General features: G+C 41.0%; 1 protein-coding gene and 1 pseudogene across 1 annotated transcript; both read left to right on the forward strand.

Moving 5' to 3' along the window:
* The first annotated feature begins 3283 nt into the window (after positions 1-3283).
* Positions 3284-10417, forward strand: Npy (neuropeptide Y). The gene is made up of 4 exons (XM_004652807.2): positions 3284-3428; positions 4280-4467; positions 8319-8399; positions 10215-10417. The coding sequence occupies exons 2-4, from the start codon at positions 4280-4282 to the stop codon at positions 10237-10239; spliced, it is 294 nt and encodes a 97-aa protein (XP_004652864.1). The 5' UTR covers positions 3284-3428; the 3' UTR covers positions 10240-10417.
* A 29372-nt stretch (positions 10418-39789) lies between these two features.
* On the forward strand, positions 39790-41593 carry LOC101604038 (annotated as a pseudogene).
* The last annotated feature ends 30496 nt before the right edge of the window (positions 41594-72089 follow it).

Genomic DNA, 72089 nt, shown 5'->3' on the forward strand with positions numbered 1-72089 from the left:
GGGAGTAGACCAACTACTATAGGTGATATTTGTCCCTTTCAGGACCATCAGGTATCAGTTAGGGCAAGAAGTATTGTGCTTTACAAGTGCAAAAACATTAAACCTAGACTAAAAAACAAAATCCAGGTCTGGAAATACCAAACATAACAAAATGAAGCACCCATATGATCAAAACTATTTCCAAGGTTTTCACTGTGTCCTATAACAAGGCTCCAGCATAAAGACAGAGATGTGAAAGTGCCCAACAAATAAGGGTAACTTCACACTGTCTCATACCCTATGAAAAGTTGCGAGGCATACAAAGACGCCAAAAAATGCAAGCTGTCACGTTGAGAAAAATCCATCCAAATAGCAGAAATGACATAGATCATAGAAGCCATTTATTATATCTGTTCAGTTGAGCATGGTGGCACAGACTTGTAATCCTAGTACTTGGAAAGCTGATACAAGAGGATCAGGAGTTCAAGTTCAGCCTGAGATGCACTTCAAGACCCTGCCACAGTCATTAATAATATGTTTAAGACTTAGAAAAAAGATTGGACATCAGTGATATTAAATAGACACATGCTGAAATTCTGGATTCTGAAGATGAAAATTACATTGTAAGGTGCAAAATTATTAGATGCAATTAGCAGGAAGCACACACTGGAGCAAACGGATTAGTGGATGCAAAGACTGAGCAATAAAAACTTGCCCAAATAGAAAGATAGAGTGAAACAAAGAGATGACCAGTGAACTGTGGGACAATACAAACTCACCATGACTTAATCATTCTGCTCTTAGGTAATTTTTAGGAGAAATGATAGCTTATGCCCATGCAATGACTTATAAATGAGTATCATTGCAATATTATTCATAATAGTACAAGCTAGAAATAACCTGAGGTCTACAAGCAGCTGAATTGATTTTAAAAACTGAGGTATGTTGGGCTGGAGAGATGGCTTAGTGGTTAAGCGCTTGCCTGTGAAGCCTAAGGACCCCAGTTCGAGGCTTGGTTCTCCAGGTCCCACATTAGTCAGATGCACAAGGGGGTGCAGGCATCTGGAGTTCGTTTGCAGTGGCTGGAAACCCTGGCGTGCCCATTCTCTCTCTCTCTCTATCTGCCTCTTTCTCTCTGTGTCTGTCACTCTCAAATAAATAAATAAATAAATAAATAAATACTTCTTTAAAAAAAAAACACCTGAGGTTTGTCATAGACTGGAAACTTCCCAGAAATAAATAGGATATGGTCTTCGAGTAGGTTTTAAGATGGGTGGATCTAAGCACAAGGATGTTGAGTGAAAGAAGGAAGACAAGGAAAACATATTGTGGGGTAGAATGTGTACACAGTTCTCAAAATGCAAACAAGACTATGGTGATGGGAAACAGATCGATGGAGGGAGGGGGTAAGGAGAGTCAGGAAGGAGGAATGTCACAGGCACATTAGGACATTTGGGGAGTAACATACATACATTCATTATCATGATTTGGTGGTGGCTTCATGGATTTGTATGTGCTCATCCAACTGAATATTTTAAACATTTGTAACTTTTTAGTGTGTTTTCATGATCTTTCAACACAGCTATTGTGAACAAAAATTTGTGTAAATAAACGATGCTGGGACAAAGCTAATTTAGCAGCTAAGAAAGTTACGTTTCATAGCAGCTGGTTTTGCTTGGGGCGAATAGAGTGGTCAGTTGCTTGCTTTTGTGAGCTGGGGGGGAGGGCGGATAACAGGATGAGGAGGCTATGGCTGAGCAAAGACCTCTGCAATCTTAGAGCCCAAGGCCACATGACGCAGCGTGGAGAGCAGACAAGGATGCAAAGACGAATGTGGAGCCCACTCCTCCCTGAATTTTATCCTCCAGCTTGTGAAGGGAGGAAGTTCTTACTCTGCAGTACCAGAAACATTCTCTTAAAGGTAGCTAATGGGATTTCCACACTGCTTCCTACCCCCTTAAGGAGTAATTTCTCTCCAGATCCGATGACTCCCGCTAAATTCACATTTGAACCGTGATACACCACAAAAATAAGATTACTTCATTCAACAGTGGACTGAGCCGCTGTCCTCATGGGAAGGGCTGCGAGTTAGATGTCTGGCTTTTAGGAGAGGCTGCTGGGCGCCCTCAGGAGCACCCTTGATAGTGCTGATGGTGACCACCCTGGAGGGTTTATAAAATATAGACAGTGTTGTCGCCTAACTGAAAGAGATGTTGGTCTTCAAATTTATCATTTTATTACACACAGGTGATCTCTCTCTTTCTCTCTTTCTCTCTCTCTCTCTCTCACACACACACACAAAGGAGTCTTTGCTTCACAGTAACTGCTGACATTTATAATCTGTCTAAACAAACACAAACTATCACTTTAACAAAACCACTTGTCATGGTAGCTTTAAAACAACTATGCTAACTCTGGTTTTGCAACGGACCACTTTAGAAAGACAGACTTGGAGGGGAATTCAGGGAATTAAATTTTTTGTGGTATGAAATCCTGATTCTGCAACAATTTCTGTAGCTTTCAGATTTATTCAACAGATTTATTTCGATACTCAAGTCAATTTCCTACATCTGTTTCCTTTCAGTCAGGAACCCGAGGTCCCATCAACGTTCCCGAGACTTCGCTAGGGCTGCGGGATAAGACTCTTAGAGCAGCGCCCCTCCCCGCTTTTTCTTCTCTGGGCCCGCCGCTCATTCTCAGCAAGCGGGCGGGTGGCTGGCTGGGGTTGGGTCTCTGAAGTTTGGAGTTCACCGCGCTTTTTTCACGTCGCGACCAAGCCGGGGTCCATGAGTTTTCCCAAGGGTTTGCGAAGAGCCGAGCCGGCGAAGGGTTAGGATTACTTGGAGCAGCCCCCAGAGGCGGCTCAGCTCCTCGCGGGGTGCTTTCTGACCCTGGCTGGAGCGCAGGACTTGGGGTGGCCGCCTCCCCTGCGATACTGCCCCTTAAGCGGGAGGACCCGCGCGTGCCTGCCCGCGGAGACGCTCTGCAAGGACAGGATCCCGGTACCCAGCCGCGCGCGCAAGGGGCTGGTGACTCCCGGGCAGTCCACGGAGAAGATCCGGGCTGTCTGTCTCTGGCAGGACTGGACGGGGAGGAAGGACAGTGTGTGTCGCTCGCACTGAAGCTCTGAGGGTGCCCAGGACCCTTGGGTCGCGCTGCTCCGCTCCTGTTGTCCATGGGTCCCCTCTCGCCGCGCAGCCCCAGACGGGGAGAGCCGGCACGGTGAGTGGCTCTCGAAGCCCAAGCTCCGGCCCCTCCCCCGTCGCTCGGGGGCGGGAAGTGGTGGGTGGGAGTCACCCGAGCGTGACTGCCCGAGGCCCCTCCTGCCGCGGCGAAGGGACTCCATAAAAGCCCGGTTGCGACCCGCTTTCCGCACCCCAGCCGTCCGCTCTCAGCCTGCGGAGAGACGCGCCCCGCCGCACCGCACCCGCCGCGCAGCCTGAGCCGCCGTGAGTGCGGGGACCCGTCGGGGAGGAGGGACGGGAGCCAAGGGGACGCGGGTGAACTTGCTCCGGGGGGTCCTGCCACTCTGCGCGGAGCTCTGCAGGGTCGCCACCCGCTCCCCAGCCTTTGCGCGCCCGCTGGCCCAGGTCCACACCCTGCCCTTCTCCTTGCCCCTTCTGGTACCCAGATGACCCATCCACCCTTCTTCTCGGACCCCTCCTAGTCCGCCTGTCCTCTTGAAGAGGATACGGAGGAAGACCGTGGGATCTCAACTTGGGGCAGAAGGCGACCCGGAGGTCACAGCCAGGGATCCGGATTGAGTGCGCGGGAGGGAGGTTTCCCGAGGATCCCGAATGAGGAATCCCGGGGCCTTTAGATCCGAATGGAGACACTGGCACAGAGAGAGGTTACCTCGCCCTGTTTCTGTCTCTGGTCACTCCCAGGGGACCTCAACCATCACCGTGCTGCCACCAACAGTGACTGAGAAGAAAGTTCTGGCCTCCCAAAAGAGCTTGGGGAAGAGAGAGGAAAGTGATCATTCTCTAAGCCAGAGGGGGAGAACTTCCAATAACTGTTTGAAAAGTGTCTAGATTGGCGGGGTGGCCCGCCCTCGCCTCTCACCTTCTGGCTCAGGGACCTTGCAACTTGGCACGAAGTTCCCTGCAGTTCTAGAAAAAGCGGAGAAGTAGGGCTGGCGCGCGTGTGGGCTCACGCAGGCCGAGCAGGAGCGGCGCCAGCTGAACCTCACTTCTCCCTGGGGGCTGAGAGGGGAGCATTTTGGAGGGTGGAGGGCGGCAGCAGGGATGGAGGCGCGGGCGGGGCGTCCTTGGTATCACTGATGTTTCTATGTCCGCAGATGCCCGGTAGCAAGACAATGGGGCTGTCGGGCCTGACCCTCGCCCTGTCCCTGCTCGTGTGCTTGGGCGCGCTGGCCGAGGCTTACCCCTCCAAGCCGGACAACCCGGGAGAGGACGCGCCCGCAGAGGACATGGCCAGATACTACTCCGCGCTGCGACACTACATCAACCTCATCACCCGGCAGAGGTGGGTGGCATCTGCCTGCTCACCTGCGGATCCCCTGGACCCGGGACAGTGAGGTCCTTTCCTTTTTTCTTCCCATGCACAAACTCCGCTGTAGTTAGTGTGGGATGCTACTGCAAACTGAGTTCACACCTTTTGTCACTACTGACACAGTCACCAAGTCCCCATCCCTGGACACAAATCCTCCTAGGCTGTGTACTGTGTATCTGGTAATTCCAACCCCCACACCCATTTTTATTTTCCTTTTTTCTCCTTGGGGAAGTGTCTAAAAGCGCAAGGGTGTGTCTGACAAATGATGTAGGGAGCGCCAATTTCCAGAGAAAACTGAAAAGCCACCCAACTAATCAAAGAGAATCAAGGAAACAGTAGGGTTGCCAAAGAGGCGAGAAAGTCCTTTGAACCTGACCAGGGTCAATTGATGACAGTATTCAGGAAAAAACGAACACAGAGAGAGGTTTCTTTTCTTCTGTACAGTCTCCGCCCCCATACTGGAAAACTCCAGATTAGCATGGAAACTAATTGAAGTAAATAGAGCAGACCTTGCCCCATGTAAATAGCAGGTGAGTTCTGAAAAGCTAGTGTCTACTTGGTGGCCTGAGGAATGGTAAGGCTGATCATGAAGGACCATCAAGTTCAAATGAAACGCTGTTTATGCTCTCAGTATCAAACATTAAGCAGAAAACCAAATCTATTTCATGACGTTGGGTTTAAAATTTGTTTCCAAAACTGGTGCATCTCTAAGTTCTAAGTTATTTAACATTAAATTTAAATTGCTGTGATCAAATAACCTTAAAAAGCTTTAACAGACAAGCCCTTTGTACGATTACACATTTAAGTAACTTGACATATTTCAGGTGTGTGTTTTAAAGTGTTGTGGCCTGGCTGGTTAAACCATTTTTTAATATTTACAAGTCAGGAAACGGCAGGAAGGGGTGCAGATGAGGGAAGAACTTGTACTTCAAAAGTGGTTTCTTTTCATTTTACCATAAAGGTATATGACATTCTGAAAAGTTTTATGTAAAGGTTCTCATAGAGTCAAGTAATACTGGCCCATCTTCTCTTGAGATCTGGTCATTTCAACCAGCAATAAGTAATAATCGTTTTAATCCTAACAGAAAGTTCATGGCTTCAAATTTTCACTTATGTATTCCATGGCTCAGAGGGGTAAAAAAAGCCCACACAAATAAAATAGTACTATATTGATTTTTTTTGAAAAAATATAAGTAACATTTCTATTAGCATACAAATTACAAACATACATATTAGGTTTCATTATGATATTTTCAAACAAATTTGGTTTTGGCTGATCTCCCCCTCTTCTCTCCAGTCCCTAATACCCACCTCTGGTCCCCTTACACCCCGAATAGCCTCCATTCCACTTTCATGTCATATGTGTACATTATTTGAAAACCTGTTATTTAGTTATAACATAACATATAGCAGAACCCATTTTTATAGATGAATATTTGGCCATTGTATCAAGTTTTAAAGCTTCAAAATGATTTTAGCCTTTACTTCAAATCCTTGAAGTGAGCATAATTATCTCTGCATTACAGATCATAAAATTCAGTTCATTTCAGAAGAAACCTTTCTTGGGGGGTTGTAATCAAAGACCCTTATTGAGTTTTATTGAATGTGGTTACCACCATCAACATTCAATGTGATTTCCAATACCTTTGACTAAAAAATAAGGGAAAGGACTTGGATGTCACAGGAAAATATTCATGTTCAATGGGAATGAGTTGGTCTCTACGGCAGTTTCCCATCTCATCTTCATAATAAACTCCTCAGAAACAATTAGGCATGCATTGACTTCCCACCAAAGATGCCCACTCAAGTGAAGTATGTGCCTTTGAAAATAACAGTGTGATTTGTGTCTATGTTTTAATTCAGCATATGTGGTCATCTGAAATAATTCTCTCCCTTTCTCTACCTAGCTGTATTTCTGGTGCTATGTGTGCTGTGGGCTGATTGCTTCTGAAAGCTGTGGGGTTTATCTTAAGTTATGGCTCTATTTCATCTTGATTCTCTAGATCCTTAGATCAGTGATTCCCATCTGGTGTGATTTTATACTTCCCAGAACTGGAGACATTTTTTCATAGTGACAACCGGATGTGATTGCTACTGGCATCTAGTGTATAGAGGACAGGGTTGCTGTTGAACATTCCAGAAAACCTAGCACAGCCCCCTGCAACAGAGTCTGTAGCCTCAAATATCAGTGTTGTCAAAGTTGAGAAACTCAGCCCTAGGTTAATGTTTCTCCATTCTGACTGTGTATCAGGATAACCTGGGGAGCTTGGAAAACTCACTGGAATTGGCTTCCACTTTCTAGTGCTTTTAAAGCTCCTTTGGTGGGTTTGAGACTCTTTGTCCTAGAGACTCAGTCTTTGTGAGTCCAAGCACTACGGAGAAGAAGGATAATCCAGGATTAATTAGAGAAGGAAGTGCAATCAGGCTTGCTGTTCTGTGTGCCAGTCTGTGCCTATGCAAATACCACTGCTCCTCTAGTAGACTGAGAAATTGGAGAATACAGTTGCCAGTTCTTTTGCTCAGTGGAGCCTGGCGAAAGTGAACAAATTAAGGTTGCCTTAGAGTTTGCAGACTAGCAAAGTCAACTAAAGGACAGAGTGAGCATAAGCCTGCGGTCTGGTGGCACAACTGCTGAAAATCTCGGAGGAACTCTTATCAATGGTGGAGAGGCAGTTGGGGGGCTTGAGGGGGGCAGAGAGTGTTGGTTTCCCTCTGTTCCCCTTGGGTCTCAGCACAGGAGCAATAACGGGAAGTCTTTCCAAAGCATTTGAATTTAGTTGTGCTTGATGGACACTTAGAGCAACCTTCAGTCAGCTTTGTTCAGCTGTTGTAGCTATTATTTAATCCATCCATGTCAGACTAAGTTTCCATTTAGAAACAAAGTAGCTGCAGGTACCCAAAAGCCTTTTCTGAGAAAGGGGAAAATGATGTCATTTGGTATAGATTTGTTAAATGCGCTAGCAGTGCCTGTAGTTGGTACCCTATACTACCCGCTATACATTTACTAGATGTAAATGTAGCCTCTCGTTTTTATATTGCCCTATCACTTCCTGCTGTAGAAGGGGGGGCAATTATTAAAACCATTTATATGAGCAGTAGGATTCTATTATGTGCTTGGTGAAAATCAGTTTCCAAGAAGTCTTTTTACCTTCGGTGCCTTTGGTGACCAAGGATCTGTTGGTAGCTCTAAGAACTGATGCATTTCGACCACGGCACTTGCATTAGCATATCATACCACATTGTCAGTTTCATAACATTGTTGCACATTATATTATCACAAAGATTCTGGTTTAAGCAAGACTTGTGGTTTTATTTTTACAAATGAGAAAATAGATACAAAGATGCAGGTGGGTCTCCACCATCATTACGCTGCTTTTTTTTCTTTTTACTGTTTCTAGAACATCATCTCATCTCCTTGTTAAGATTTCAGCTGCTGTGGATTATCAGAACTATAGCCAATCAAGTAACTAATTATGGAAACATTTGAAATTATTCTTCAGTGTTTTTAATTTCTCATCACCTTATTATAAAAGTATGTTTACATATTACTGGTATAGTATAAAAGGGCAAGAATTGTCTAGGAATTTGGGTTAGGTTTCAATAATTGTCTCAATTATTTATTAAGTACTTAAGCACAACTATATATAATAAAGTCATGTTTATGATATTGTTTGCAATGATGTTACACTTCACAGTCCTCAATTTGCCAGTAGATGAGCAATTCACAGCAACTTCTCAGTTAATGGAAGTCTATCTCCTTTTCTCATAAAGGATTCTTGGCTATTCCAGGTTTTCTCTATACACTTTTCACTTTTCTTTTGCAGATATGGCAAGAGATCTAGCCCGGAGACACTTATTTCAGACCTCTTACTGAGAGAAAGCACAGAAAATGGCCCCAGAACCAGGTATGACAAGGCTTGGGATGGGTGGTATTGCTGTAGTGTCCAAGGTACCAGGGGAGGGGCCTCACAGAGAGCTGGTGAGTGCATTGGGAGGGAGGCATCTAAGAGAGGGAGTCTGCAGCACCAGTGGAGATAGAAAATCAGGCAAGTAGGACCTTGGTTTTCATATACACTCTGCAAATCTCTGATTTGCTGTAGGTAGCATTTTCCAATGTATATTGCTTCCTTTCTCTTTGAAAACTCAATGTAAATGACTTTTAGCTCAGAAACTATTCTGTATAGAATGTATATCATTTTTTAGAATTGCAGAAACATAGAGTGAGCCTTAAATTTAAATCAAACTGACCAATCACTCCATTTAGGCTGGACTGTCTTTATTTTTTGTACACTAGGTGACAACTCCAGATGTCCTAGAACATGTCCCTCATGCATTTGACTCTAGCTTTGCTGCTTTTACCCAGAGCTCTATGTAAATAAAGGGCTCCTGTTGACATATTAGTTCAATGTAGTGATTTAGTCTTGTCAATGAGTGACTGTTGAAAGTTGTGTTACCCTTGGGCACTTATCTGCAGCCTCAGAATTTTCTTGGAATAGGGATATGACTTCAGATGTCCACCAAAAACCCAGGGGCTGACCATTGGGCTAGAGCAAGGAAAGAATATTGCTGAAAAAAGTGAATCTGCCTTGTCCTCCTAACTCCCAACCTTGGCTATGTTGTTCTTAGCTCCTGTCCCTACCCCAGTTCTTACGGGGGTCCTTACTGGGGTCCTCTCAGCCCACAGTAGCTGGCTGCCTGCCTGAGACCCGGAGTTCCATAACATCAAGAACCACGTTCCCCAGAAGAGGTCACTAGCACACTTGCTCAATGAGTGTTATTTCCTAGAGTTTCCCCCTAGAGGATGCGTGGGCAATCCACCCTCCTCAGTTCCTTTGTGAAGTGAACTGCCAGAGTGAAGGGCCCCAGTGAAGAGCTGGTAGGTTTATCTGAAGTAAATGCTGATTTAAACTGAAATAAAACTCCAGTGCTTCTTTCTCTAGAGACACCAGGCAAGATTTAAACATCAAGTACAAGAAAATGGGTGGGAAATCCAAAAGCTTTGTTTTCAATACTAAGCAATAAGTACCTTTTGTGCTTCGTTCTTATGCACATATTTACACAGCAAAAATTTAGGGTAGGCTGCATATACATAGGATTTAGAAAATAATGACTCAGACTTATTTAGAACTCTAATACTGGCTTTGTTTTGTAGCCTAAAATAGCATAGTTAGCACATGAAATAAAGTTAATTGCATTCTGATTGACAGACACAATCATGTGCAATTAGAAGGAGACAAAAGTTGATAGCCTTGAAGCTGTCTATGAGTGCCTTTTTATTAAATAGGGCTCTTTATAGTCTAATAAATAACATCTTACTACATAAAAAGGCTTGGTGGGAAACAACAGAAGTATATTCAGAGTTGAATAACACTAACTTTCTTGTTAGAGTTTCATGTGATTCCTGTAGTTTTGATCTTCAGAAAGATTGTGGAGTTCCTTGGCTAACTCCTTTGATATGTACAGAGCCTTTTAAGTACTCCCTCAGAGATTGCCTCAGACTCTAGTTCCCATGAGTGAAAGCCACTCATGTGGATCTTTGCACATTATGCAGCTGCCTCATACCCTACTATTCTACATGGTCTCATAAGTAGATGCCCACAGGAAGATCTGCAACAGTTTCTGATCTCTGATCCTCTTGCCACTCAGAACTGAATGTCTCATCCTGAAAGAGTCCCTGGAAATTGGGCAGCTTCACTATGTGCTTTGCTTATGTTTTACAGGCTCGAGGACCCTTCCATGTGGTGATGGGAAATGACACTTCCTCACCAGCCTTTTCCTCTGTTCAACCCATGTCTCATCTCATCCTGTAAAATTACTCTGCCTGTCCTACCAACGCATGTGGCTGCCATGCTGAATTCTACACCATTTCCCTTTGCTGTCCTTGTATATATGTGTGTCTAAATAAAGTATCATGCATTCAAAATTGTATTCTCTTTAATGAGCAGTATATTATCACAATAGGAAAGATTAAATTATTCACTAAATGACAATTGCCTTGGAGTAACAAGCTTGGGGTTTGTTTCACAAATATTAAAGCAATGGCTATGCAGGATAAAGTTCTGAATATCTGTGATGACCAAGGTGTGTGTGTGCGTGTGCGTGCGTGTGTGTGTGTGTGTGTGTGTGTGTGTTTGTAACATACATGAACATAATGATCAGAAAACTCTCAATTGTGAAAGTTTTTCTGCCCTAGCATTCACATGGAATCCTTGTTAATCTATGTTGTTAGTTGAGGGAGCTTCTATCTCATAGTCCTTCATCAATATGTCCAGTCCTTACAGATAGCAGTTACCAGCTACATATGGCTTTTGAGCAACTTATATGCGTAGTGCAAATAAGAAACTGAGTTTTATGTTTTATATAGTTTAATTCCTTTGAGTAAACCACATGTTGCTGATGGCTACCACATCAAACAACTGAGATCTATCTGTGAATTTATGTAATTCTTCTGAGTCAAAGACCACACTAGCCCAGATGATCACACTTTTGCACAACATGGGGCAAATTAATTAGCTTAGCTAAAAGTTATTCAACTTCTTTCAGTGGTTTGCAAGAGCTGTTCAAAATTAATGTTATCCAATTTTTACATGTACACTGAATCAAAGAAAATAAGTTCCATCCCATATTGGCACTTTGCACTACATTGTGAAAAAGTGCATAAATATTTTTATCTGTTACATTTAAATTTCTTGCAAAAACCCAAAGAGAACAATATGTAGTTATGTGCTGCCTAGTAACTGAGACAAATGAGTCTTTAGGTGACTTTGTCATTGTCCCAACATTATAGACTGAATTTATAAAAACAAATGACTATGATGTCACTAGGTATCAAGAGTGGCTCTATAGGACCACTATCTGTGTGTGGTTCATAATTAACTGAAGCATATGTGGCCCATGACTGTCAATTATGACCTAGCAAATATAAGGCATATTTTCTGTATATAAATAGTTTCCTCAGCCAGTGGAATCTGATGCTAAAAAGTATAAATCCCTTTGATGAGAATTATTCCATGATTTCCCAAAGATTCCCCTTATTTTTGTTTCTTTAACTAAATGCTGTTGTATAAGGAAGTTTTTTTTAATCTTTAATGATAGGGGCTGGGAGATAGTTAAATTAGTAAAGGTCTTGTGACACAGTCATAGGAACCAGAGTTGGATTCCCAGAGTCCATGTAAAATGATGGGTGTGTTAGTACTCATTTGTAATCTTAGCCCAGGAAAGGTGGAGACATAAGGACTCCTAGGGTGCCCATCTAGCCAGTTGGTGAGCTCCAGGCTAATGGGAGACACTGTCTGAAAAAGGTAGATGGTATTCCTAAGGAACAACACTGGAGGTTCTCTGGTCTCCAAACATATGTGCATACATGTGTACCCACACAGATAAACATGCACATACACATACAATATATTTAAAGGTTAAATAACTATTATAATACAATGTAACTTCTGTATTAACCTACTATGTTTGGAGATTTTGCTTATTGAAGTAGCATTATGCAAAGAAGTTTGACTCAGTGATCCATCTGACATTGTAGTTATACTGAGCATTCATCACTAGCTAGAAAGCTCTAATTATAAGTGGTGGGGAAATAGGAGTGATATATATGATCCATTGAAAGGTAATCCAGGAATTTCACTATAAGTGAAAATTTCAGCCTCTTATTCCCCCAAACCCTAAATGCTTGGAAACAACCCCCACCACACAGATATTTCCTCTTATCTCACAGTCTCTTTATTCTTCTTATAGGAAGAGAATGGAAACTTTTTTAATAGGAAGAGAGAAAGGGAGGGAGGAAAGAATGGTGCCAGGATCTTTAGCCACTGCAAACGAACTCTAGATGCATGTGCCCCTGTGCACATGTGCAACATTGCGCACTTGCGTCACTGTGCATCTGGTTTACGTGGGACCTGGAAATTTGAACATGAGTTATAAGCTTTGCAGGCAGGTGCCTTAATTGCTAAGCCATCTCTCCAGCCATTGGAACCCTTTATAATCTCTATGGGCCTGACCCAGGGACTGTCAAACTCTTTGAGCTTCAAATTCATAGAACTCCTGAGTTCTCACTCATGAGACAAAGATAATAATTCCTGCCTAAATTTCCACATAAGTCTATAAGACTATGGTAGGATTAATTGTCAAGTTATATTACAAATAAGTGGTAGAAGGGGGTGGGTAGGTATAAAGTTTTTGATGAGTTGGATCATATCAATCTTTAAATATAAGCAGTTGAAAACTACATTCCAAGAGATTCATATTGTTTTCTCAAGAATTCTCAGTCTGCTGAACATCCTTGGAGAAGGCTTAACACCACTGGGTCATCTACTTGTCACTGTAAAACTAAGTAATATTCATCACAGTTACCCTAAGAACAATTCAACTTGTATTAGTGAGATACCTGTGAACAGCAGTCATTACCAAGTAAATTGATCAGCATTTATTAAGCACTCTTCTGATTCTAGCTTGTGCCTCTATGTTCTCTAAGGTATGAATTGTGTGTAAGTTTGTTTTTGAGAATGGCATCATGCTTTTATTTTGATCCTTACAGTGCTCATAATCCAGTAGAACAGATAATTTTCCTATCATTTGTTATCAACAGGGCAACTGGGGCCTGAGGAATGTGACTTGTCCTGCCTCATTTAAGTTAGTGGGGCAAAACAATGACTCTTCTTGCAAGCTTCATCCCGCTTGATGATGTCTTTCAGAGTCAGGAAGTTTAGACCAGGTCTTCTATGATCCAGAAGAGAACATGACTTGGGTACATTTCAATTAGATAAATAACAAATAATTAAATTAACTGGGCAGACATGCTTGTAAAAGGCTTATTAAAGAATGTAAATGTGAATTTACATTGGTGTGGTGCCCAGCTGGGTTCTATCAGGACTGGTTTATGAGGGGAATATTCAGAGTTCTACCTGATGATTATCTACAGAGTGGTCAGAAGTTAGATTGGTAAGATAGGTCCAAGAATGAAAAAACTTATTAATTCATTCATTTACTTAACACTTTTGAGCACCTAGTATGTGATGGACATGGTACTCAGCTGTAGGGATACTAAGGTCAGTAATAGTCACAATAGGATCCTAACAGAGAACTTGCCATCTAGTGAGAGAGGGGGAATACAGTGCATCACTGGAAATAAAGATGGAAGTGCTAGAGGTATGGGATGGAGTAACTTCTCACTTGCCAAGATAGTCTTTGCTGTTTCCTAAAAGATTTGTGCCTATAGGGTCAGTTAACAAGTGTGGAATAAAGTGGCAAGCAAGCATAAGGAGTCAAATGTAGGGTTGCCTACTCCCTAATACAGGAAGGAAAGAACTCACTATTTATTTTGAAAAATGTTAGGTGCCATAGTAACTTCCTTTTTCTTTCCCCTGCCTTGGATCAAAACAGAAGGACAGATTAAAAGACAAAGAACAATCAGCGCTGGCCTGGGGCCTCCATCCCTTAGTGCAGAACTTTGTAGGTGAAGTCAAGATGGCAGGTGTACTTGAACTAACTGCAACTCTGTGTGGCTTCCATAGGACCACCGATGGTCGGAATGTGACTTGGTGACAGCTAATTATCCATCTTCTTTCTTCTTGATGCACAAGCATTAAAGATATATGATTACCTATTCCCATGTATGCATTAGAAAATGGCTCTGTTTTCCATGCCCATCACTGGCCTCAGCTACAATGCCACCAGAACAAAACATCCTGCATTTCTGTCATACAAAAGAAACCAGTATTTTGAATGAAGCATTTTCATGTCATGTTCTTTTATGGTGGTTCTAGGTAGGAGGATTATGATATTGTCACAACTAAAATTATTGCCTTTTCTTCTTCCTATTAGAACAATTAGCATAGAGTGAAGTCGTACAGGAACCTTTTCTCTTAAAATTGAAATGGAATAACATGTAATTAATCTTATGTGTCATCTGGGCTCATTTTTTGTGCTTAAGCAATAGCTATCAAGTTAAACTCATTCTCATGCTGCAGAATTGAAATGCTGTGCATGATGGGAACAAAGAGCTGCGCATTGACATCGACCTCGTTGCCTGATGGAGTAGATACTCAGCGACAGAGAGCTCAGTCTGGAACTGACAGTGAAGACGAGTGTTGCTGTCACCTTCTTTTTGCTAGGACAAACCACATGACCAGAAGCAGCTTATGGAAGGAGAGGGTTTACTTTAGGTTATAGTTTTGAGGGGAAGTCTCACCATGGTGGTGGAGGAGCGGTGTGGGGAAACATAACAGGAGCAGATAACTGGGCATCACATTTCCTCATCAGCAGGCAAGAAGCACCAATAGTGACATCCTGAGCACCCAGTGGGGCTGGACTGATAAATGTCAAGGTCAGCTCCCAGTGACACACCTTCTTCAGCAAGGCTCCCCCTCTCAAATTCTCTACCGAGAACAAAGCATGAGGCTTAATCACAAACACTGAGGCTATGAGGGACATTTTACATTCAAACCACCACAACAAGGAATGATCACAGTGAAGCCACAGGGCATGCAGTGCTTGGCTAACAACCTTGCACAGGTCATTTATGAGGGAACAGTCATTCAAATGATTTTTCAATTAAAGGTTGCCTGAAATAATTGGAATCTTACTTATTCCAATGTGCACATCCTTTCTATCACTGCCAAGTCTTTTCAAACCAGAAATACCCAAAAATGAGTAGGTCTAAGTAATTTAATACAACAATAAACAATGTTGGCACAATATATAGTCTTCTTCTAAATAGACTTGATTATTTTCCACATTAAAATGGCCTGCTGATCTCTAGTGAGTTTCTAGAATCACATGGATGTTATCAATTCTGGAAATATTCCCTCAATATTCTTTCTGTGACAAGTACTTCCAAGTTCTAAGGGTGAAATGAATGTGAGGGAGACAGACTTACTGCTATTAAAGACCTAGCAACTTATGAAGGTGATAGATACACTCTTAAGGGACAATTCCACAAGACAGATAGTGGTCATTTTTTAAAAAAAATAGAAGCATAAAGCCAAGGCAATGGGGGAAAGAGGAGGCTGAAGCCATTTGTACTAGTGTGTGAGGAGTGGGAAATGCCATGTAAATTGAGTGGCAAATGTCAGGGCTCTGTAAGTTGGGAAGTATCAAGATATAACATTGATGCCTAGAAACAAACTATGAAGCTACTCAATTTGGAAGCTTGAATTTGCTTCTAAGGGAGGTAATGGTGGGTCACCTCATCTCAGCTCCTATTGTCTAATGCGATGAAGAAGGATGAGACAGGAAGGGCCAGACTGTATTTGATCCTCTCTTATTTTTCCTGTCCCAGATGAGGAATTCCTTCTGGGAAGCAAGTGAGGAGAGTAAGCCCTCAAAGATCAAGTGTCGTGCTTTTACAAAACGTGCTTGTGCGGGCCCAGGGGTATAAGTGGCAAAGTGTGATTGGGGAAATGTTTCTCTTCTCCGTCTGACAGGCACCACAGCCACTTTGCGGGGGAAGCCCAGGCAGACACCGGAGCTTAGGTGTGACCCCAGCACTGCAGCAGGAGAAGCTCTGGCACTAGTGAGAGCTGGGTTCTCACAAATGCTTCTGAAGGCATGGCTGGTGCAGGCATGCCAGTTCCCGGGTGTTGGCCTGTGGGGATGACCAACCTCACAGTTTTCCCAGACTGTCCTGGTGTTAGCCCCAGAAGTCTAGCCTCTGAGAAAACCCCTAAGTTTCAAGCAACTGGGATAGTTGGTGCCTCCATTCGGGGATCAAGCCACCACTTGTAATCTTTTTAAGGGGAGGATGGTTGGTATGTCAAGATCCTTCCATGTGAATGCCTTTTCCAGCAGCCAGTGTCGACACCTGAATACAGATGTTACCCACGTGTTATTTTTCCAATTGACCTCGCTGCACACTCTTCTCTTTAGATAATTGTAAAAAAGATAATTGAAAATATTCCCATGGTGGATAAACATCAGCTATGGAGATATTAAGAATGTTTTGAATTTCTAGACTAGCCACTTTCATATTCTAACATAAGTTCATTGGGTCTGTGAATGCATATTTAATTTCATGGATAATTAACTCTTTATAAGAAAACCCATTTCAGCTTGAAATCCTAAATAGAAGTTTGCTGTCCGAAGTTATAAGAAAGTTTTGTGGATTTCTACTTGGAATAAATAAGGTATGAGGGAACTAATGTTTGTTGAAAAATTATAATAGTTAATCCTTAATTTACTTTCTTTTAATCTTCACTCAAACCATAAGGGATAGATATTGCTGGATATATTTTAAAGCTGGTGAAACTGAGATGCAGAGGTGAAGTGAGACAACACTGCTAGTCAGTGCTGGAGCTGAAATTGCCAACGTAGGCCATCTGTCTGCATATCCTTGTTCTTTGTGCCACAGTATTTTACCTATAAGGATTTTAAATCTCTGTCTTACATCATCATTGGGATCATAAAGGGAGGTAGCAGAGAACTGGTATGATTGCAGCTTTGATTTTACAAAATCCTGGCATGATTTTTTTCATTACAAGTCAGTCTCCCTCGTCCACAAAAACTGAGCTTTGCCTAAAAATTTAGTGTGCCTAAAACTAATACAGCTATGTCAGCATTTTAAAAGTGCTATGTACCTACTTCATTCACTTACCTTCAACTTTCATGGGCCATTGTGCTCCAGTTATACCTGTTTTGACACAGTTTAGCTACTTTATAAATGTAGATAAAACGTACTTTGAAGTAGAAAGTTTAGACATATTTATTACAACTATAGAAAAAGAATTTTCTACCCTATTATCTTTTTAGTATTTTTTCAGTTTACCATCCTTTAATTTACTATTTAATTACTATAGCTTCTTTTCTTTTTTTATTGAATAAATCTAGTTTTCTTCTTTCCTCTAGTAACATATATTTTTTTCTTTTGAAAAAAATGAGTACATTAGAACATTGAATATTCCCATGACTCTCTCTGGACATTATGATTATCCATCTCAGTTAGTTAATATTTCCGTTTTTTAAATATATATTTATAGTCAATGCTTGTTTGATTTATATGTTTATATGTGATGTTCACCAATTTCTTAATTCACTATTCTTTCAGTGAATTCCTTCTTCCTGGATTCAAACTCCTTCTTTCATTTTGCATGTGTGTGGTGGTGTGCGTGAGTGCATGTAGGTGGGCACATGTGTGTGTGTGGGCACACATGTGTGTGCATATGGAGGGCAAAGGTTTATAGTAAGTGAATTCCTCTATCACTATCCACCTTATTCTTTGAGATAGGCTCTCTTGTTGAAATTACACCTTATTGACTTGGATAAACTAGGTAGCCAGTGAGCCCTAGAGATTCTGTCTCCACCTCCCCAGCACTGAGGTCACATGTGGGCATCTGAATTTTTGTGTGTGTTCTGGGGATCCAGACTCAGGTCCTCATATTTGCAGGGCCAGCATTTTACTTACTGAGCCATCTCTCAGTCTCAAATTACTTCTTTCTAAAGCAAATATTCTAGTAGTGCTTTTAGATAGCAGTTTGCAGTGATAATTCACTTTAAAATTTTTCTGACAATATCTTTATTTCACCCTGACTCTTGAATGACACTTAGGTGATAGATGTGCAGTTATTTTCTCAATGGACTGAAACTGGGATCCTGTTAACTTTATGTCTCCATTACTGATCTGAGAAGTCTGTAGTCATTCAAATTGATGTTCCATCATTTTTCCCTTTCCATGTTAGCTCATCTTCTATTTTTTCTTTTGTTGTTGTATCTAAGAATTTGTCTTGGTGGTCTAAAATTTCTTGATATGTTCAAATATGGTATTTCTTTTTATTTATTTTTGAAGGAATTTATTGCTTTTGATATCTTTAATGTGTTTATATAGCCATGAACTCTTTAAATGCCCCCACATTTTTTTCCCTATCCATTACTTCTTAAAATTCTATTTAATAAGCTTTCTCATTGTAGTACCCAAATCTTTTAATCTTTTTCTCTATTTCCCATGTGTTTATTTATGCTGCATCCTGAATAATTTATTCCAATATCCTTCCTAGTTTATTTATCTTCAGTAAGTCCTTGAAGTTCTATGACTCCTGTGCACTCCATCTTGTTCTCTTTACTCATCTTTTATATTTCTGTCTCCATGTAAATGCTAGAACTTTTTTGGGGGGTTATACTTATATTTGTTAATGTCCCAAAAGAACCATGGACCATTTTAGATTCATTATTTCATGTTGTGGTTATGTTCATGCTCCTGGGACAAACACCTGACCAAAAGCAGCTATGGAAGGTGTAGTAGACAGCCTCAGGTCGCTGGAATGGACTTTCAAACCAGGCACAGTTATGGAGAATGGGGTTTATTGAAGCCTATGGATAAAGGGGAAGGTACATAATACCAGAAGAAGCTGGTCCCCCTTTCACAGGTCCAGGCAGAAAGAGAAAAGCAACAATTACTAGCACAAGCAAGCACACTCAGGAGTCCAGGCAAAACTCTGACACTTTGCATAACTTTGGACTGAAATTCCAGGTCCACCTCACACCCACACATTAGGACTGGATCTAGGACCCACTACAGTGACACTTCCTCCAGCCAGGCAGCTGGAAATCTAAGTTACAAGCTTCAATAAAACTTCTCTATGTACTGGGGGACATTCAAAGTACCACAGGAGGTAAGTTTTTATCTTGGCCTATAGTCATGAGGGGAAGCTCCATAATGGCAGTGAGAGCATGGCATGAGCAGAGGCTGGACATCACCACTACCACATCAGGTGAAAAACAGCGGCAAGAGAATGAGTCAAACTCTCGCTGTAGGGTAAGGCTGACTATAGCACCCCTTAAGCCTGCTCCCATCAACACACCTCCTCCAGCAAAACTCTACCTCCCCAAATGCCACCAGCCTGGGATCAAGCATTCAGAATACATGAATATATGGGGGCATTTGATTCAAACCACCACTTCTGGGTTGGCGATTCTTGGATGATGAATGTAGTATCAATCTAACTCTCAAACTTATAAAATGTACAACTGAGGATTTTAGTTCTCAGCAGAGGTTTGTTTTCTTTTTTTTTTTTTTTGTTTGTTTTTTTTTTTAACCATGCACAGCCTAGTCATAGCAAACTGAACCAGTGGGAATGATTTGTTTGTTTGTTTGAAATCCATCCTTTCATTATTTGTTATATCTATTTGGGTATCCTATAGTTATGCTGAAGTCTCAGTTCCACTTTCCTACTTCACTTGGACTGAAGGTCTTGTGTAGCATCCTCATGTAGGCATTAAAACCCAAGGTCCTAGGTTACATGAAGTAATTAACTTCCAACACTTTCTTAAAGAGGGTTAAGGCATGAGCATAGCTCCTACCTAAGAAATATGAGATAAAAGAAAATAATAGGTACTCTAGAATTATATTCTCAACATATTCCTCACAAGTAGATGATGAATGGCAAGACTAAGTCTTTCTCCCTTACCTTTATATCCAGAAAATCAAATAATAATACTAATCTTGTACAACTGTTAAAAATTAGGAAATGTATGAAATAATTTTCAAAATACCTAGCACATAGTAATTACTCAATAATTTGTAGTCCTTTCCCTCCAATGATAATTAGAGCAAAATTCAAAAGGGAATTTCTATAGCTAATTGAGGAACATAATTAACCTGGCCTTTAGAAATCTGGAGTCCTTAAGGATCTAATTGGAAGGAAAACGTCAATAAAGATGCAGACACTGACTTGTCTCTCATTTGTAGCACCCAGCATGTTAATGACTCACCATCTCTGAGTCTCAGATTATGAGCTGTCTCTAACATAGTTGGTTCTCACTGTCTTTGGAGGATTTGAGTAAGACATTAATGCCCTACAGAATCTAATCTTACCAGGGAGACTTGAGTTCTATAAAAATACCCATGAATGATTGTACAATTTTCCCTAGATATGGCCTATCCTCCCCCCACATTTCAGCTGCTAGTGGATGAAGAGAGCTAGTAAGTAATAAAGACAGCTTTTTCTATGACCATTAATTCATGATAACAAAAACATATGTTAGTATTACACTTAGATCAGTGGTTACATGGGGGATGGAAAGATTGCTTAGTGGTTAAGGCACTTGCCTGAAAAGCCTAAGGACTATGCTTGACTCTCCGTGTCCCACATAAGCCAGGCATTCAAGGTTGCACATGTGCATAAGGTGATACATGCATCTAGAGTTCAATTACAGTGGCTGGAGGTCCTGACTCGTCAGTTCCCTCCCTCTGTTTCGCTCTTTCACATAAAAAAGGCCAGTCTGTTGGATTTCCCTCAAAAAAAAAAAAAAAAAAAAAAAGAGTTACACAGAGCTTAAAAAAAAAATTAACCCTGTGAATTGGTAACTATTGTTCTGGTTAGTACCCATCTCTAGCATAGATGGCAGATGACTTCTTGTGACAAGATAATGCACAGTAATTATAACCTGAAGGATTCAATATGTCTTCTCTTGAGGGACTGCATATGCTAAAAGTGATCTTTTGCCTTGTTAACATTGTGTTGTTAAGACTTGGATTTTCCAAAATGTTAAAGGTGAGCTGGGTTTTTCAACTACAGTCGAGAATTTTGTGTCACATACTATACCTTATTTTTTTTTTCAAAAAAATAGATTTTCCTTCTTCCTTTCTAGTGGAACTCAATTTCTCAAATTGGTGGCAAAAGAGCTAAACTTTCTGATTAAACATGGCTGTTTACTCTAACTCATTTCGTTAGGTTAGTGGTTTAAAATTTTGAACTCTGTATCTAGACCATGTCTCTCCTTCAAAGGTTTCTCTTTCATCTTCCAGGATACTGAGGGCATGGAGCAGCCTGGTATCAATGTAAGGAGCCTTGACTCAAATGTTGTACTTCTATAGGGATTTCTGAAACCCAGAAATTCTGTAATTAATTTCCACTGGTGTCATAGGATCAGTGATTGTTGCCCTTACTTCATCCAGTGTTGAATTGTTCTCATTTATAGTAACTTCCAGTCACTTCTCTTGGGATGGCCCAACCTTGGTATGTTCCATTTAATGGAGACTTCAGTGTGGCTCTGTTGCTGTTCTCTTATTCGTAACCATGAGTCACACGCCTCTAACAGCCCATACACTTCTCCAAGCCACATTCAGACCACAGGTATGCAACAAGAATCATCCCATCTGTTTTCCCACCTGCATGTGGTGGCAAAAATGTCACTTTCTCTTGGCTTCTGGACACTGGGATTTGAGAAGGGCTCGATTTTCTTTTTGGATATTTTATATTTTTCCTTTCCTTTCTTGTCTCCCTCCACAGACTCAATATCTACCCCCTAAAGCAGCAGCATCTATAGTCCGACCTCATCTTTATTTTGTTCTCCTCTGGAAAAAGTGCCTCAACCCCTCCTATGTGATGCCGCTCTGTCAACTCTCCTTTTGTCCCTACCCTCCTGGATCCAGGTAGTACTCAGGCACCTTCCCCCAGAGCCATTAAAAGCCAGTAGAGGAACAGGCTGCAGTGAAGCAAAATTCCTGAGAGTAAAAATTCTTCAGGAGGTATTTTAGTGAATTATCCCACTTACATATTCAAGGACAACACAAAGCGAAAGCACGTATCAACTGCTGGGTATACAGGGCATTGCCACAGACCAGTGTCAACTAACCGCAGAGCCCAGCTCTGCCCTGCAGCTCACCAGTCTCAGGAGGACCTCCTTGAACTATGAAGGACTTGAGTGTGAGACCCAAGGACAATGAGTTCTTTCCATAACCCTTCTCCAGCTACAAATTCCTCTTGCCACAGAATTTTGACCAAATTTCTATTTTCAACAACACTGAGATTTTTGTCATTGGCTTTTTCAATTACCTTGCAAAGTGAAACATCAATCTAATCTGTTTACTTAGGAGATGGGGAAGCCCAGACCAGCAAAGTTAAGTGTCTTCCCAAGAGCAGGGACTGAAATCTGTTTCTTCTGACTTAAAGCCTAGTGCCCTATAGGACTAATTCTTGACTGGGAGCAATGAACTAGCATGAATGGAATGGAGAGTGATGTTCAGGTGGGAAATCCCTTCTCTCCAGTCTTCATTAAGTTGTTCCACAATCCAGCACAATATGGCGGTGTGAACATGCAGATAATGCACACCTGGGGTTGGATGTGTGAGGCAGTTTACTCTTCATGGCTGAGTGTATTAATAGATAGGTATGACGTAGTTTATGAATCCTTTTCCCAGGGAAATCCAGCTGAGAGCAGGCTTGGTCAAGATGAGCAGAGAAAGATAAAGTGAGGCAGGAGGAGTCTGTCTGTTTGCGGGGGGGGGGGGGGCTTTTGGCTGTTGAGTGTGAGCGGTTGGAGCACACAGAAGCAGGGAGTGACTGACGGGTGGGGGTAGCTGGGAGGGGAGATGAATGCTAAGGAACTCTCTGACCTCAAACATCCACTCCAGAGGCTGTTGTCAGGGCAACCACCCTAACTCTTCTGCTCTGCTAAGGCTAATGGCAGCTCAAGAGAAGGTGATCTGGCAGGGCTGGTGAGGGTGAGGGTGAGGGTGAGGGTGAGGGTGAGGGTGATGATGGAAGGCAGAGGAGGTATTCAAGCCACTGCTCTGAGCCCTTAGTGGGGCTTGCCTGCATTCACAACGGATTGCTGGTACTTGTTCGCTTGACCCATAGCTGATGGAAAATTAATTTAGACAACAGAAAATGGTGGTGCCTTTTGGGGCAGCAGCACAGAACAATTAATCAGTGGTGCAGAATAGAGCTCAAAGCAAACATTATATCACAGAACATGCAAGAAATTTTTATGTGACTAACTCTATGTCAGTAGAGAAAAGATGAACCAGGCATTGAATGCTTCTATGTCGATTAGGAGGACAGAGTTAAGTTCCTAATTAATAAAAATAAACAAGCAATGAGATAGGCATTAGTTGGCAAAAATTTTTTAGAAAGGACCAGTTGATAAACATTTGCAGGTGCTGGGACCATGTGATTTTTGGTGGTTATTCAAGTCTGTTATTTCACTGCAAAAGCAACATTCAAAATGCGTACACAAATAGGTGTAGCTGTCTTCCTGTAAGAGTAGCCACAAAGAGAGGAAGCTTGATGATCTTTAATTTAAAAATGAACAATGTTTAATAAAAACTAATCTATAATAGAAAATACAGAAAATTTTGGTTCAGCATCGGTGTAAGGAAGTCATTCCTCTAAGTAAGACACAAATTAAAAGAATAAATTGAATATTCCTGGCTTAAATGCATTCCTTTGGGGCATTAATTCCATTGTAATAAACCTATCCCTTAGAATGATTTGTATCTATACATTTGATATGTCTCCATCTCCATAAACTATAGATAGAAAAAGTTGAAAATAAGTTACATGTCCACTAATTAAAGATAATTAATTATGGTACATCTATACTATATATGTTTAAAAAGATAGTATTAAATTTAATAAAAAGAATACCTGCAATGTACATAGCCAAATCTCTTTTATTATGAATACTGTATTTTGTATATGTTAACATTGAAATCTGAAAGGTCCTCCACAGGCTCTATATTTTGAACACTTATTCCTTAGCTGATGATGCAGTCTTGAAAGCCTGTGAAACTTTTTTTTCTTTGTTTATTTTTATTTAGTTATTTGAGAGCAACAGACACAGAGAGAAAGGCAGATAGAGAAAGAGAGAGAGAGGCGTGCCAGGGCTCCAGCTGCTACAGATGAACTCCAGGTGCATGCACCCCTTTGTGCATCTGGCTAACATGGGTCCTAAGGACTCGAGTCTTGAACCGTGATTCTTAGGCTTCACAGGCAAGCACTTAACCGCTAAGCCGTCTCTCCAGCCCACCTGTGGAACTTTTAAGAGATGAGTCCTACTTTGTGGAAGGTGGCTAGGGGCAAGTATTTGAAGATTGTATATGCCACCCCTTGGAAGACAATTCTTTGAGGTTCAAGACATTACCTGTCTTATCTACCCTTGCATCCCCAGTGACTAGCACAGTACCTGGCCCTTAAAAACCAATTGAAAAAGGTTTATTGAATGTTTTGAAGATACACATGCCTAGCTTGAGTATCTCAGGCTATCCTCAAGTCCTTCTCTATATATAGGTGTACTCTCATCTATTTGCCTTTTCAGCTTTAAATTTAGTCTGTGATTCTGATTCAAGGCCAGATGTTATTTTCACAGTGGGAGTCCTCTAACTTAGTCTTTATAGAAATGTGAACATATATTATCTAGCAATAGAAAATGATTAGACAAAAGATGAATTCATTTTTCAGAATATCTTGCATTTTTTTCTTTTTCTTTATATATTTGAGGGAGAGAAAGAAAGAGAGACCAATAATGAGAGAGACTGGGCATGTCAGGGCCTCTAGCCACTGCAAACAAACTCCTGATACATGCACCACCTAGTATATCTGGCTTACGTGGGTCCTAAGGAATTGAACCTTGGTCCTTTGGCTTTGCAGGCAAGCACCTTAGCTACTTAGGTATCTCTCCAGCCCTTATAACTGAATTTACTGACCTAGGGGCATGTCCATAATACATTAAGTAGAAAAGGCAGATTGTGAAGCAGAGAAAGAGAGATGGGAGCTGGGGAAGAAAGAATCATATTTTTGTAAAACAAAAAATAAAAGGCAAAAAGTATAGCAATATATATGTTTGTGTACATATGTGTGGATAAACACAGATCAGTGTAAATAGATTTCTGTCACATTGCTAAATAGTTATCTGTGGGGCTGTAGAGATTGCTCAGTGGTTAAGGTACTTGCCTGCAAAGCCAAGGAACCCTGGTTCAATTCCCCAGGACCTACGTAAGGCAGATGTACAAGGTGGTACATGTGTCTGGAGTTCGTTTGCAGTGGCTGGAGGCTCTGGCATGCCTCTCCTTTCTCTTTATCTGCCTGTCTCTCTCTGTCTCAGTAAATAATTAAAATAAGACATAAAGTTTTTTTAAAAAATAATTATCTCTAAACTCTAGAGTCAGGGAAGAGGAAATTATGGACTTTACACTTGTAGCATTTAATTAGCAATTAATATGTGGTTTAGTGTAATAATTAAATCCAATGTTTACACTGATGTCACCACCTATCCTCAAATTTTCAGTCTTTTGTGAGTATACTTCGTTCACTTTACTGCACGTAAGAAACATTGTTTAGTTCAAGCCTTATGCTCCATCACAGTGTTTCTGCTGCAGCAAGGCTGGGAAGGGCCCAGGGATGCGCATTTTGATACATTTCTGGGAATTCCTGCTACTGCAAGTCCATGAACCCAACTTAGATAGCAAAGGAACTGTCAAGGCCAACTAGGATGGACTGGGACTAGAACCATTTTGAAGTGTGATGCTCGGGGATCCTTGGCGGAGGGACGAAGGCTTCATTCTGTTCAGCGGTGCTGACCGCCACCTTAGAGCCTGTGCTGACTCCCACAGTGCATCCTTCTGCATGTGGCGCAAGGCAGCAGCTGCTGCTGCTCACTGAAGCGCTGAGCCTCGCTCTCTCTTTCTTTCCATATTCTTACGTACATGGCTGCTTGAAAGGAGGCTTTGCTTCATCAGAGTTGGAGATTGGATGAGCATACTTGAGAGCAGCAGCCTAGAGATCCCTTTGTCTGGAGGGATAGCAGATAGGTGCCACATGATGGAAGCAACCCATGATGATGACTAATCAGCTTTTACCCTCATAGAGGACTTGATTGATGAGCAGGTGACAAAGCCACTGAAACCGAAGACCTAGAATTGAAGTAGGAGTTATTGGGAGATTCAGGCAAGAAGCCAACAGGTCAGTCAGATCAGTAGGAATGCATTGAATATAACTTGCTTTCTCGCCATCTCTAGGTGATTGAAGAGCTGTGAAATATGTGTTTCAGACCACAGGTTTATCATTAAACTTGATTTGAGTCCCATCTGTGGCGCTGTCTAGGTTTGTGCTCTATATGTGTGATTTAAATGCAATGTCCATGTGATCTTAAGCAAAGCACAAGGATAATATCTATCTCAGGGGATTGCCATTGGCATTAAAGGTTAGCATAGCATATGTATAGAATTCACCATTTTGTAGTTATTATAGTAATAGTATTTTACTTATTTTCAGAATGAAGTTAGGAAGTATTTTACAATTGCCACTGGCCAGGCAACTACTTTGATATGATGCTTACAAAGTCAGAAACTTGTGAGAAAATTCTAGACTCAATAATGATGCCCATCCCATACTTAAGAGATATAGCATTATGGCTTTCAGTGTTGGATGAGTGATTCATATCAATTAGGATGGTTTTAACTTATTACTGATATATGGGTATTTTAAATTCTTGCTATTTTATAATTTTCCTTATGACTGTGTTCTTACATGTTACTTAAATATTGTTTCTATTTTAAAAACGGAAATATAACACCACTAATGTTCTTAGTGGCCTAGAATTGAAGGTTATATTATGATGAAAAACATTGACTTTGATAACCTTGAGTTGAAAACTGGTCCAGGAGATGTACTAAGTGGTGAGGATGTACTAAGAATTCCATTAATATATCATCCAAGGCTCCAGTAGGGACCAGACAGAGCTTATAAACGAGGGAGTTGAGGGGAGTTTAATAAAGGAGTGGTTATTAACTTGTGGACAGAGTTTAGGTCAATTAGCAAAAGATAATAAGTGGCCCTGGCCAGTACAGTGGGGAGCAGTTCCCACCCTTGCTGCAAGTGGCAAGGTTTTAAAAAGTGGGTTTTAGAGGAACCTCTTGGAGGGGAATTGCATGGAGGGGTGACTGGCAGGAACATTGGCCGCTGACAGAGTGAAGGGCCCTGGGAAAGAAGGAACTTCGAAAATAATGCTCATCTGTACACTTCCACCATTACTTCATTTTTTTCTGGTGCTCCCCATTGGCTGAACTAACAGAATTCAAAGGGCAAGAATCCTTTTTATAGAGTTCATGCTGGCTAGTCTCCTGGAGCAGAAGCACGTCTATCCAACACAGAGGATGAATTAGAGATCAAGCAATGCAAACCAAGTTGCTTCTTGCATTTTTTTTTCATTTCATTTCATGAATACATGAGAACCATATTTGATTTAAAAATCTTTCTGTCTGGGTGTGGTGGGATAAAACTATCATCCCAGCATGCTAGGCAATAGCGGGAGGAATAGTTAAGTTCAAAGCTACTGTGAGATACATGGTACACGTTGGAGCTCAACATGGGCTACATAGCAAGACCTGTTGCAATTATCCAAGAAAAAGTATTAAATGTATGTATATAATCTTATTATTTGTGCATTTTATGGTTATAGATTATATATTAATTAAAAGTATTTTATAATGTATTTTATTTTTATAAAATGTGTGTGTGTGTGTGTGTGTGTGTGTGTGTGTATGTGTATACATGCGCCTTCACATGGTGTGCATGTGAAGGTCTGAGGACAACCTAGGGTAGTTTGTGCTCTCCTTCTTTTGAGACAGGACTCTCATGGTCTCGCTGCTGCATGTACTAGTCTAGCTGGCTTGCAAACTCCACCACCCACTGACATAGGTGCATTAGAATTATAGATGCATATGTCACTTTGCATCCAGCTTTACATAGTGCTGGAGAATTGAACTCAGGCTTGCTGCCTTGTAAGCAAGGGCCTCTAGCTGCTATGCCATCTCCCCAGTCCTCAAAAATATGTTTTAAATAAAGGATTTGTAAAAATGTGAAGGAATATGGGTCATGCATTGTGGGGTTAGCCATCAGTTATGTACATAACTAATAAAAAATTAAATTTAAAAAAGAGAAAGAATAAAAAAGAAAGAAAAATAAAAAAATAAATAGTAACCTTTTAAATTGGAAAAAATGTGAAGGAACTATATTTAAGATGAAATAGGTAAGACCTGATTTGGGAACGAAAGCCAGGGCTTGATGTAAACGCCTGAGATTCTCTTTTAGCCCCTGAAGTACTTGCTATAATAGAGCATCATATGCTGCTTCCTAACTCAAATCTGGAGAATCATGTCCTAAAAAGAAATTGTTAAGGACTTTAAATTTCACCCTCTCATTCCTGTCCATTTCCAGCTAGGCTGAAATTAAAGCTCTATTAAAAAAGTGAATTCATTTAATATAACTTAAATTGACTGGCTTATCTGCCCAAGCCAGAACTGCATTTCACAGCCCTTCACATCCCAGCAAGCGCAGGCATAACACTTTGTTCTTTACTACAAGGTCTAAAAGACCCACACATGAACAAAACAAATACATAATACAAATTATGGGTATGGCTAATATAAAATCAATGGGCCAAAATTATGTATTTTAACAATTTCTAAATAGTGTTCTATACCTAATAGCATAGTTTGATGGGCTCAAAAAAAGGAACAAAATCTATTAACAGTTCCATTAGTCCAACACACCTTTGCTCCTCCCTGACACCTCTCAGCAGAATTTAGCAGCTGCAATAGGCATAGGGCACTGATTCCAAAACTCAAGCTGCAACCAGTATCACATCAAGGTTCATCTCAGCCAGAGCTTGATGTACCAATCAGGAATTTCTCTTCTGATATGTCCAGATCCAACAGGGCACCTACCCAGTATTTTCAAATAACTCCAGCCACGTGGTCACTGAGGAATGGGTACAGGAGCTATGATCATTGGGAATTACGGGCCATTCTCTGAATCAGAAAATCACCTCCCTAGTGCCCACCCAGGCCTGGCGCCAGTTTGCATGCTGACATGACAAAGAGTGAGGCTTGGTTCCTGCCTAAAGAGCCATAGGCCTCAGTTTATTCTAGAGCAGTTACATAGTATCCTTAAGCAGACTGAAGACAGCTATAAAGCCTTAATAAATACTCTTATCGTCACAAACACACACAGCATTTTTCTTTTGAAAACCCCAGCATCTCCTAGACTCTATATCTTTTTTCCCCGTATTCCCCCTCCACAGAGATTTATAAACATTTTTCTCACTGCGCTAGAAGCCACAATGTTGCCCATTCCTTAATCCCCAGCACCTGCAAGGAGCGCCCCCCTCCGCCCGCCCCTACACCCCCCCCCCCCCCCCCGCGCATTCTCCCCAACCTCTCTTTTCTTTACAAATGAGTCAAAGACAAAATGGATGACTGTCTATTTTACTTGGGTTAGAAGAAGAAAACTACGATCCCCTCAGAAGCTTTGTACTGCCTGGATGACCTTTAGCAATGTCCTTATATTTATGTTTTTCAAAAATACCTTTTCCTAAATATTTTCTTACAAATATATCAGCTCTTGTCGGCTCCTGCAGGCCTTTGACCTTGCTAAGACGATGAGTTCCGGAGGCCAAGTGCCCCACACTTTGTCCCCATTAAGCCCATGCTCTCCCTTCCCACAGTGCTACAACAGTAACCCGCAGGCCAGTCTCATCCCCGTAGGTGAGTGCCTGCCTGCAGTGCACCCAGGAGGGCCCCACACAGAGAAGGTCTGGAGCAGCAGGTTCCAACTCCGTTCTTCTTGGCTGTTGTCACCACGGCTGAGGACACTAAATTGTACTGCAACGTTTTCCGCACTGAAGCCAATTGTATGCAAAAGCGTGCTGCTTTAACAGCCTTCCGTTTGAGTTAGAAGTACTAATCGATGGCATGTTAAGAACCATAGGCTCTGGGTATTCTACAATGAAACACTTAACATTGATTTGACCACTTAATGCACCACACCCATTCAGTTTTGGAAAGGCTCCCCGGGTCCAGTTCACCAAGGAACGGGAAAACACTTGTATGACCGTTAGCTAACTGTTCTCAGTAAAATTCCCTTCCCCTTTTGGAGCTTTTCTGTCTGTAGAATTGAATCCTGTTGTCTGGACTCATGAAATCTCAGGAAAGGGCCTGAAAAATGGCTCACAATGGACAAAAGGAGCTTTGGGAAGAAGCAGAAGAGACACCCCCTTCCTTTCTTTTTCCCAGGGAACAAGTTCGAATAATATCACTTGATAAAATATGACATTGAAGCCCGGCATGGTGGCTCACGCCTTTAATGCCAGCACTTGGGAGGTCAAGGTAGGAGGATTACTGTGAGTTTGAGGCCACCCTAAGGCTTTGTAATGAATTCCAGGTCAGCCTGAGCTAGAGCAAGACTCTACCTCAAAAAAAAGAAAAGAAAAAAAGAAAAACAAACAAAGACACACACACACGACATTGAGAATAGTCAGAATATCAATTTTGCTTTTGTATGTGCATGACCATTTACCAACTTATTTTTTTCCTTTATCAAAAATGGGTCCTTGATAAAGAACTTGAACAAAGGGGTCCTATAAGAGCCCTAAGACTAGAAATTATTGTCATGACCTTGTAAAATAATGAGACTTATTCTTTATTACCCCTCCTTGCCCACGAGGTGCATTCTCTCCCCTCTCAGCTCTGCCTGCTCCTTCCTGTGTGCCCCTGTAGTTGAGTGCCATGAAGTACATTGTTCTTCCAGCACTGTGCACTGCCTTGCTGACTCTGGCCAGAGGGCGAGCTGGAATCTGACTGAAGCAAGTCAGTCATACCTAACAGCATGTGAGGAGGTCTTCATTCATCAGTGAGACCTTGCGCGGCACCAGCTGCCGCCAGCCTCACCCAGAAGGTCAGGATAAGGTGTTCAGTTCTTCCCCACCTGCTATGGCCTGTGTTTCTATGGCTCTACACTCTGCCTGTGAAGAGCCGATAGGGGAATTTCTTCCAGGGTTCAGCTCCCCTGGCTGTCCAGTCTTAGGTATGGAAATGGTTTCCCAATGCCATTGGTCTGCAGATGCCCCAGCTTCCCTTGATGATTCCCCCATCCCGATTCACACATACAGAGCTAATTCCCATGTTAAAGTCTTTTTGTGTTTGCTTGTTGTTTTCGAGGTAGGGTCTCATCTGGTCCAGGCTGACCTGGAATTAACTATGTAGTCTCAAGGTGGACTCTAACTCATGCTGATCCTCCTACCTCTGCCTCCTGAGTGCTGGGATTAGCGGCGTGCACCACCACACCTAGCCCCATGTTAAAGTCTCTTGAGCCAGTTGAGTTGTAAGTTGACAAGGACCCTGGATTTTTTTTTATAACTAAGTTAATTTTGATTGCTTATTTTACTTTTTTACATAATGTGGTAACAATATGATGGATAGCACAACATTTGTGTGGGAGGGGTCCAAACACAGGTGTTTGTGCAGGCTAGGCTCTTCCACCGAACTACTGCCCCATCTTCTTAAATAGCATAAATAACTAATAGATTGCTCTGTTGAATCAAAAAGAAATAGAAATTAATTGAAAGTCTCTTCATCTAATTATATTGCTTATTTTAACGAAGAGTTGTGTCCCATTTAAGTAAAAACATGAGAGCAAAAATATTCCGTGCAAGCTGGAAAGTGGATGTAGGAGGTGTTTAACAAGCAATTATATCAAGCCCTACACAATACATGCCATAATGGGGAATTTGGGCATTTCTGAGTCTCTGGCTCTACCCTGATTCTCCAGAATTGTCAATTTTCTGCCCCTCTATATAATAAAGGGACAGAAAAACAGTATGATACCACACAACCAGTGCAGTTAGCTAAGGGTACGGCAAGCATATTTGGAAAGATGGGATTTGCTGCTGCATAGAAACTCCTTTGGGTGACATAGCATTTCCTTTACTGACTCAACTAGGTTTTTGGGAACCCACAAACCACCCAATTACTTTGCCTTTGGGGAGACCCATTAAACATGTCCCAAAGACTGCTAACCAGCAAAGCACAACAACATTCAACCTGTTGCCCTTTGAGAAGCTATAGGTGTTGGTTCCTGTGACTGGAAGGATCAGGGAAAGTTAGTGAGGAATCTGCCTTCTGGTGCTGAAGTGGACAGCTCTGCTCCTAATAACACTCCCATGTCTGTCCATTATAGAAGGGACCACAATGAGGCTCTCTCTGTTGGCTTGTGAGAAGGATGTGGGTAGCTGAGGAGGCTGCAGACGCTGTCATTTCTACACTACTCACTTCTGTTTTGATAGCAACATAATTGCAATTTTCCAGTGTGAAGTTCTGTCAGCTGCGAAGACGCTGATGTCTTGATTTACACATGTTCAGAAATGGACTAGCTGTCGATATGAAAATGTTAATTAGTATCATAGCTTCTCTTTAATTTGCATATTCTGTTAATTAACTTTTTCCTCAAGAGTGACCAGATTTGAAAAACGAGAGTGAGAAAACTATAGAATCTCAGAAATGAAATAAATTTTAAGCATTTTTTTTCTTACTTAGTTTTCAGATACTGAATCCTCTTCACTGCTTCCCTACCCTGGATCTTTCTGCTTTACTCACAGACCTCTGAGACAGATTAGAGGGACCCATTTCTCCCTGGAGTGATGAGGTAGGAGTTAAGCATTAGAGCAACATTAAATGCTGTTAGATCACTACTAATGTTCATAGTAAGTCATTGTTGAAAGTATTCTTTTTCATAATTATTTCCCCTTTAAGTAGGCTAAGATGCTGGAGTGATTTAACTCCCTAATGACAACTGTCAGACCCTTTTAGGGATTCCTTGAAGAAAGGACTATCAGTTAAGCAGCCAGTCAGACTGCCCTACAGCATCCATAGATGTACTAAAGGAGCCACACAGATACGGCTGCTCGCTGCAGGCACTGGCCTGACCACAGTGTTTCAACAGCTTGCACTGCACTTTTGCCACTGGAAGCCTTGGCAAACTCTGGATGACCATGCCACCATTTCACTGAGCTCAGAGGAGGATCATGTTCTTGCTATTCCCAATTCTATAAAGCCTGTACATGAGCAAAAACAAATACATACTAAAATTTCTGGGGCTGGAGAGATGGCTTAGCAGTTAAGACACTTTCCTGAAAGGCCAAAAGACCCAGGTTCAATTTCTAGGTCCCACACAAGCCAGATGCACAAGGGGGGCATACATCTGGAGTTCATTTGTAGTGGCAGGAGGCCCTAGTTCACCCATTCTCCTTCCTCCCCCCTCTCTGTCTTTCCCTCTCTCTCTCAAGTAGATATATAATATATTTTTTTTAATCTGACTATGGCTCATATAAAGTCAATGAATGAAAATTGTGAATTTTAACAAATTCTAATTAGTGTTTATAGCCCTATATTGAAGTTTATTCTCTGCAGTGGGAAAAATCAGAGGGTCTCTATGAGATCCAGGAATGCTAAACAGTTGAAGGCAAAGGCATATATAGAACATAAGATAATTCAACTTACTTATTAGATGGCCATGCTTCTCTGTTAGGTTCTGATAATGCTGGAAGTCAGAGTGTTCTAAGTAGTCGAGTAACTAAAAGTGTACACTCTGGGGAATATAATTTTCTAAAGAAAAATCCTATTCCTCAAATGAAATAGCTGTACAGTATCATCCTACTAAGAAGACCAGTGCTAAGGTCAAATGCAGAGAGCTGTGAGCTATCTTCTCAATGCACCAATTTAAATATGATTTAAATTGTTAAGATTATCAAATATTTTTGAAAATTCTCTAATATGGAAGGAAGAGTACAAAAGCAACTAAGATGAGACAGACTAAGTGGGGAAAAAAGAAAAAAATCCACCCTCAGATAAAGGACATTACATCTATGAAAGAGCAATGGGACTGTTGCAATGGGAGAGAAAAGGAGAAAGAGAATAAGAGAGAGAAAAAGAGAAAAAAGAGAGGTTTTTAGAAAGCAATGTATAGAAATGAAAAATTCAAAAGGTTTGGAATCTCCTCTCATATTAAAGCAGAAAGTTAAAGAAAATAAGAAATTGGTTTGCAATGAAGATTAAAATGGTTAATATTTTTTAAAGGTTAGAACAATTCCTGGCAAATAGCAGAGGACAAAAAGTAATAGTAATACTAACATAACAACAGTAACTCTTGAAAGAAAAATGGAAGGAAAGAAATTATCAAAAGAAAAAAAAATCAAGCCAGGCATGGTGGTGCATGCCTTTAATTCCAGCACTTTGGAGGCAGAGGTAGGAGGATCACTGTGAGTTTGAGGCTGCTCTGAGGCTACATAGTTAATTCCAGGTCAGCTTGGGCCAGAGTGAGACCCTACCAAAATAAATAGAGAAATAAATAATTCAAGAATATTTTTTGAGTTAGGATCTTACTCCAGCCCAGGCTGACCTGGAATTAGTCTTAGAGTGGCCTCAAATATACAGCAATCCCCCTACCTCAGCTTTCCGAGTTCTGGGTTTAAAGGCATGTGCTACCATGCCCAGATGATAAAATTTTTGAGAGTAAAAAAATGGGTCATCAGAACAAATTTAAAGAAACCTAATACTATCAATTACACATGTCAGTGTGTTTTAAGAACTTAAAGCAAGCAAAGAAGAAACTTGCAGAGAGAGAAAAGCAAATACTTCGTACAGAAGATCAAGAATAAGAAGGTAACTGGATTTCTCAATAGCAATTATGCAGTGTGTAGGGGGGAATAACAATTATAATAGCTTCCACATTCAAAAGGATAGTGTTTTCATCCTAATATCTAGCAATTACATATGATGGTATAAATAAGGTTTTCAAGAAATCAAATGTTTCAGAATTTTCTTGCATTTCAAGAAGATGCTGGGAGGCATACCATGTTAAGTGAGGCAGAAACTGTTCCTGAAAGTTCATTCTTGACTTCCTCCTTCTTATCCCATCTTCCTATTGCCATAACCCAACCATTGCCATGGTAACTGGTTGCTATTTTAACTTATTTCTGCAACCTAAGAGCTCCCTAGATTTAGGCACCCTTATCATACTCTCTGATTTAGCTTTTAGATAAAATCCTGAAATCTTCCACACACCTGTTAAACCATAATCAATCTCCCCCACAGGTACACTGCATGCATGTACCTGCATGAATCCTAGCTCTTTTCTTTAATTGATATAATAACTGTATGTACTTATAAGTGTGATAATTTGATACATCTATAGAATGTGTAATGATCAAATCAGGTAAATTTGCATGTTCATCTCTTTAAATATTTATGACTTTTTGTATTGAAAAAATTTGAACTCCTAGTTCTTTGTAGCAAAGATAATAAACTACTGTGAGTTATACTGTACTCTTCTGCGTTGCTACAGTGAGCTATAGACAGTAGAATTTATACCTCCTAATAACTGCATACCTGTCATCCAACCTTTTACAATTCCTATTCCTACAACACTTCCTGATCTCTACTTCTATGAAATCAGCTTTCTTAGTTTCTATATGAGTAAAAATGTACAGTATTTCTATACCTTGATAATTTCACATAATATAATGTCCTCAGTATTTCATTTTTGTGGCCAAATAATATTCTAGAATCTATGTCTCATATTTTCTTCAATATCCACTTGCTCATGGATATTTTGACTGATTCTATATTTTGGATATGGTGAGTGAGGCACAGTGAATGTGGCAGTGCAGGTATTTTGTTGCTATATTAATACATATCCAGTAGAAAGGAGAATTATCCAAGTGCCAGAAAGATCTTCTACTTATGACTGTTGCAATCCATCTTGTTAGATTGGTCTCATAGCTACAGCCTGTCAAGATCTTCTCAGAACCTAATTCTATCAGTCAATGCCTTTTCTATCCTTTCCAGACTCCTGTCATCCACAAATTAAATCAATGTGCCCTCTTTCAGGCATGAATGTAAATGACAGGCTGGCCCGAGCTGCATCCACCAAGTTCTTCAATCAACGTCAATGGCTCTTCTCAGTTCCGAATTTCATCACCTCTCATGGGAGATGATCCAGAAGATAAAATCAGATTGGTGGACAAAAATTTTATTATGTTATTAATATGTGTATTCAATTCACCCATCCCCCAAACAACTGTGCAATCTATGTCAAAATAAAAAAAAATAATAAAGAACAGATCCTTTGAATAAGGTGGGCAGTAGGTACTTTCTGTGACTCACTTCACAAAAACTGTCTAAAAGAGAAAAATATGGGAGAGAAACATCTCACACAATAGTTGTGTTCTAAAGAGAACATAAAGTGAACCTTGCTTCTGGTCGTAATTACATTTTAAAACCTCAGTACAGGGAGTTGGGGAGATATCTCAGTGGATAAAATGCTTGCTATGTAAACATGGAGACCTGAGTTTGGATCCCAAGCACTCATGTAAAAGGAGAGTGTATCTGAATGCACCTTTAAGCCCAGCACTGGAAAGACGCAGAGAGAAAAATCCCTGTTATTTGTCAGCCAGCTAGTCAAGCTGAATTGGTGAGTCCTGGCTTCCATGAGGGACCTTGTCTCAAAAATAGGGTGGAAAGCAACTGAAGAAGACACCCAACATTGACAACCATTTCTTGCCTCCACTTGCATCAACACCCATTCACATATGAACATGAATGCATGCACACATGCACACATGCACACACAAAATAAGCAAACCTCAGTCCACCTGCCTTTTCTTTCCACCATCTCCGCTATGGAGGCAAGTCCTAGCTCTACCTGCTTATGGTGAGTTCCGCTTTATGTTGCTGACCAGTGGAGGCGTGGGCCAGCATTGCTTTCTCCTTGGCATTTTGTAATATGAAGACTTCCAGCTTCCTGTTGCCCTAGACTCTTGTGATACTTCCCGGACACAGAGAAAATGATTCACAACAACTGCAAAGAACAGATCAGTCAACCCAAGAACTCTGCAAGATAGACATATGGTTAAGTTGTAATTGGCCTGGATGACAATGGACACGTCCACTGTTCATAAAATGAGCAGCTTTGAGCCACTCAAGATAAATTCTGGCTCCATGAAGGGGGAAAGGTTGAGAACCTAATTACTTCATTTCTTGGAGGACTGAAGGTGCCGCCATTATCCTTGACCCCAAGGGGTGGCAGCAAAAATGATGTGTTTCCCAACATATCATCACCATGAGTAGAGAATAACATTTTTAACCCAGCAATCCCTTGGGTCATGGCCTGAGCCAAACATAAATGAACTAGCCAGCCATTAGAGCCTGCATAAGGGAGGCACTGTACAGAGATAGGTAGAGCTGCAAACAGCTACATCTGTCTCCAATGAAAACTTGCATCATGTGGTCTTTGGCTGCGTGATAAAAGCACTTAGGTTCAGTAATTTACAGAATTAAATGCATGCTCATATTCCAAGCTTTCAGTAGAAATGACACAATTAAATGTGCAATATTGCAGCAAAGCATTTCTAAGCTTTATCTTAATTTGATTTGACCTTTATGGGGAAAATAAACCATTTAGCAAATAAATTTTGTGTTAAAATCATAGAAAAATAATGAAATGAAACCACAATTAGGATTTCTTGCTTGCCAATATTAACTCCTCCAATATACTTTAAACCAGAGCAATAGACTGTACTGAAGTAGAAATCTACATTTTCTTATGTCTACTCAGGGGCTCTCCTTGTGTGTTTTAGTGGCTCTTAGCACTTATTGATCTCTTACCATCACAGCAAATACCTTCCTTTTTTCCTCTTTTTTGCCTCCAGGCCCTTAATCTAGACTTAGAGGGGATCAGTTACTGAAATTGGCTGCAGAGAGCTCTAAGGCTGAGTTAAAATTATACCATGTAAACAACTATGTCATTTGTATTTGTCTTTGTTAGTGGGCAATCACTGCCTGGCTTACCGTGCTTGTGCTTTAGGGACCCAAAGTTATACAGCAATTTTTTTCATGGAAGTTTTTAATCAAATAGTCATCCCTTGTCTAAGCCATTTTATTGACATTGCTAACCCTTCTAACATCCTGAGACCCTGAAAGAGAATGTAAATTTGTCTTTAGTGGGTTTTTTTAAATTAATTAACCAAAAAGAAAAATTAGCATTGTATGGATTAAAATATTAAATATTTGAGGCTGAAGAGATGGCTCGCTACTTAAGCCACTTACCTGTAAAGCCTAACAACCTGAGTTCAAGTCCTCAGTACCCACATAAATCCAAATGCATAGTGGCACATACATCTGGAGTTTGTTTGCAGCTATAAGTCTTAGTGTGCCCATTTAGGCAGCATAAGAAACTCGCCCAAGGGTATGAGTGTCGAGCTGGGTTTTTACATAGTCATAATAACTGTAGCCTCTGTGTTCTACCATACTTTTGGAATAATCTTGCTGGAGAATAGGAAGAGCCTTAATTAGTCTGTGACCAGTGACTATAAAACCCAGAGAGTGGACTGGATGAAAACAGTGTGTTTTCAAATCTAGATACCTCACTGTCCTTTCAAATGCTGTGACCTTGGTTCAGCACACAGGTAGAGGTGCTGTTAGTTAAAGGAGACGCATAGGGCTGCTCTTATTTAGAGAAGACATTTTTTTCCATGAGTGCTACATGTAGGAAAATAAAAATGCATGAAGTGTAAAAATGCCTTTAGTTCACCTCTGCTTTAAGCTTCTTTCTCTACCAAAGCCAGATTCCTTTATTTGTAATGACAGTTGCTGTAAGTCGCCTTTGGGTTATTTTGGCTTCAGCAATCAGGACTGTGGGGCCTTTTCATTCAGCGTGTCTCTCTCTTCTTGTTCTGCCTAAAAGGAACATGATGAGGCATTTTCGTTCTATTCTGTAAAAATCTAAACCGTCTAAACAAGCTGTGCTCAGCCTGCGCTGCTGATATTGGACAACAGGAAGTCACCTGCTTGGTGGAACTACTACTTTATGTGCCACAAGTCAGAAATGATGGCAAGTGGCTTGCTTGGGACATTCTATTTCAAGAACAGCTGACAGTATTGCAGTGGGGATGGTGCTGCATGGTCCAGCTAGGATGGCCTGATGATGGATGGCTTCAGTCAGTGACATGAGAAAAAAAATCATCCTCTAGCCAAGTCAGTAAAAACCAATGTCCTGTATTTATGGATAACATAGTATGTGGAGTCTCCTAATGTGCTTGAACTTTCACTTGGTAGCTAGAATAGAGGACATACTCAATAGAGCTTATGTTCTGATTTCTACTTTTGTCTTTTCTTCATATATATATATATATATATATTATTACAGGGTCTTCAGAGCTCATTTAATTTAACCCTGGACTTTCTCAGGGAGTCTTTCAAATTAGGAACTTTTATCTTCTACCTGGTTCTGGGGTTGGAATGTCTGTGTCAAGGACTGGCTTAATCATTAGTAGTACAGCAGCTGAATTCATTGAATCTTCCATCTCCTTCCTCCTTCCCCCAAAGAAGGAGGTAGACAAGTGCCAGAAGTGGACACACTGAGACCAGCTTGCTAAACCTCATTGGAATGCAAGTTTGTTCATTGATTCATGTACACTTACAACTACTTTGGGCTGCAATGTTATTACAGATGCTGTATAGCCTGAGAATTCTAAAAGTATTTATGATTTGACCCTTGGAAGGACAAATTTTCCAATGCATTATATGGTTCCTCTCCCTTTGGGGTTCCATTGAGAGCAATGGTTAAGCACCATGCTTTATAGAACAGCCACTGTCATTAGGGGAGGCCTAAAGCTCTCTAAATGTAGCAGTCTGCTTTCCTGTGTTTAACACTGCACAATTAAGCTACTCAGTGGTTTGACAAGATGGATACTGAATCCCTGACCCACAGAAAAACCACTGAAGATGGGGAGAGTGAAGTATGGCTTGGAATCACTCAGCTTCAATGCTAAGTGTTGACCTAGACCATCTCTTCCTCATAATCAGTGAATCACAAAATCTTCAGGGACTGTGGGATTTGCTGAAGTAGGTAGCAGTCTATGAGAACACTCTTTGGAGCCCAGGTACTAGTATTCATTGGCCCTAAGAATTTGAAACATTACATAACACATGATAAATCCTTCATAGTTACTGCTGAGTAAATCAGTACTAGAGAAGAAGGGCAGAATAGAAGCAAAGCCAGTGAGCAAGAATGTGCTAATCATTCTAAATGCAGCATTTAACCTGGTCAACACCAGAAACAGGAGGAAGGATGGGTGGACATTCTTGTTTTATATACTGCAGACAAGCTCAAAAGGGTTTGATTAAGTTACCTGAGGTTGTACTTGCTGGCCAATGTAATCCATTTAGCCACTCTGTTGCCAATATAGCAACATGCGTCAATAATCTAGATTTAAGAAGGCCAATGACTTCTTGTTATCAAAATTTACATTGCGGAGACAAGTAGTACGGGGACTGGCGAGGTTTCACACACCTGAACGAGGAGAATGTCAAGACGCAGTAGCCGTTTACAAGCTAAGCAGCAGCAGCCTGCCCAGCCCAGCCAGTCAGACTCCCCCTAAGAAGCATAGATAATCCAGGTCAAGAAGAGAAAAACAGCACAGGGTATCAAGAAGAGAAAAGAGGAGGTCACCAAGAAACATCAGTATGAGATTAGGAATTGTTGGTCACCTGTATTGTCTGGGGGAATCAGTCCTTGCATTATCATTGAGACACCCCACAAAGAACTAGGAACAATGACTTCTCCAGATTTACAAATTATAGATTTAAAAATCTTTTTATTAATCCTTCCCCTCTGCCAGATTTAAGCTGGGGATATTCAAAGGAGGTCTGGCTAAATGTGTTAACAAAAGAGAACACATATGTGCATACAAACATTTTGAAGTTCTGCTTTCTGATTTGGGACCCCAGATGAGGTCAAACCTCTTAGACTGGCTTTTAGAGGTCTATGAAGTATGCACGCTTCACAGAGAAACATTTTATTTTGCACAGGACTCTTTTGATAGATTTATGTTGACACAAAAGGATATAAATAAAAATGTGCTTCAACTCATTGGAATTAGCTCATTATTCATTGCTTCTAAACTTGAAGAAATCTATGCTCCAAAACTCCAAGAGTTTGCTTATGTCACTGATGGTGCTTGCAGTGAAGTGGATATTTTAAGGACAGAACTCATGATACTAAAGGCTTTAAAATGGGAACTTTGTCCTGTAACAGTCATCTCATGGAGAAATTTCTTTCTTCAATTTGATGCCCTTAAAAAATGTTCCTAAAGTTCTACTACTTCAATATTCTCAGATACATTCATTCAAATAGCTCAGCTTTTAGATCTCTGTATTCTAGCTGTCGACTTATTAGAATTCCAGTACACAATGCTGGCTGCCTTTGCCATATGCCATTTTACCTCCACTGAAGTGGTTAAGAAAGCCTCGGGTTTGGAATGGGATAACATCTCAGAATGTGTGGGCCAGATGGTACCTTTTGCCAGTGTAATAAAAAATGCTATATGTCTGGATATTATATCTGTTTTCTGTAGGTATTATTTGGCTTTGCTGAATGAAGTAAACTATGTAAATATCTTCACAAAAAGAGGGCAGTTGTCACCAGTGTGCGATGGAGGCATTATGATACCACCAAAGAGCACTGAAAAGCCGTCAGGAAAATGCTAAAGTGAAACAAGTTGAAATTGAACAAATATTGGATAGAACTGAGAAACTCAAAGTTTTTCAGGAAAATACTGCCGTTATTGTCCTTATCAATTCAAAGATTACACTGCCATATTTTGTTATAAAAACTGCTTAAAACTGGCACTAAGTGCCAAGCATGTATGAGGCCCTGGGTTAGGTTAATCTCCAGCACAACAACAACAAGAAATACCTTTAAAATTTGACACTAAATAAAACATTATTTCCTACAATAGCTGTACCCAGCAGGGTTTGTTTAAAGATGATTTCACTCTGAAGGTTACAAGCCAGCCACCATTTATGCCATGGCAATTGTTTGTTATTATGTGTTTCTTAAATCCAGTGTTACTATATTTATCTTCATGAATTTGGAATTTTAGCACTGGCATTATGGACTAATCAAGTGATATTTTAAAGTGTATATTAAGTGGCACAGTACTTTGAACTGGCTTTTATAGATTTTCAAAATGTCTATGTTCTTGACTAGTGAAATTTGGTTCTTGAAAATAAAATTTAAACCTGTTTACAAAGATTTAATTTTACAGTAAGGTGACGACTAATTTATCTACAACTGTTGTAGCAAGCTATGATAAAACTTAAATTTTTATAAATGCAAAATTTAATCTGTTTTCAACTAGTTTATTTGCCTTGTCATATTTTTCTCTTTTTAAATTCTTTTTTGTTTTATTTTTATTTATTTATTTGAGAGTAACAGACAGAGAAAGAAAGGGACAGAGAGAGAGAGGAAGGGAGGGAGAGAGAGAGAATGGGCACACCAAATGAACTCCAGACACGTGTGCCCCCTTGTGCATCTGGCTAACGTGGGTCCTGGGGAAGCGAGCCTCGAACCAGGATCCTTAGGCTTCACAGGCAAGTGCTTAACTGCTAAGCCATCTCTCCAGCCCTGCCTTGTTGTATTTTTCAATCAGCATGGCATCAATGAACTTGATATTTAAACTGTGCTCTAAACAGTGGGTGAACCAAAGAAATTATAAACAAAATAAATGCTTTGTCTCCTACTTAGGATTTTGATATATAGGTTATATATAATAAGTTGGATAAAAGTTAAGTATCTTTTCAAACTATTTATATGAGAAAGTGACTTTATTACTCTAAGATATCTGTAGAATTTTTTTAAATTTAGTTTCTAAGGCTTTATTTATATTTGCATAAGTGTTAGGGTCCATTTCTAATTCCTACATTATGATTAGGACAGTCAAAGTGATAAAGTTCATAACTTGATGTTAAGGCAGAAAATATTAAATGTATACTGATTCCTAGAAATCTGTTTATTTAAATGCACTGTATGTAGACTAGCTACTTATTAGATATTTTAATTAGTCCTTGAAAAAGAAATATTGAGCCTCAAAAAGTAGACTTCATTAGAAAAAAATGACACTAGATGGCTAGTTTGTTATCAAACATGTGAACCTTTGAGAAATTATAAATTTAAACTATTGTTATGACAAATTCTTCTGTATAGTTTTTGTTTATAACTAATACTTGTTTCAACATTTTGTCAGAAAAGAAAACACCACTAAATTGTACATATGTATTATATAAACTTAACCTTTTAATACTGTTTACTTTTAGCCTATTATATAAAAACATAAGTTAAAAATTTAATAAATTAGATGGCAATGCTGCTTGGGTCATATAAAACAATGGAATTGTTTAAAGAAATGTCTAACCTAGGCTCTAGGGACATTTTGCAAATTTATGAGTACTTAAAAATATTCTAAAATCTAGACATTCTATGCAAAGGAGTGTGTGTGTGTAGTACATTTTTCTAGTACTTGCTTTCAGTGAAGTCTATTACTTAGTAAAATGCTAAGAATAATCTACTTTCTTAATCATTTAGCTATCCTTTGATTTCCTTAGTAAAAATTTACATCAACCCTATGATAGGTACCATATAAGGGTTTACTAATGTGAGAAGCTGTATTACAGTAGAAATCCATTCTTCCATTTAGCTTGCAGTTAACTTAGCATTATGAAGTCCTTTATGCCTTTCCCTATGTGGAGCTGTAGAATCCATACCATATATCAATTCACTAGTTTAGAGCTCAATGAAAATTTAATAATGCTAAATCTGTTGACTGAGTTCCTTACAGAAAAGTTAGAGATACTATTCCCTACCAGACACTAAAAAGAGGCCTTGTGCATCTTTTAAAAATTACACACACATTCAATCTTTATTGTATTGCCTCATCTTTCTGAAAGTAATTATTCTTTGGAGGAAAATATTTTAAGTTTTTAACAGTGGAATTGAGACTATTTGCACCAAACACTCAAGATTCTTTTATTTTCTCATCTTGAAGTTTCAATCTGAACAGAAACTCAATTTAGATAATAACAGAGTATATTTAGTTACATAGATGGCATACCCAGGGAAGTTTTTGTTTTAGTAATTTGGAGTCCAGCGATCAAACAATAGTGTCAAAGCTCCATTTCTCCCTGTGCCTGTTGAATGGGCTCTCACCACGTAATGAGAAATGACCCCGGACCCTTATTCTGCAAATTCAGCAGCACAGTGGAAAAATAATTTCTAACCTCATAAAGGTCACAGGCACTATTTGAATTGGCCAACAATTCTAGCAAGAAGTCAGAGCCACAGCCTTGTGACTACTCTTGGACTAGTCTACTCAAATAACATAGCCTGTTATAGAAGAGTAGGATTGTATTACCATGAGAAAGGTGGATGGGTTCTTTTTGATGAGCCAAAGCTACAGACACTATCACACCAACATGTGTATCCCTAGCAAACTGACTATCAGGCTAACAGCCTGTGTTTATTTTGTGCTAGGTACTTTTCTGCATTAGAGAGACAAACATAACAGGCCAGGATGCTGTCTTCATGGAGCTTGTGTTCAATTTGGGAGATAGTCAATGAGCAAAACTAACAAATTACACACTGTAATGGTTTGCTTATGAAATATCTTCCACAGGTTTATGTGTGGAACACACTTGTTCTCAGCCGCTGGTGCTAATTTAGGAGGAGGTAATAGAAATGTTAGGAGGCAGTAACCAGCTGGAGGAAATAATCTCATGGGGCTGACTTTGAAGATTAATCTTAGTCTCCAGCTCCGCCTCTCTCTCCTGCCTACCATGAGATAAATATAACCTCCTCCTCCACATGTTCCTACTACTATCATGTTATGCCCAAGCACACAAGGCTGAACCACCATAGACCAAACCCTAGAAATTGTAAGCTAAATAAATCCTGCCTCGCTTAAGTTGTTTTTGTCAGATGTTTGTTCCCCCCCATCACACACACATCAGAAGGTAAGAAGCATTATGGAAGAAAACAAGAGTGGGGAAGAGTGTATCTGAGAAGGGAGAGTCAGTGTTAGTATAGTTACAAAACCTCACAGAGAAACTTTGAACAAAGGCTGGAAATAAGTTACCACATGGGTATCAAGGAGGTGAACTGTGGGCAAACAGAAACATGTGCAATGACACTGAATGAAATCATGCCTGGCACATTTAAGAATTAACAACAGGCCAGGGTAACTAAAATTGAGCTCTTGATATAGACAATAGTAGGAAATGAAGCCATAGAGTTAATCGTGGTATACCTTATTAGTTCTTAGACTTTACTTTGAGTTAAATGAAAAGCTGCAGGACCATTTTATGCAAAGAAAATCCAGTTCAAACTCTATTTCTACCACTCTATAGTTAGGTTACTTGGGAAACATCACTTAGCTTTCTGAAAGATGGCTTCCTTCTTAGAAGACAAAGATAACAGGTAGGTTATATGTCCCAAAGAATACAATCTTGACAATAACCCAGCATAGCACTTGGCACTCAGAAGCAAGTAATGAAACTGGTTCTCTTTCCATCATATATTAGATAGTACTAGTTTCCAAGCATCACTTCCTCCCACCCACAAAATAAAACAAGGACAAAACAATGAATCTTCTGAAGTTTGTACAGCCTTGGTAGAATTTGGGTATCTTCGTGTCCTCACGGGTAAGAGTATCTTAAGCAAGGTCTTGAGGTGAGTCAGTAACTAGTTGCTTTTAAGAAATCAAGATGAACCAGGTGTGGTGTCACATGCCTTTAATCCTAGCACTCGGAAGGCAGAGATAGGAGGATCGCTGTGAGTTTGAGGCCACCCTGAGACCACATAGTGAATTCAAGGTTAGCCCAAGCTACAGTGAGACCCTACCTCAAAAAAAAAAAAAAGAGAGAGAGAGAGAGAGAGAGAGAGAGAGAGAGAGAGAGAGAGATCAAGATGGACCCAGTATATATTATGGCTTACTTGATAATGAAGAATTTTTAGTGTGTTCTGGAGTATTTAATATGTAATAAAATCAAAAGAACTTATGTGTCATGTCAAGGGGCAAAGCATAAATGATTGTGACAAGGGAAATGAAAGATCAGATGGTATAACCTCAACTGACAGCAGAATCAGCATGATTAATGTCCTTAGCTAAAATAGCCAGCTTTCAAAGCATCCTTCCAGTCTTTCCAAGAAGCTGGGAACATGAGCTGTTTCATAATGAGAAATGACCAACTTGGTTTCCCAAGTGTCTCAAGAAGTAAGAGATAATTCTTAAAACTTCAGAAACAATTTAGAAGAAAGCTACCTGAACAAGGTTAGGGATATGGGAAGGTAGATTTGTAGAAGACCTTTCACAAATAACACACACAGTATTTTAAAGACGAATAACTGAACACTGAACCTTGATCATCAATTCTATAAACTACCTGCTGCATGTTTTGTCATTAGTGTCTAAAAATGTCATCTTCTTGTGTGTGTTTCAGGAAGTTTATAATGAGAAGTGACAGATTCAAGGACTATGTTCTAACTTTTGTGTCTCTAGCTACTTTTGCCTTTGTAACTCCTTTTCTACACACACACACACACACACACACACATTGACTAAAATGGTGTTTTATGATACATTGGTTTAAAGAGTAATATAATCTAAGCTAAATGGTATTTCTTTCTTCTGACTTAAAATGGTTTTGGAACACTAAAAATATTATGAGCCCTAGGCACTGTGTATATTGCACCTGATAGATAAGTCAGCCTTGGATAAATATCTATATCTATCTATCTATCTATCTATCTATCTATCTATCTATCTATCTATCTATCTATCTGTCTATGTATCTCTATATAAAGACAATTTATCTCATCTGGAACCTGCCATAACTTCTCACACAACTTAGAGCTACTTAGTCTGCATTCTGAAACTTTGGTTGTCAAAGTCTGATAATGAGTCCCAATGTGTCATTCGTAGCCAAAGGTGACGTTAACCACATAAGATATCACCTTGCCTGGATGGAAGTTACATTTATCACTGCCACACAGCAAAAGGCCTAACCCTAAAACCGACTCCTTGTCATTCATGTGTAGCTACTTAAAGTAGTATAGAGAGAAGGACTTGTGGGACAAAGGCAGGGATGACTTCAGAGGTAGAGATAATGGGATCAAAATGTCACCACCTGGGAAACAGCTCCCATGTTCTGTAACAGGTTGCAGCTATGGGCTGAGAAATCTTACCCTGAAACTGTGCCATAAATACCAATTCAGCGACACCCCCTTCTCATGCAGTGACTCAGCTGAGGGAGGAAGTAATCTGAGCATGACGATGGGATGACCAGGCAGGGTTGTGCTTCCCAGCAGGTGTCTACTTTCCCAGAAGGCCCTGCTTCAAACCAGGATGAGTCAAACTTGATTGCTGAGAGGGAGGAAGATGCGTGCAGGCTGTAATATGCACAGTCACTAGTCTCTGTGACGAAGTCTGACAGGGTTCTTGGCTTTATCTTTAGCACATGAGGAAATGTCAAAAGGGAATTTTCTTGAAGTCTTTGGAATGACAAGAAGATCTTCATATTCTGTCTCAGGCCTACCTTAGGAAGTCAAACTAGACTCTCGTCCTTGGTGGAGTCTCTGCTGGTCCTCTGTTCTAGGAAACCAAATTACTGATGCATCAAGAAACAAAAATGAGCAGAGGGCTTTTCTGTAGCCATTTTGGACCATTCTGAAAGCTCTATGTGTGTGGAGTTATGCATGTGCATTGCATACCTGCACATGTGATGACAGGTAGAAAAGGCTAGTAGTGAAATGATATTAATAAAAGGAAAAGAGACTAATTTTAAATTAAATAAATATATAATATAAAAAATAACATCGTAATTCCAATTTCTTGGGGGCTGGAAAGATGGCTCAGTGGTTAAGACACTTGCCAGCAGAGCGTAATGACCTAAGTTTGGCTCCCCAGTACACACATAAAGCTAGCTGCCAAAGTGGTACATGCATCCGGAGTCAATTTGCAGTGGCTTGAGGCCCTGGTACTCACATTCTGTCTGTCTCCTATATTTTCTGCTTGCAAATAAATACATACAAATATTAAAAATTTTCCAATTTCTTTACCAGAGGCAGGCATCTAAAAGAAGAGTTTAATGGAAAATGGTAAGTAGAAATATTCCTTTAAATGATTTGTACAAACATGAGCAGGAAGAGGAAGCAGGAGAGAGTTCATGTGTTAGACCTATCTAAACAAGCCCATGGCGTATCAGTTTACTTCACAGAGTAACTTGTTTAGCTATTGTTGGGGCATATTTGTATTTGAATAAGAGTTTCTCTCTCTCTCATCACCCTGCTTCTCTCCCAGGAGCCTAAAGGCACAAACTTTTACCTGAGCGATTATGGTAGGTTGCCATGGAGATAACCAGGAGGCACCCAATTCACCATCAAGACTTCATAGGATCAGAAGCTCAGACGCCGGTGAATGAAGAACCAGTTGTGTTTAAATAAGAGACTTGCTAATTAATGGAGCACCCTGGGACAGCTTAGAGAGAAAGCATGCAGTAGATAAATGCAGGAGTTCAGGTTTCTCAGGAGGACTGCTGGCTGGTGGTGGCAGGGGTGGGGGGGTTCAGGAGAGGAAGGCTCCATCCCCTGTGATCAGCTGGTTGTGAGTTCCTGGAGGTTTTCCTGGGCTCTCTGGAAGCAGATGTAGATGGAGGTGCTGAGGAAACTTCCCAGCAAACTGAATAGAAGGTGTGAAATGACACAGCCAAGTCATAGGAAGGCTTGATGATTCTCCCACACCTCTCTCAAAGGGCCTTTATAGCTCTTGACTTGGGGAACCAGCTCTCCTGCCCTGCTGTGCCTCCTTTCTCCACACTGCATCCTCAGGAGGCACAAGGGCATCTCAGCTCCTTCGGTCTCCTTTGCCCTCCCTTGCCTCCTAGACCACTTTGGAGGTCATCACCTGGCCAGATAACAGTGATGCAAAAGTACCCTGTACAGGGGAACACAACCAAATAAAATGAAAGTGCCACTGTACGGTCAGTAAGCCCTGAATACCAGCTGCTTGGAAGAGAGCAGGAAAATCATTTTCTGTCTGATAGCCCATTTGAAAACACTTCACAACCAATGTAAGATTGATTGGGCCATTTTAAACATATCAGATTTCATTCCCCCAATGTTTTCTGAGTGCCACTCATGAACTGGATGCTGAGGAGGTAACAGGATAAATCAGATAGATTCCTCTGTCCAGTTAGCCTCCTTCCCATAGTAGAAATGGGCCTGGGATGCCTGGTGAGATGGAGTCTGAACAGCTTGTCAGCATTCACAGGCTGCAATTGAAAGCAGAATGTGTAGAGTTGAATTTGACTCGAGAGGATGTATGACCCAGCTGGATGGTGCTTCTGTTAGTTTGGCCCAGTGTGTAGCCATGGCAGAGGGTCACTCTAAGGCCAGCCCCTTGGAAAAGTAGTAATTGTTACTAACAATGAAAGCAGGTATCTGTGTAAGAGTTACTAACAATGGCTGACCACTGACTTCGCATATGAGATCTGTGTGCTTTAGCTCTAATTTGGGGATTTGACCAAGTGCAGCATGGCCGTAACATTGGAAAAGCAGTCACCGTGTTGCCTGGGTCAGTGTCCCATGATGATCCACATGGGAACAACGAAAGCAATAGTGGTCATGACTGACCAAAGTGACCACTTACAAGTGACACTAACTTCTCTGATCCAAGGAAACCTTTACTTGGTAATGTACAGTAGAAGACAGTTCTCAAAAGTATAGTAACAGAGCTGGGGAGATGGTTTGGTGGGTTAGAGTGCTTGCTATGCAAGCCTAACAGTTCAGATCCACGGAACCCACATAAAGCCAGTTGTGAGCCTCTGTAGTCCCAGGTCCCCTGTGGCGAGATGGGAGGCAGAGACAGAAGAATCCTTGGAAGCCCACAGGCCAACGAGCCCTGTGAATAGAGCTATGAACAAGAAGAGGCTGTACCTCAAACCAGGTGGAAAGTGAGGACCAAAGCCAGCCTCTGTCCTCTGCTCTCCACACGCACAGTGGCACCTGTGTGACTGCACTCATGTACACGAACATATACATGTACCATGCATACAGATAAGAAAATGTGTGGCAATCCACTCTCTGTTAACATAAACATATGGGTGTTCAAGGATGCATAAGTGAGTAAACAGCCAAATCCTTACACACTCATCAGCAGGATCTCTCTCATGCCTGTCTCTCTGATGTCATTTCCTCTCAGTTTAACCCTGACTGAGCTGGCCTCTCTGCTCATCCCTAAATTCACTCTAAGCTTCGGGCCTTTCCACCTGGCTTTAGCAGATCTTCCCAGGAGTGCTCACCTGTCACAGATCTGCTCAAGCACCACCTTTTTGGAGAAGACATTTTTGGTGACCTTACAGCATGCCTCACCCCTGCATTCTCTGTCTTAAGAAAGAACCCATACATATTCATATGGATAAGAATCCATAGAACTAACCAGCACCTCAAATGATATATTTGCTAGCTCTCTACTCCTCTTTAAATGTATTTTACAAACAGTCAGGGACTTGTTTTATTTCCTGATACTTAACCAACATTCGGGATTCTATTTGGCCTATAATGGGTGCTTAATAAACATTTGTTGCTGAAGAAGATGTGAGTCTGTCTGTAGCCCAATTTGGGAAGTGCATTCATCCATGTTACAAATAAATAGCAACATCAGGTAGAAGGAGATGAACACCTTAAGAGTAAACAGATAAAATGCTTTCACATTCTAGGATAGGAGAGAGAATTCCCCCTGAGGGAAATAAGGAATGGTTCATAGAGAAGAGTTCATTTGAACCTTAAAGGATGGGTTGAATTTGCTCTCATTTAGCGATAGAAGGAGAGTTTACATGAAGAACACAGCAAGAGTAAGTGTGAGGAGGTATTAAAAACAGCTATGTAGCCAGGTGTGGTGATCACACCTTTAATCCCAGCACTAGTGAGGCAGAGGTAGGAGGATTGCTGTGAGTACAAGGCCACCCTGGGACTACATAGTATATTCCAGGTCAGCCTGGACTAAAGTGAGACTCTACCTTAAAAAACAAAAACAAAAAAAAAAAAAAACACCTATGTTCAGTGATCCAGAGAAATGAAGTGCAAAAGATGGACTGAAATATATTAGAGGCCTGGCTCTCTGATAGCTCTATTCCTTAGAAAACAATGGCTTCTCATTCTGTGAAGATGGAAGTGATACCCAGAGACGAAGATATATACATACATAAGCACAGAGCCAGTTAGCTATGACCAGAGTGGGCAGGCAGCTACCCCAGCCTCATAACTCAGCCCATCTCTGGGAGCCCTCAGGCGCTGCTGCTCAGTCTGAACATTGTTGTGCCATAAACAGTTACTACTAGAAGTGTTTGGGCTGGGTGGAAGCTGGGTTAGAGCTATGCTTCAGAAAGATTAACCTGGCAACTGAGAGACCAATTGGAGAGGGATGAGATCAGAAGCAGCAACCCCGATTAGGAAACTTTTGCCACAGTCCAGATGAGAGGCAATGGAAGTCATAACGTGGAGAGGCCTGACCATGAATCATGAACTCACAAATTAGGACCCTGGCAACATGGAGTAGGGTCTTAAGAGAGGAAAGCAGGATGGGTAAAGGGCCTGGGGAAACTGTCTTGTGCAGTAGGTCTATAAATGGATACCCTAAGCTCTGTTTGTCCTACACCCATGCCAATGTCCCTGCAGTGAGAAGATTACCTTGGAATGCTGAGGCCACATAGATATTCACCTGCTTTCCCCCAGTCAGTCCATTCACTGTGGGATCCAACCAATCTTTTAAGGATATTTGGAATCAAGAACAAAAGATATGAGACCTAAAGAAATGTAGGAACCCAAAAGACTCAGGTCCCTAGCCAGGTTCTTATAGTTAGACTGCAGACCTCAGTGGAGAAATAAACAGCTCTGGATACAGTACCACTCACAAGAAGAGCTTTGGGCTTACTCAGGGCATGAAATGATTCTGTGTATCTCTTATACAGTTATTCACCTTTCCCTTGACAAGCTACTCACATACTCTCTGAACCCCATGTTTTTACCTTCTTTCATCTCATCGTCAATGGATGGCATGTTTATTCTTTCTGTATCTAATATAGTCCAGCCCCACATGCTGAATGCCATTTTTATTTATTTATTTTTGTTTTTTTAAAATATCTTTACTCATTTTTAAAGAGAAAGAGAGAGACAGAGAGAATGAGTACGGGCACTCCAGGGACTCCTGCCACTACAAACGAACTCCAGGTGCATGCACCACTTTGTGTATCTGGCTTCATGTGGGTACTGGGGAATAGAACTTGGGTCGTCGGTCTTTGCAAACAAGTACTTTTAACCACTGAGCAATCTCTCCAGTCCTTAAATGCCATCTTCATGGTGAAGATTCCAGAATTTGTAGCTCTTGTCTTGGCCTCTTCTCTGTATCCCAAATGATTGCATATAGCCATGAAATATTCCATACCCATCTCAAACTTGTTTGGTATAACTAGACTTGATCTCTGAAGTCTGTGCTAACCTGATGTGATTTGCATGATCTCGTTAGTGCCCACCACATCAGTGATGCTGATGACTAAGACATTCACATCCCTAGCCTGGAAACCTCCTTGGAGTCCAGACCTACATATTTAGCTGCCTCCTTGACATTTCTCAGATCTTAAATTCATCATGCTCAAAGTTCAAAATTAAACTAAAATTAAATTCCTTCCAAAGGCTTGTTGTCCGAAAATGGCCCACAGTGCATCCACTTTGCACAAGCCAGAACTCTGGAGACACCCTAACACCTCCCCCATACTCACCCTCACTTTCCTGCCCTTGTATCCAATTCAATTGCTAGTAAGGAACCCACTTCCTGACTGGGGTAAATGATTTAAACTCTCAGTGTCTGTTTCCTCAGCTGGAAATTTGGTCTAATAATAGAACCTACCTCATGGGCTGTTGTGAGCAATAAATAGGTCCAAATCCTGCCCATTGCACATCTAAGTGAAGATGAAATCCATTCATTCCTCTCCACACCTTCCCTGATCATTCTAGTCCAAGCTATCACCACTACTCCCTTGGGAACTTACAATGCTATAGACTCTTAAGGTGCCCACCGTGTCCCCCAACTCTGCTACAAAATATCATTTCCACAACCAAGGCAAAATGGTCCCTTCAGAAAGCAGATCTGAACAGCTCCTATCTCTCCTTTCCTGCATCTTCTGCCTTCTCTGTCCACGGCCATCAGGGCATCAGCACGGGTCATTCATCTTGCCTATGGAGCCCTTCCACTTCCTCTTCTGCTAATTAAGGTTCTAACACGCTCTGCACACCTGAGCTCAGGCTCTGTACCCTCAGATAACCTCTACAGGCCTCCCTGATCAGACCCTCATTACCTGGGCCTGACTTCTGTTGTGCTTGCCAAGGTATCATGCTCTGATTCCTGAGGTCCATTTCCCACACTGCACATCATGTCCCACAAAATCATGGGTAATGGGTTTTTACTAACCTTCTATCCTCTACAGGTGGTATATTGCCCAGAAGACAGCTGGAATTCCAAAACTTCAGGTAGAAGAGGCACATGTATGATCAGCAGTCACCACACACGGCAAGGCTGAAGATGAGGGACAGTGGTTCTTTCTGCCCAGCCAGCTGGTGCTTCCCTCTAGCCCCAGCACACGTGCCTTTCCTCAGCCTGCAGGCATTCATGGACAGCTGAGTTTGTTTGAAACCAAAGCTCTGGGGATAATGAGAACCTTCTGTGCAGGACCTCCTCCTTCATGGCAAAGCCGAGTCTACATACTAGCATTGGAGAGCTCTGTGGCCTTGATGGGAAAAGCCTCATGTAGAGTGTGTTCCAGGCTTGATCGGAGAGTTCTTAAACTACTTCACCCCACCCCTGCTACATCAATGAACAGTTGTAAGAACACAGAATACTCTCTGCCTTACCTTTATAGTATCATAATACATGTACATATTCTTTTTTTTAATTTAATTTATTAGTTTTCTTTTCAGTAAATACAGACAGTTTGGTACCATTATTTAGGCTCATCTGTGATCTACCCCCTCCCATTAGACTCTCCTTGTTAATGAAAATGGGCCGTGCATTGTGGAGTTAGCCCCCAGTTATTGGTATAATAAATGTCTCTGCAAATCATGACCCAACATGTGACTCTGACATTCTTTCCGCCCCCTCTTCCGCAAGATTTCCCTGAGCCATGTTGGGTTCATTTTTGGTCTGCTTCAGTGCTGAGGTGTTGGGGACCTCTGAGGCTTTGGCTCTCTGATTTGGTAGGAGTTGATTTTTCTCTGCGTCGATCTCCTTTCCCTTTGTGCTGGTATCTGGTTCACAGGAAAACATCACTCTTGCTTATTTCGCCAGTTGTCCTTAGTTTCAGTTGGGCCCCTTTTGAGGTATGTTGGGGCAGCTCTCTTCTTAGGACCTGCATCTATCTCTTTTTTTCTCTTGTTGTTTGTAGTGCAGCTAGGCGGTCGCCATCTTGACTGGACCACATGTACATATTCTTAAAAAGAGGTTGAGTTTTAATTTTTTAATCTTTTAATTTTTTTTTTTAATTTTAGAGGGAGAAATAGAGAATGAATTGGCCAGCCTGAGCCTCAGCCACTGCAATAGAACGCCAGATGCTTGCGCCGTCTAGTGGGCAGGTGCGACCTTGCACTTGCCTCACCATTTTGCATCTGGCTTATGTGGAATCTGGAGAGTCAAACATGGGTCCTAAGGCTTCACAGGCCTTAACCACTAAGCCATCTCTCCAGCCCTTATTTTTCTTTTTTTTTAACTTCAAAGAATGTCAAGCTTTCATTTTCTTAGCTTACTGTATCAGTTTGCATGCTTTGAAATGTGCTGTGTTGATTACCAGAGATACCACAACCAATAGCATAATTGAGCAACAGGAATTTTTTTTTTTTTCACACAGCCTAAAAGCTAGAAGAACAAGATCATGAGAATTGCAGGTTTCTTTCTTCTGGGGACTTTCTCTTTGTCTACTTGCTTACTGGGTGCTTATGTGCCCACCTCTTGGTCTGGGTGTCTGTATCTTAATCCTTTATGAGGACATCAATCAGTTTGGGCCCATCCAAATAACTTCTGTTTACCTTAAAGGCCCCATCTGTAAATGTAAACACATTCTGAGGTGGTGAGGGTTAGGGCATCATGATATCATGGAGGTACCATAATGCAGCTTATACTAGTTGCCCTCTATATTTATGTTGTCTATGAGAGCCTTCTATATTAACACACATTGCATTTATGTTTTACTACTGTGTAACTTATTTTAACAAATAACAAAGATGGTATGAGTGACACATTGTGTGGGACAGTTACTAACTCATCTACTGGAATAATCATAGTGTTTTCTTGATTTTGTTAACATGGTGAAGGGTACCAGCAGACTTTGTGGTATAAAATCACTCTTGCATTCACAGAATAAGCTTTTTCTAGTCATGATAGATTAGTTTTTCACACATTGTTGGGTTTAGTTTGCTAATATTTTACTAAAGATGATTGTATCTATATCTATGAGAGTGACTGGTCTAATTTTCCTTTTTCCCTCTATCCTTATCTAGTTTTAAGAATCAAAAATGTACTGGCCTCTTAGAATGAGGCCAATAGGAGACCTATTTTTTATGGTGAAGGGCATGTATTAGGTTGGAAATTATCTGTTCATTTACAGGTCATGTGATATCTCTGGTAATTAGTACAAGTTTCAATATAGTTTCACTAGGTGTTTTCTTGGTTACCTGGCAGGTTTGCTTTTATTTTTAATTTTATTTCTTTAAGTGTTTCTTATATCTTTAGACATAATAAACATGCTTGTTGTGTAGTTTAGTTTTCATCTTTTGGGGAAGTATTTTTTGCTTTTGAGTATGAAGCTGTTCTATAACTTTGTCTGTGAGAATTATGTGTATAAATTTCTAAGCAGGTCTAAAAAGCTCCTAATGATTCAGCACAGAGAGCCTTGTTTCCTTGCATTTTTACCAGGAACATATCGTCATTGGGAACTTAATTTTGGAAGTTCTTTGAAAACCCTTGGAAGGTGCATTTCTCCTGAAAGTAGGTTTTTTTTCCTTCCTGTCAAACTCCTAAGGACACGTCTTTCTGAATTCTTACTATGTAGTGCCAGTGGTAACTCTTGGAGCTGGAAACTGCACACTAGTCAGCCTCTACCCACAAATTCTCAAAGGAGCTTTTTCCTCCTCTTTCTCCAAGAGCTATGTCTAGAAATGAATTTGCCTCTCCTCTTTTTTTTTAATTTTTTGTTTATTTTTATTTATTTGAGAGAAACAGACACAGAGAGAAAGAGGCAGATAGAGAGAGACAGAGAATGGGCACGCCAGGGCCTCCAGCCCCTGCAAACGAACTCCAGACATGTGCACCCCCTTGTGCATCTGGCTAACGTGGGTCCTGGGGAATTGAGCCTCAAACCTGGGTCCTTAGGCTTCTCAGGCAAGCTCTTAACCGCTAAGCCATCTCTCCAGCCCTTGCTCTCCTCTTTGTCTTCATGCAGGGAATTTCACTAGCTCACCCTGGCACAGAGCTTGTAGCTCTTTGATCAGCTGTTCTTTGGGTTTCTGCTCTCATTCTCCACCTAGAGGGTTTCAGAATCCATGTAGTTATCGGTTGATAACTATTTACTACAGACATCAGAATATCTGTTACTTTACTGAAACTTATGCCACAGTTAAAGAGTATTTTGAAGATTTTATGCAGTACTTTTTCATGATATCTAGTCTGCCATGCTGTGTGGAGGGGGGTTGCACTGGAAGATTTCTCCTCATTCATTTGTTTTGAGATAGACTTTGGGAGTCTTTCATCCCTTCTTCTCTGCTAGCTCCACCACCACAGTCATCTCCTCTGGGGACATATACAGACCTTAATGGCCTTGAACATCTCATTTAAGCTCTGCGCACAGGGAAGGTGAAGACCTGGACACATGAAGAGGGAGGAACGGGCACTGAACTAGTGAAGGGGCTTGTGCGCTGCATGAGTCTTGAATTGACAGCCTGGACTAGACAACAAGGTGGAAGTGGAGGGAATCAAGGGATTAAACATTCATTTGGGAGATCAATGATCAGATTTGGTTCACATGGCATAAAATCATCAGTAACAAGTGTTTTGCAGGAATACTAGGAATGCTTGAGAATAAACATAGCATTAGAGACATTGGACAGAGGCAAAGAGAAAGCATGCAATGTGAAATTTCAGGCTAAAGGTACTGAATGAGATACAGAGAATAGTTATGAAAAAGTCTGTGTGAAAGAGAAGCATCTATGATCTTTCATGGTCTTCTACTCTACTGACAAATGTATGAGATGGGCATGAATTGACAGAGAACAGCAACACTAGGGTAACTTGATTAAGGTTTACTGGAGAAAACAGAAGGCAGGCAATCAGTGTAGCCTGGGATCCAGAGCAGGACTGGCACAGTCTGTCATGGAATCCAGCTACTGGCTCACAAGACCCTGCCCCCAGGGGTCCAGCTCTGAAAGACACAGCAGAGTGGGTGAAGATACCTCAGTCACTTTGGAAGCATAATGTTTCCTTCCAGGCCCAGTCTTATAGAAGACAAGCCTGGGGATATCCAGCTTGGGAATGGTCAGCATCCTGAGACCTGGACTGAGACACTTCAGCTATCCTGCAGTTTTTCTAAAACACGTAATTGCTTGTGTCCAGTGTAGGGTACAATCAGACCTCCCAAACGTCTTCATTTTACCCTTCCTCTCAGGTTAGCATAGCTTGTTCTAAATGCATCCCTAGGCAATTTTAAGAAAAGCTTTGTACAGAGTTTATGTTATCTGTTAAGGTATATTAAATAAGAAAAATATTCTAGGGCACTGGGGAGGGAGATGGTTTAGCAGTTAAGTCACATACCTGTAAAGCCAAAGGACTCAAGTTCAATTCCCCAGGGCCCATATAAGCCAGATGCACAAGGTAGCACATGCATCTGGAGTTCGTTTGCAGTGGTTGGAGGTCCTGGTGTGTCCATTCTCTCTCTCTGCCTCTTTCTCTGTCTCAAATAAATAAATAAAAATAAAATATTTTTTAAAAAAAGAAAAATATTCTAAAATTGTCCAAACTGTGGCACTAAGCACGTAGAAATTTAAATTATAGATAATTTCACCAGAGTAACAAAAATCATTAAATATTTAACAATAAATCCCTCCCCCAAAGAATCCAGGACTTATATGATTAAAACTATAAAACGTTCCTGAAGAATGCAAAATAAGATATGTGGGAATGGGACAAACATACCATGTTCTTGACTAAGAAAATATTTTAAAACTCCAGTCTCAGGCTCCCAGTTCACCTGCCACTGGTATGGGGCTGCTTGGACCTTGCTTGTGCAACATGAGCAGGCCTGGGCTTCAGATTCTCCACCTCCCAGTCCCCTGTTACTGGTGTAGGCCTAGGCTGTCAGTTCCCTGGCTCCTGGTTCCTAGACACTCAGTTCTCCTGCTGCTGGTGTGGGGGTACTTGGACCCTGCACAAATGCAGCTTAACTAGGCCTGGGCTGTTGGTTCCCCACCTCCAAGTCTCTGGCTTCCAGTACCCCTGCTTCTGTGTGGGATGGCTGGGACTGTGTGGCATGAGTAGGCCTCGGTTTCTGGTTCCCCTGCTCCTGGTACACCACCCCTACACACTTGTTCAGGGACAGTAGGCTTCCTATTTTCCAGGTAGGAAGCAGGTAGGAAACCACCAGGTCCATGTGCTGCTGATGCAGGATTTGGGAGTTCAGGAGGGGTCCCCTGGAATTTATGAATTCCAGTTCTGGGTTCTGTACTACCTGTAATATAGAACTAATAGAGGGAGTAAACCTGCTCACTGGGAACAGGTAGCAGCCAGGGAAGTGCTCACTGTGGTTAAGGAACCAGCAGAGAAAGTCTGCAGGCTGGGGGCAAGTAGACACAAGTGACCCACATCTGCCCTCATCTGCCTCCTATGATTGGTACTAAGCCACACCTCTGGCCGCCTCCACATTCCCATGTTCCTGCTCTGATCTGGCCAATGCCACCAAACTGCCTCCAAACCCGCCACCTCCATGGATCCTTGGTCAGGCCGGGTCCGAGGAACACAGATCCACCATTCCCTCATCCCCCTGCTTCCCACATCCTCTGACAGATTCCTCCACTGCCTCCTTGGCACCTCACTGCTGTCCCCAAAAGGGAACACAGGAGTATATGGAAAGCCCAGGGGGATATCAGTGCATCTCCACAACCTTCTCAGCTGGGGTACAATGGGAGAGGAAGGGCAGGTAACCCTGCTCCTGAGCACCACAGGCAAGGCATGGCCAGGAAAGTGGGCTGAAGAGATTCCAGGCCTCCAAACCAGCTCTCAGATCAGCCAATAGCCCAGAGCTACTGTCACACTTGCAACCTCCCCAACCTGCTCATCTGCGATTGTAACCCCATTCTACTCCATTCCTGTTCAAGCCTAAAACAGAACACTCACTGAAGATCCCACAAGGGCAAATACTTGCTTTCTCCTTAATAAAATAAGACTTTTACAATGGCATGGGTAGACCCCAACAAAAAAATATTGGAAGACAACAGAGTGATCTCCACTAAAGTTGCCTAGTCCCACAATGGAAGACTCTAATGAACACATAGAAGGGACAACAGAATTTGAAGCCCAAAATGAAAACACAATATGCTTAATATATAATTCAATGAGACCCTGACCAATAGAATGGCAGAATAAGAAGCAATAACCAACAATCACAGAAATGAAATACACACAGCCTTCCTCACTAGGCTTAATTGAGGAAAACCAGAGAGACCTCAAAAGAGAGATAAATGAATTGAAGGTGAGTCAACAAATAGAAGATCTCAACAGCAAGCTGAATAAGCTTAATGAAGACATGATCAAATGCAAGAATAAATTCCAGGAAGCATCAAGAAAATCAAACCTTGATTTGAAACTGGACCTCAAAAAAGGAGATGGACATTATATAGGAAAACACAATAAAAAACAAAAATCAAATAGAGCTTTTCAAAGCCTCTCTGGAAGGCCTACTAACAGAGTCAGTCAAGTGGAGGACAGAGCCTGTGATCTGGAAGAGAAGACAAAACACATTGACTGTGAGCCCCAAAACTTTGGTAAGTTCAAAAAATCATGTGAACAGAACATGAGCGTACTAGAAGGGGAAGAAATCCAGGCCAGAGGCATAGAGAACATAGTCAACAAAATTACTGAAGAAAATTTACCCAGTCTCACAAAACAGAGGCCCATCCAGATACAAGAAACTCACAGAACGCCAAACAGACAGGACCAAAGAAGAAACTCTACAAGGCCCATCATAGTAAAAACCCTTAGCAATGAAAACAAAGAGTGCTAAAAGCAGCAAGAAAGAAACAGTTCATTACATACAATCACATACCTCAGATTTTTCCATGGAAACCATGAAATACAGGAGGACTTGGAATGAAGTTCTTCAAAGTCTAAAAATCTATGGCTTCCAAATCAAACTACTTTACCCAGCAAAAATATCCCTCACCATAGATGGATAAAGGAAAACTTTCCATGACAAAAGCCAGCTATACAATTATACGAACCAAAAGCCAACCCTACAGAAAATACTTAAAGAAATATTCCACACAGAAGAGTCACAACTAGAGCAGGCATGAAAATGTTCAAAGCACCAAACTCCATAAACCCTCCAGCATGTCAGGGATTAAATCAAACCTGACCGTTACGTTAAACTTTAAATATTAATGGAGTTAATTCACCCATAAAAAGACACAAGTTAATAGGGTGGATCAGAAAAATGGACCCTTCCATTTTTGGCTTCTGCCTTCAAGAAACTCACCTCCCCATTAAAGATAGAAACCCTCTCAGGGTGAAAGGATGGAAAATGATTTTCCAAGCAAATGGAAATAAGAAACAAGTTAGTATGGCTATATTAATATCTAACAAAATAGACTTCAAGCCAAAAGTAATTAAAAAGACAAAGATGGCCACATTTTATTTATCAAGGGAATGATCCAACAAGAGTTCATCACAATCATAAAGGTATATGCACCAAACACAGGTGTACCACATTTTATAAAGCAAACCTACTTGACAACAAGTCAGAAATAAATCCCAATACCACCATAGTAAGGGACTTCAATATCCCACTATCATCATTATCCAAGCAAGCACCATAGATCAATTAGACGTCTACAGAACATTCCAACCCCATTCTATAGAATACACATTCTTCTCAGCAGCCTACAGAACCTTCTCCAAAATAGATTATATATTAGGGCATAAAGCATGCCTCCATAAATTCAGAAAAATTGACATAACTTCCTGCATCATATTGTACCACAATACTATAAAGCTAGACATTCACAATAAGAGTAACAACATAAATTGCACCAGCTCTTGGTGGAGACTGAACAATACACTAGTAAGCAATGACTGGGTTATAGAAGAAATCAAAAGGAAATTGTAAAATTTCTTGAACTGAATGATAATGAAAACACAACATACCAAAATCTATGGGACACAATGAAGGCAGTCCTAAGGGAGAAATGTATAATATTAAATGCCTTCATAACAAAAACAGAGAGATCTCAAATTAATAACCTAACCAGACACCTAAAGGCATTGTAAAAACAAGAAAATTTTTACTCTAAGTGTCCCAAACAGAAAGAAATAATTAAAATCAGGACATAAATTAATGAACTGGAAAATAAGAAAACTGACCAAACAAAAAGCTGGTTTTTTGAAAAAATAAGCAAGAGTAATAGAGCCCAGGCCAATCTGATTAAATAAAAAAATAGGTATCTCAAATTAACAAAATTAGAAATGAAAGGAACGAGGTCACAAATGACATCAATGAAACTATAAGAATCATCAGGACATATTTCCAAAAACTCTACTCCACAAAATTGAATAACCTGGAAGAAATGGATAAATTCCTAGACACATACTACCTACCAAATCTAAGTCCAGAACAGATAAATCTAAACAAGCCTACTCCATCCACTGAGATTGAAAATGTACTCAAAAACCTTCCCCAGAGGAAAAGTCTGGAGCCTGATGGATTTCAACCAAATCCTACCAAACCTTCACTGAAGAACTGAAACCACCCGTCTCAAGCTTTTTCATATAATTGGAGAACAAGGATTCCTCCCTAACTCCTTCTAGGAAGCTAGCACCACCCTAATACCACAATAAGATAGAGATACAACAACAACAACAAAATGAAAACTATAGACCTATAAATCAAAATGGAAAAATGCAGATGTAGAAAAATGAAACTAGGGCTAGAGAGATGGCTTAGTGGTTCAGGTGCTTGCACAATAGGCAGCTGGAATTCAATAGCAGTGGCTAGAGGCCCTGGCATGCCAATTCTCTCTCTCTCCCTCTATCTCTCTCTTTCTCTGATAAAAAATGATAAAGGGCTGGAGAGACAGCTTAGCAGTTAAGTGCTTGCCTGTGAAGCCTAAGGACCCTGGTTCGAGGCTCGATTCCCCAGGACCCACATTAGCCAGATGCACAAGGGGGGACACACATGTCTGGAGTTCATTTGCAGTGGCTGGAAGCCCTGGCATGCCCATTCTCTCTCTCTCTCTCTCTCATCCTCTTTCTCTCTCTGTCTGTTGCCCTCAAATAAATAAATAAAAATAAACAAAAAAATGATAACAAAGATTAAAAGAAAAATGAAACTAGACCCACTCCTCTCACCAGACACAAAAATCAACTCTATGTGGATGAAAGACCTCAACATAAGATTGGAAACTCTTAATTTCCTGGAAGAAAAAAATATAAGGGGAACTCTCCACAACATAGGAGTGGGGAAAGACTTCTTGAACAATACCCCAGGAGCCTAAGAAATTAAACACTAAACCAGTGGGATCTCCTAAAGCTAAAAAGCTTTTGTGCAGGGCTGGAGAGATGGCTTAGTGATTAAATGCTTGCCTGTGAAGCTTAAGGACCCTGGTTCGAGGCTCGGTTCCCCAGGTCCCACGTTAGCCAGATGCACAAGGGGGGCGCACACGTCTGGAGTTCGTTTGCAGTGGCTGGAGGCCCTGGCGCGCCCATTCTCTCTCTATATATATATCTGCCTCTTTCTCTCTCTGTCTGTTGCTCTCAAATAAATAAGTAAAAAGTAAACAAAAAAAATTTAAAAAAAAGCTTTTGTGCAGACAAAAATGCCATAAACAGAACCAACAGACTACCCACAGAATGGGAAGAAAACTTCACCAGCTGTACCACTGACAGAGGCCTAATATCTAGAATCTACAATGAACTCCAAAAACTAAACAATAAAAAAATCAAACAATTCACTCAAAAACTGGGGCAGAAGATGCACAATGTGGTGCTTGTGTCTGGAGTTCATTTGCAGTGGTTGGAGGCCCTGGGACACCCATTCTCTCTCTCTCTGTCTCCCCCTTTCTCGCTCACTTTCTCAAATAAATAAATAAATAAAAATTTTTAAAAATAAAAAAAAAACTGGGGCAGAGAACTGAATAGGGAATGCTCAATGGAATAATTAGAAATGGCTAATACCCACTTAAGAAAATGTTCAACATCCTTAGCATAGATATTTGCTCAACAGTGTTTATAGCTGCTCAACTCAGAATAGATAAGAATCAACTCAGATTCCTGTCACATGATGATTGGATAACAAAGATGTGGTACATATACACACTGATATTCTACTTGGGAATAAGAAAAAATGATACACTAAAATTTGTAGGAAAATAGGTGGACTTGAAACAGATCATATTAAAGGAACTCACAGAAGCACAGAAAGACAAACACCACATGTTCTCCCTCATCCGTGGTTCCTAATCTGGAACAGTTTGGGTTGCAGGCATACCTGACAGGCAACTCCAAGGACAGATAATGGGGATGGAAGTGTTTGGAGGAAGGGGAATAAGAGGGGAGAAGATACACATAAATCCAAATCCAAAACGAATTGGTACCATAGAAACCTTTCTCCTGTATAGCAGACTAAAAGATGCAACCCTCAAAAGGAGTATGCAGAGATTGTCTGGTAAGAAGCGCCCTGGAGAAGATGGGATGAAGCCTAACTCTAAAACATTTGTCTCTGGCTTATAACTATCACTACCAGAAATCCTTTACAATCCACATTGAGCTGTTGATCAGAGACCTACTAGGTCCCCAAAACAAGACAGGTTTATTTCAAAGCACCTGATTACCCACCTGAGGTAATTGCTGAAGCACCATATGCTGCCAACACAGAACATTGACAGAGCCAGATGGAATCTGGAAGGAAGCCAGTTTCCAGATGATCTGCTCATATGGTGCTGGAAAGTGCTACATGAGCTGCTGGAGGAAAATGACCAACAACATTGTGTGTTAGCAGAGAACACTGCTATATGAATGCAACCAGCCTGACAAGATGCACACATATCTGTGCAATAGTGGCATGCAGCCTAGGTGGGTAACCAATGGCTCTCTTATTGGCCAAGAGATCAGCCCAGTGGAAAGGAACCCATAGCTAGAACTGGAAACCAGCCCAGAATCTTATGGAGACCAAAGTCATGGACTCCAACTAGATGTTCCCACTAGTCTTTGGCCAAAAAAGAGGCTCCACCCATAAAATCTCTCTTAATTAACAGTGCTTATTCCATTTAACCTATGCTGATGCATTCTCTGTTGGATAATGTTTTTCTTTATCAGGTGGTGTGAGAACTGAGGAAATAAGCCATGCATTGCACATCAGCCAGGATCTAGGTGAAAACACCAAGGAATTGGAGAGATGAGCAAGAGTGTTGCTTCTAAGAGGAGTGTGACAACCAGCACCAGGGTGATGGAGACAGACACTGAGGGTACTCAAAATATACCTAAGCAGAAATCCAGAAGTTGCAGGGAGCATAACACTAAAGTAGACTTAAAACACATCCACCGTGGTTCATGGGCAGAAAGATTGTAACAGCCACAAAGTAGAAGGGAATGCCCAGAGGCATTGCTTCCCCCACCCCACTTACAATGAATGACTGACTCTCTCTTCTCATAATCCACAACCCCATGATGAATGCCAGCAATACCACTGAGGAGGACTCTCATTAGAATGGGGTCAGGGAGAAAGGAAATGATAGTACCAACATATGATGTGCCCATGAAAACTGTCTATTTAATAATTTTTTGAAGTCCACAGACTGGCCTTTTTATGCAAGAGAGAGTGAGAGAGAATTGGCATGCCAGTACCTCTAGCCACTGCAGACATATGGCCCCTCTTGTGTGCATGTGTGACCTTGCGTGCTTGCATCATTTTGTGTGAATAGCTTACATGGGATGTGGAGAGTTGAACATAAGTCCTTAGGCTTTACAACTAAGCAACTTAACCACTAAGCCTTCTCTCCATCCCAGTTTCTATTTAATAAAAAATGTTTAATACATTAAATCAAATTCCAGCTTTAAAAAACCCTCCAATTTTCTGTGTTAGTTTATAAATTTAACATTCTGCTAGTGGGTTAGCATTGAGTGTGTGTGCACACATGCATGCGAGTGTGCATGCACGTGAGTGCAGGTGCACAAGTGCATAGAGCACATGTGAAGGTCAGAGGACAACTTCAGGGGTCAATCCTCACTTCCACCTGACTTGAGGCAGGTCTCTCATGGTAGCATTTGTGAGCTTCCAGGCAATTCTCCACCTCCTTCTCACTGGCTGGGGTTACAAACACCAGCTTCAGTGTCCAGCTTTATGGGTCCTGGGGATCTGAACTCAGCTACTCAAGCATGTGTGGCAAGTGCTTGATCCACTGAGCCATCTCTCTCATATCCTTTTGTAGGGGCCAGGAAGTGAGCTGGGAAAGACTTTGAATAGAAGATTAAATGTCCAAGAACAGTTATGAAAGCTATGAAAAGTATGGATAACAAGAGTATAGCTGGACATCGTGCCTCATACCTGTAATTCTAGCACTTTGGAGGCTAAAGCAGAAGGCTCAAGGGTTTAAGACAAGCCTGGACTACATATGCAGTTCAAGACAGTCTGGAGTAGAGGAACTAGGAATAAGAAGATGGAATGGAATTGTTTTACTAGATATGAGTAAGACATATTTTAAAATATGGGCTATATCAGGCATTGAAAACAAATGACTTTAACCACTTAGCCATCTCTCCAGCCCAAGAATTAGTTTTTAATTTCAGCAGAAAATTCAAAGAACTTACTTCAGGCAGATAAATGGGGGCAAATGACAGGCCTAAAATGCAAGAGAAATGAAGGACACAAAAGTATGATTTATATATAAAATCATATATAACAAATCCATGAGAATAAGCAAAAAATGTGATATTTTCAGTATGTGAATCTTAGAAAACTGGGTTATGGAAAATGAAATTGAACTTCTACCAAATTATAGGCAGTGCATGCGAAATTGACTCTAAGTAGATTAAAATCTTAAATGGAAAGGCAAAACAATAAAGTCTTAGACTATATTATAAGAGCATGGTTTCATGACTTCAGGGTAGAAATGTATTTTTGAGGAAAGATCTGTGAAATAAAAATGGCTCGATGGGAATACATTAAAAGTATGCCATTCTGCTCATCAATGGACTTCATAAAGAAAATGAGAAGACTACCAGAGCTTGGGAGATACTTGCAGGATATGTCACAAACAAAAGACTAATTAATGTTCATACATACACAGAGCACCTACACATTAAATGTGGAAAAGGCAAATAACCCACTATCTAATGGGGAGAGTGAGTTAAATAGACATCTCATAAAGAAATTTGTGGTCAAAACTCAATAGAAACAAATCTGCTTCCGAGCATTCCCTCAGAAAATGAGTGGTTTAAAGGGAAGGGTAGCAGATAGCCAGGAAGACTCAGGCTCTGCTCCCAACCTCTGTAGTGGGTCCCTGCACTTCCAGGCTGACTTTCTCCTGTGAAATGTTCTATTGCGTTTGGAGGAAGAGTTTCAGAAGAGGAACCTCTATTCAAGACAAGGTGCTGCTAGGAAATTTTGCAAGGAGATTATAATTCAACATTTATGAAATTTCCAATGAGATTGATGCAATTTTTTTTTTCACTTAGTGGACATGTGGAGTAACTGTCTTAGACATTGAGGAGGACAAATAGGAATTCAATCAACAATGAACATATCCTTCAGTGAAAGTTAGACTTTTTCACCCCGTCTGTCTCCCATCCTGGGGCATCTCAAGTTCATCCAGACCATTAACACCCTCTACAGCCCTAGCCACTCCCCATCCCTTTATTTTACAATATTTCTTATGATGTTCTAATGGGTCTTCTGCAATATGTAACGATCACTATTTTAAGAAAATTCAGCACAAAATAAAATTCAGTGGTGGCTGGGCATAGGGGCACATGCCGTAAATCCCAGCACTTGGGAGGCAGAGGTACGATCACTGTGAGTGAGAGGCCGGCCTAGAACTATAGAGCAAGATCCAGGTTGGCCTGGGCTAGAGGGAGACCCTACTTCAACAAATTCATATCTGTAAAACTTACACCAGATAAATTGAGCCTGGTATAAAATATGCCTTCAAAAAAAATGCATGCCAATAACTATGAAGAGTGAGTCTGGTAGGAACCCAAACTCAAACAATGAATCACATTGGTGCTACAGGGTTTGCTTCATAAAAAGGAATCTATCACACTGAAAATAATTTTGGAAAACTTAAAAAGTGGGCCATAAAAACATTGTATCTTTTAAACAGAACATTGATAAGATAATTAAGTTAGTTCAACGGAGTTGATTTGAAAGGTGCTGTATCATGATGATGAAAACATCCTTCCAAATCACCCTAGCAGAGAGGTTTAGTGGAGTGAGCCTTCTATGGAACTAAGCAATTCGTTCTTGCATATGAAAATAATTTCTGTGCTTATCATGCAGTTTGAGGCAAATCAAATGAAGAATGTTTACCAGTTACCTGCTGTCAATCACTAATACTAATTTCTGTGCCACCTGTGTTTGCGTCTAACATTTATGCAGTGCCAGCTGCGTGCCATTCAGTGTGCTGGCAATAGAAACAGAGAGGTACGTGAGACCTTGAAGGTTGTCTTCCAGGGACTACATAACCACTAAAGGTCCCAATAGGAGCCTGAAATCAGTTTGGTCTGTTTTTGCCTTACTCGATTCTATTTATAAACCTACACACTTAAAAAAATGCACATGAAGAGGCCACTTAGAAATTATTTATTCATCACTGTGCTATCATGTCATCTCTTCAAAAGAGTGTCTTCTAAATTTTCATCTACTTACACGTACCTTCAAGCCTTAGAAATCAGAATCTAAAACATTACACTCAAAATATGAGGTTGACATTGTACATTCTGTAACAGCCTTGTCTTAATTTAACCTGTCACAATCAGTTTATGCTGGCGGTCCTCCATAAAGTCAAAACATTAATTTTCTCAACTGTCAGTGTACATATCACTTTCAGGATAAATCTACCAAATGAAACCTGACATCTCCCAGGCTTTGCCATCATTAGGTTGTGAGAAATGTTAAAAATCTCCATTCATCTTAAACACCCCCGTTTCAAATTCTATAATTTGATCAACTATAGAGGAGGTTGGCTCATAAGCAGCAGCGTGGCATCAGGTGGTTTCTTCAGCTCCTGAGACTCCAGATCTGAAATTCCCCTAAAATATTCTTAGTCTGAAGATCTATCCAAAGCTCAGCACAGGACTTCTGCCTCAACCCGTGCAACCCCAAGACCTTGATTCTCTGTGAATCTTAAGGCCAAGATGAATGTATTTCAGATGCTGGTCACAACAGTAAATTAAGCTTCCAGAAATCAGTCTTTGAAACTTACATGGTGTTACTTAAATCTTAAAGCTTTATATTGGATCCCTACTACTTCTTAGGAAAAATTCCCTTCATAATCTGGTCACTACCCAGTTCTGTAGCCTCTTTTAATCTCTCTGTGTGTCTCTATGTCTCTCTCTCTCTCTCTCCCACCTTCCTCCCCTCCCACTCACTCAGTTTTATTGGCCTGTTGACAATCCTTCCCACCCAAAATCCTATTCCTCCTTCATGTGGGCCTTTGCATTTTCTCAGCTCTCTCTGCTCTTCTCCCATTCTCACGCAGCAGTTTCTCTTCTCCAGCCTCCTGATTAAATAAAGGCCACTTCCTCAAGGACCTCTTCCCTAAATCTTGACAGTAGTCGAGTATATTGTCAAGGCCCTTTCTCTCAGTACAATTAGCACAGTTCTCATCACTTACTGGTTTAATGATCTGCCTAATGTTTCCTTCCTCTCCTTCAACAGCAGGCTTCTGCACTCTGCCCTGTGAAACCCCAGCGCCCCTGGCATCCCCAGGCTGTGGCTCAGCCCAGTGTGATTGCTCTGCTCAGCATGCGCTTCAATGCCAGCACTGTTTCAGATAAGTGTATCCACACAGAGCATGAAGATGAAGAGACTTACATCATGGGTTTCATCTTCCTCAAGGATCACAGTTTTGCTCTGCCTTTTATTCAATATCTGAAAGTCATTGTTTTATATATTTTTTTCAGGTGTACAGTAGTTGGCTAAAAGAGTATCAGTCAGACTTTCCATGCTATGACCAAATCCTAGAGAGAGCATTTTTAGTAAGGAAGGATTTATTTCAGCTCAAGGTTTGAGAAGTTTTAGTCCATCGAGACGGGGGCGGGGGGGGGTATGGGGCAGTGGAGCAGGACTATTCACTGCATGGTGTCAGGAAGCACAAGCTGCATCCTTCAAAGACGCACCCCCAGTGACCTTCCTTCCACCAGGCCCACCTGTACTAGTACCCACCTCCAGCCAACACTCAGAATTTTGAATCCACCAATGAATTAAACCATTAGAGCCCTGTGGAAGTGCCATAGCAAACACACAGTGAGGTGTACCTTGCTAGTCTCCCAGGAGCCTCTAAATCCAGCCAAGCTAATGAAGCAGATTAAGCATCTCAAAGACTAACCAAATGTCAACTATTCAGGGGCTTCAGGATAAAACCCAAACTCCTGGTCCAGGTTTACAAAATCCTATCTAGAGCTGGGGAGATGGTTCAGTGAATAAAGTGCTTGCTGTCAACCATGATGACCTGAGTTCAGATCCCCCATGCCTAAGTAAAATCTGGGTGAATAGACATGTGCCTATAATCCCAGCACTGGGGAGGCAAGGTCAGGGACTCGCTAGAGCTTTCTGACTACATAATCTAATGAATCAAGGAGCTCCAGGTTCAGTGTTCTCCAAAAAGTTCTCAAAAAAGGGTAGAGACCTTTTCAGGTTTGCACACTGCTATATCAATGATGCTGAATCTTGTACCTATATATATGAAGCACTTCATAAGTATTTTTTGGTTAAGTAGAAAAATAAATCAAACCCAGTTACTTTCTTCATTGCTTCATAACTTTGCCCCTCCCCCAATACCACAAAATTTCGGTGGGCATATTCCACTTCATATAACATATGGATGATGGTGAAGATGATAACGATCATTTCTGATACTTAACAGGTTCTTTTTCCTGTGTGTTACTGAACAAAGAACTTCTCATTTATGACTTCATTCAAATCCCATCACAATCCTATGAAGTATCTCTAATTATCAGTACTTTGGGTAAGTAAACCAAGTTCCGTGGCTTTCTGAATGCCTCACACCTCAAGTCACCATTTTGTCCATTACGCAGAGCCTATCACCCAGCTATATTTCCAGAACTGGTTTTCCCGGACTCTGAGTTTTATCTCCACATGGCTGAGCTGGATTTACCCGGGTCACGCTGGTGTCTAACACTGAAACATCATGTACCACATCTGTCCCCCATTAGTCTTGCTTCCCAGAAAAGCCCATATTGTGCTATTGTATCCAACCCTCATGTTTCCACTGCAGCATAAATATGCTTAACCAGCTGTTGCTAACGCTCTGTAATGCTTGTGACAACTCTACTGAGAACCCCTCTTAATGGAGCAGATGGTGTGTAATCGAGCAGGCAAGTGGAAATGCAGGGACAGAGCCTGGGAAGGTGCTGGCTGATGGAGATTGCTATTGAAGATTTGAATGTAAGGCAGGCCATTCTCAAGATTTTATGCACAGGGGTCCCAAAGGCAATGCAAGACCCAAAACATAAGATTAATCAAAAAAAAAAACAAAAACCTATAGGTTTGGAGAATGCTTAGAAACATTCTAAAGCGGTGACCAAAGAAATTGCCAGAATGAGCTCATGTCTTTCAAACACAAAAAGCAAAACCAACAACAACAAAAAATATACATGAAGAATATTTGGAGATACTAATTATTGTAACTGTTTTAGAAAGAGTGAATGACATATCTAATGCTGCTTTGGCTTAGATATGGTTTTTCCCTCTAAAACTCAAGTTGAAATTTGGTCCCTAACGTAATGGTGTCAGGAGGCGAGGTCTTTGGAAGTTATTCGGTCATAAAGAGGAATTAGTCCATTTCTGCAGTGGGACATGGTTTTCGTGGGAAGCGAGTGGGTTATCTGGTGAAGATTACTATAAAGCGACTCTACCCTGGCGCGCTCTGTTTCTTTCACCGGGCCCGCTTGTCCTTCTGCTTTTCCCCATGACAGAAAGCAGCGCATGGCCCCAGACATCACTGTGCTCTTGAGTTACTCAGCATCCGGAACCCTAGGCCAAGTAACAGCTCCCTTGATACATTACCCAGCCTTGAACACTTTTGTTACAGTGACATAAAATGGCCCAGGAGCAAATGCTGGTACCATTAGTGCTGGGACAAAGCTTGGCAAGAAGATAAACAGGAAGGTTACAGGAGGGACAGGCAAGTGGTGGAACAGAATACAGGGGGTGGAAACGTCTAAGGGGGTGCAGGGGAAAGGGAGGGAGAAGTGGAGGAGGGATACACAAAACTGAAGACTGTATAAGTGCCATAGAAACCTATTTTGTTAGCTAATTTAAAGATGAATTAGCCGGGCATGGTGGTGCACGCCTTTAATCCCAGCACTCAGGAGGCAGAGGTAGGAGGATCCGTGAGCTCGAGGCCACCCTCAGACTACATAGTGAATTCCAGGTTCGCCTGAGCTAGAGTGAGACCCTACCTTGAGAGAAAAAAAGAAAAGATGAACTAAAAGAAAATAAGAAAGAAAAGATGGGGAGACAGCTTGGGCAGAAGTACCCTGCTGGGTTAGAGAAAGCATTCCTCTGAATTCATAGGATCACCTCTCCACAGTGAGCTGTTGTTCAAGGAAAACTATGAGGCCCCCAACATAATGCAATCCATTGCCCAAGGACTTGGTTACACATCAGAGCTATA

Source organism: Jaculus jaculus, chromosome 16, assembly GCF_020740685.1.
Source record: "Jaculus jaculus isolate mJacJac1 chromosome 16, mJacJac1.mat.Y.cur, whole genome shotgun sequence".
NCBI lineage: Eukaryota > Metazoa > Chordata > Mammalia > Rodentia > Dipodidae > Jaculus > Jaculus jaculus.

What these genes read in the sequence shown, in the direction of transcription:
- Npy (XM_004652807.2), top strand. Translation starts at nt 4,280, where the DNA reads ATGCCCGGTAGCAAGACAATGGGGCTGTCGGGCCTGACCCTCGCCCTG. An exon ending in AACCTCATCACCCGGCAGAG is followed by an intron (nt 4,468 to 8,318) that starts GTGGGTGGCATC and finishes TTTCTTTTGCAG; the next exon opens with ATATGGCAAGAGATCTAGCC. An exon ending in GAAAATGGCCCCAGAACCAG is followed by an intron (nt 8,400 to 10,214) that starts GTATGACAAGGC and finishes TATGTTTTACAG; the next exon opens with GCTCGAGGACCCTTCCATGT.